The sequence below is a fragment of the Mytilus trossulus genome, chromosome 8 (assembly GCF_036588685.1).
Source record: "Mytilus trossulus isolate FHL-02 chromosome 8, PNRI_Mtr1.1.1.hap1, whole genome shotgun sequence".
Taxonomy (NCBI): domain Eukaryota; kingdom Metazoa; phylum Mollusca; class Bivalvia; order Mytilida; family Mytilidae; genus Mytilus; species Mytilus trossulus.
The window spans coordinates 15,956,348-16,017,295 of NC_086380.1; the positions used below are offsets into that span (position 1 = coordinate 15,956,348).

Genomic DNA, 60,948 nt, shown 5'->3' on the forward strand with positions numbered 1-60,948 from the left:
TAACGTTCCGTCGTTTGTTTTCTTTTATTTTTTAGTGTAAATTCACATTGCAATAAGACGTGTCACGGTACTTGTCTATTCCAAATTCATGTATTTGGTTTTGATGTTATGTTTGTTATTCTGGTGGGATTTTGTCTGATGCTTGTTCCGTTTCTGTGTGTGTTTCATTTCAGTGTTGTGTCGTTCTTCTCCTTTTATATTAAATGCGTTTCCCTAGGTTTTAGTTAGTTTCATTGTTATCAATAAAGAAAGTCAACCATGCGTGCGTTGCGAGCATATCGGATATATATATTATTTCGGTGCGTTTGTAAATGATAAATTTGTCCTGGTAAAATATGTTTTGGCGGACAAATATAACTAGTATAAAAAGTGTAGGGTTACAGAATTAACAAGTATATTTTGTCTGATGTTAGATAGATGTGTCTCCAGACTAATTCCCCTACATAATAATGTCCTACAATATCCTAATATAAATTCAATTACATCTAAACCTTTGAAATTTAAATGTTATGTTTTACAAAACGAAAAAGTTGTGTATCAATATTTTTAATAAAATTTATCTACCCAGACTCATTTTCCTAGGAAATTATGTCCATGTCATTAATAGTTCTAGGTTAAAATGTCCATGCTCTTAATTCTAAAAGGTGAATAAAAATGTTAATGTGATAATACTGTTAAAGAGTTGTGAATCAGTTTTTTTAAAATAAAATCTATCTCCCCAGACTTATTTTCCTAGGAAATCAAGTCCATGTCATTGGTAGTCCTAGGTTATAAATGTCCAGGTCTGTTAATTGTAAAAGGAAAATGTTATAAGCAATAGAAACTCAATATTCATGTTTTAATTAGGTTAAAAAGGTAATGTCCTTTGTTTTTAATTGGAAAAAAGTCAGGAAATTTTTCAATCTTTACAACATTTACGTTTTTTTCCCTATTTTGACTATTTTTATGACATAATAAAACTGTTAGAAAAACAGGTCTTCGTACAATTTTTCCTAGGAAAATAAGCGCCAGACATTTTTAATAGCTATGGACATACTTTCCTAGGAACATTTCTAGGACCTATATTCCTAGTATACTCATGGACATGGACTTGATTAACAAGGAAAAAAAGTATGGGGGACAAATGTTACTACCGTACCAAATTTACTGTTACACATTCAATATAAAATTTTGCTAAATGTTATATATGTGAACAATCATTTTAATACCTAGCTATTTGATTAAGACATTGTTTATTAAACCCTTATTTGATGAGTTTTGGTTTCAAAACGAATTGAGAAATTTGTAAGATGTTACCAAAAACAATTTGAATTTAAGCAATGGTCTTAAACTGCTTATTTACATACAATACTACTAAGAAGTAAAATCACAAAAATACTGAACTTAAAGGAAAATCTATTCGGAAAGTCCATATCACATGTCAAAATCAAATTACAAAACGCCTCAAAAACGAATAGGCAAGAACTGTCATATTCCTGACTTGGTACAGGCATTTTCAACTGTAGAAAATGGTGGATTAAACCTGGTTTTATAGCGCTAACCCTCTCACTTTAATTACAGTCTCATCGAATTCTGTTATATTTACTAGTTTGAATTGTTATGTATATATATGGCATTACGGAGCCTTTTATAGCTGACGCGGTATATTGGCTTTGCTCATTGTTGAAACTTGTACAGCGACCTATAGTTGTAAACTTTTATGTCAGTATGAGGGAATGTGGATGAAACATGCATAATACAGGGGAGATACATTTGGGACTCAAAATAAAAGCCGAATAGAGAAAAGTAGCATAAACAATTGAGTACAGGTTTAAAGAATAAATAATGTAGAATAAAGAATAATCGGCTAAATTTATAAAGAATAGAGAAAAATAGCTACATGAACATGATAAATAATACATATTGAAAGATCACCTCCAAGCAGACCCTCGTTCATTTATATGCCCTCTGTGCTGTATATGACGTTGTTGTTCTAAGCCCTTTCTCAGAAGTACAGTAACTGATATTAGAGTATAAGGCAGCATATCATTAAGTAAAAAATGCATGCGCAATTTGTAATCTGTGGTTTGAATTTTCGTCAGATGTGCCTAAGTTTTAACATTGGATTTACTGAAATAATGGCTGTATCATGCGTGAAATATTTGCCACTAGACGTAAAGTAGAAAAAAAAATCAAATCAAAATCAAACCGCTCTATTTGATGCAAAAGAAACCTGATCAGATTTTTTTCAGCCATCAGTGCACATGATAAATAAGTGATGCACGAAAGAAAAGGAGAAGTAAGGTATACGCCAATGCGACAGCAACCGAACTACACAAATCTTCTTCTTCTTTAGGTTTCTAGCGATCCTTCAATTATTGAAGATTATTCGCCGGGCGTCGACTATAAAATTTATAATTTACATTTTAGCAGGGAAAAATCAAAAATAACAATATCAAGAAAAAAACCAAAATAACGTATGTCATTCAAAAAAAATTTTTTTGATAAAACTATATACATTTGATAACAGAATAGTTAGGGATAGAATATGGGGATGAGAGCAGATTCTGTGATCATACTCTTAAATCCCTCTACTGTACTGCATGATACTATTTGTTGTGGCAGATATTTCCGATTAAAAATAATAAAAATAATCGAAAGACATTTAGAGGGAGACGTGTCGACTTCAACAAAAGACAAATATTCTAACATTATGTCTCATAAGTGCTATCAATTATTTTTTAGTTCAGAACTCGGACATCGTAGAGTCTTTACATTTGTACCATATTGGACTTTCATATGTTACGTATCAAATTGAAACATGAACGCGGACCTCGTTGAGAACACCTGGATTGAAAGTTTGCAAACTTTCAGACCAATGAAATTCATTTTAATATGTAACGCGAACTTTAACGAAAGCACCTAGATGAAATATTAGTTTTTACAAGGATTTGTGTAGTCTACCTATACCGTGCAAGGGCTGTTTAACCAGTCAATGTCGTTAAAAGCTTCCATTTGTTGAAACAACGCGTATTTCTATATAAAATATAATAAATATAGAACTTTTAAAATATATTATTTAGTTTGTTAAAGTTATATTCCTAGACATTTATACAATTAGTTCACCATGCAGCATTCAACAAAGAGCAAAACCAAAACCGCATAATCATTTTAAAAAATTCTCAAAATTACAAATATGAATTCAAACAACTAACGGTCTGATTGATGTACAATACTTATAAAAAAGATAATATATAACAACGACAGATTACAGCAAAAAAGGGGGTTCAAGCCGTATGTCCAAATTAAAAAGCATGTATGGTCAAACAAATCGGAGTTCTTATCTACGGAACAACCACTAGACAGTCTCCTGGTGTTAAGAAAATGTGTTTTTTTTTATGTTTTATTCCATTTAGTCATGCCATTTCTTGATTGATTGAAAAATATTGAAGCAAATAATTTTATTAAGTTATTTAGATTTAATGACCTTAGATTAAAGGGTGCGGAAAGATTTATTAATGTAACTGTTTCAAAGTTCAAGTTAATCAATTTTTTGATTTAAATGAATATACAGAATTTATTTTCTCGCGGAATGAGTGATATTTTTCTAATTTTTTTTCGTTAACTCGGACATCGTAGAGTCTAACCATACGTATCGAATTCAAACATGAACGCGGACCTCGATGAGAACACCTGGATTGAAAGTTTGCAAACTTTTCGACCAATGAAAATCGTTTTAATGTGTATGTAACGCGAACTTCAACGAGAGCACCCAGTTTTTACTAAGAAATTACCGATAACATAAATATCGATAAAATAATATGAGAGCAACATTGTAGAAGTTTCTTTTCCATTCTTGTATTTTTACAATGTGTATGGTCATTTTAATTTATAAGGCAGAATCAGATGCCCCAAACGTCATTATCATTTTTTTGAAATGTATTAAAAGGCGTAAGGAATGCCGACTAACAGCCAGACAAGATCGTTTAACTTAAACCTACCCGTTGCTATTGCAAACTTTTTATTGTTCATATATACGGGATAAATTTTCATTTATTACAAGAATTTTTGTATGTCACGGTGCATCAGAGCACGATAATACACCGTTCCAGAATCGTAACAATTAACGCTTCAATATGCTCGTCCACAATATCTTCCACAATTTACCCCTGTTTTGCTCCAGCCACCGGTATTACAATTTAACACAGTTTTAAAAGTTCACTGATCTGTTACTTCATTTACAATTTTGAGCAAGACTTTACCTTTATTATTAGAATTCAACAAATGTCAACATTATCTTCATCAATTTTATTTCTTAACAAAAACAATGTTTGGCATTACAAGCAATTTTATATAATAATATACAGCTAGTGAATATTTGTTGTTTACCGAAAATATAAGATTTAAATTATATATGCAATGAACAATTTCTGTGAAGTTACTTTTCTTTCCGTGACACATTTAATTTACGAGTACAATATAGTAAACCAGAAAAACAGTAACGGTAAATATACAGGAATACATAAAGTTTCGTGAGCATTTGCTAGGGACCACACGTTACATATCAGGAGTTTTCATAGCACTTAGCAATTTTTGAAACGAATATGTGAGATAAAGATCTACTGTATTTTGTCAAATTCAAATTATGTAATGCATCCAATTATTTTATTTTCAACAGCTTCACATTTCTTAAACCGTGCATCAATATTTTAATGTTTTATATAAATTTCTTAAATGTCACGTGTTTTGTTCATTCATTTGTTAAAAATTGTGAAACATGCGACTTTACTTATAATATACGCATTTAACTAAATTCGATAAAATTTGAAAAAAATAAACGACATCAATCAAAGTTGTTTTGCTTGAGTGATTTACCTATACAAAGCTCTGGTCTCAACGATGTTTAAAACGAATTGATGCCAGTTTGAAATAGTTTAACGGGGGCGTGGCCTATTAGTTTGACGTACATTACCACTAACTTGATTTCAATTGATTCACCGCAAGGAAATCTATTTGACTGGCGTTAAAATGAATTGAAATGAATTGAAATGAATTGAAATTATTTTTTAATTTTTGTCAATCTTTATCAAATGACAATCAATCTCATTTAAATAGCGTTAACACGTTTTTGTCCGATCAAGCTAAATTCGGGTTACTAGTGATTGATGCGTTAATTAAACAGAAACAATAGATGAAATAGTCTAAATATGGGTACATCAGTCATCATTGTATAACAAATTTAAAAGGAACAATTTAACAGAACACAAACGCATCTACTATCTACAAATACATTGATTAATTTGAGTGTCTGATGTCAGAAATTTTTATACGTCACATACATTTGTCGTTCAATGTGTATAAAAACAATTTTAAAATTTACATAGTCAAAGTTACCATATAGGGTTAAAAAAAACAACACAAGTATGTAAGACTAAATTTCAGAAATGGACCGAGATTGAACTAGTCCAAAAGTTATATATAGAATTTATAAGAATATAATAACATATAATAGAACAATATCAAACTGACGGGATCTTTTAAAGTACAGAGTCACGTTATAAGAACAAAAGAAATACAAAAGTCGCATATACAAAACAAACAACTAAAAATGAAAGCCAATACAAACACGTTGACGAGATGTATAAGAAATAAACTTTAGCTTCTAACTAAATTATGAAAGTATATTTAGATTAAATTTTTGTTTATACTTGAACAATAAGTTTTGAAGTTAGTATTTTCTTAATTTTTCTTTGCCGAAAACAACTTTTTCCCGCTTGTTATAACTGCATATTTACAATTGATATTAGACAATATCGCTATGTGATATAAGAAAAGTTTGTTTTATCGGTACGCTTCTTCCATAGACTGCTAATGTAATGTTTATAATAAGAAAGATAGACATTCAATCACAACTTTATATCGTAATTAGCATAAAGTCTTACCTGATGTAGATGGAGAAGGAAACGGAGCTCGACATACATGTATCAACACAAACAGGATGCATGTACAAATATATGTCTTCATCGTTGCAATTGACAGGCGATGAACGACTCTGTAATCATGAAAATTACTCAAATATAATATAAATTGCGAAAGCAAAATTGCAGATCTGACATTGTTGGGTTGATGTTTAGACGAGTTGTATAGACATAATAGACACAGCCATGTATCACCATAATTGATGGCGATCCGATGGATAAATCTGTTGCAAAGTTGTCACTGACTCAGACGTACATGTACTTATAAATATAATTATTTTCTGTGACTGTATCTTACATTAATTTGTAGGACCTTTTACTATAGATAAGTAAGCTGATCAGTTACAATAACATATCCATGCCTTATATATCATGTACTGTAGTACAGCAGTAGATTAAAACTGACGAGGAAAGGTAACACACGGCCACTGAAGCTTTATTTTAGAGCCCAGGTGGTCGTGCAGGAGATTTGGTGTCACGATATCACAGTATTATGGGTTCGAATTCCGGCAATAGAAGAATAAAAAATTTGCAAAAGCAAATTTACAGATCTAACATTATTGGGTTGATGTTTAGAATATATGTTTTAATTGTGTATACAACTCGTCTTAGCAGGGTTAAAGGACATCAGTTGTTTGACCTGTTAGTCAAATGCGTTTTGTTTAAATATACTTTTTCACTTTTTTGGTCTTTTGAAAAATGTTGTTTGTGCTGTTTTTATACCCTTTTACAACGAAATTTGTTCTACATGAACACGTATAAAAAAACGGTTTTTATCCAACGCAATCATAGGTTTGAACGTAGTTTTCAATTTAGACTCGTTTATATCTTTTTGTTTGGGCTTGTATCATATTTTCCTTCCGGTTTATATGATCCGTTCCATCTATATTGATTCTTAAAATTCAAGTGTCTCTGAAAATGAGGGTACTTTTCCTAAAATGAGGGTACTTTTTATATGGCCTTCAAAATACCGTTTCGATCCCTAACATCAATGAAGAGACATTTATTGTCGAAATCCGGATCTGGTGTACTATGAAATGTGTTCACACTTTATGTTTGTGGCATAACATCATGGCCACAAGTATAAAAAAAATCAGTTTAGTATTAAATTTATATTGATATCCATTTTCTTACATCTTGTGATCAATTTTATTTGGCAATCGCCAATGACAGTCAGCAGGGTTAAAGGACATCAGTTGTTTGACCTGTTAGTCAAAAGCGTTTTGTTTAAATATACCTTTTCACTTTTTGTGTCTTTTGGAAAATGATACTTGTGCTGTTTTTAGACCATTCTACAACGAAATTTGTTTTACATGCACACGTATAAACATTGCGTTTTTTATTCAAAGCAATCATAGGTTTGAACGAAGTTTTCAATTTAGACTCGTTTATATTTTTTCGTTTTGAGCTTGTATCATATTTTCCTTCCGGTTAATATGATCCGTTCATCCTATATTGACTCTTAAAATTCAAGAGTCTCTAAAAAAAGAAGGTTCTTTTTCTAAAAATGAGGGTACTTTTTATATGGCCTTCCAAATACCGTTTCGATCCCTAACATCACTGAAGGGACATATATTGTCGAAATCCTGATTTGGTGTACTAAAAAATATTGACAGCTTATGTTTGTGGCATAACATCGTAGCCACAAGTAAAAACAATCAGTTTAGTATAAAATTTATATTGAGATCCATTTTGGTACATCTTGTGATCAATTTTTTCGGCAATCGCCGTTGGCAGTCAGCAGGGTTAAAGGACATCAGTTGTTTGACCTGTTAGTCAAATGCGTTTTGTTTAAATATACTTTTTCACTTTTTTGGACTTTTGGAAAATGTTGTTTGTGCTGTTTTTAGACCCTTCTACAACGAAATTTGTTTTACATGCACACGTATAAAAATTGCGGTTTTATCCAACGCAATCATAGGTTTGAACGTAGTTTTCAATTTAGACTCGTGTATATAAATATATATATATATATATAAACAAGACTTTATTTTAGTCTAAATTTAAAAGAACGTTCAAACCTATGGTTTTGTTGGATAAATTTTGCTGTAGAGGGGTCTAAATAGATATATTTTTTAAATCAATGAAGAATCGTTTCGTTTTTTGGAACAAACCATACAGGTTATAATTTTTTTTTCTGTAAAAAAAGTAACAACAGAAATACAGAAATGAAAAATAATAATAATAAAAAAGGAGTCTATAAAACCTGACCAAATCAAATTCCCGATTATACAAAAAACAAACAACGGAAGAATGTTAAAGAAGTGTCAAATATTCAGTTTGAAGAGTTCCAAATAAAGGTAGACCAAGAACGACTTTTCAGACGGACGTTTGTTTTATTTGCAATTAAACCATTTAAACCATTTTGCATGAAATACTGAACTCGTATTATATAATGAAATATTAACATTTATTGAAACCATGAGTGTTACATTATGAATGACGACAAACAATTCAGTGTAGACATTTCATATTGTAACACATCTTAGTGCGGTCTGTTGACAGAAGATGTTTTATATTCATATTGCGGTCTTATTTCGTTGCAAGTATGTCCACCGGAACTTATTAGTTGTGTCTACTATTTATTTTACTGGCTTCCAAAACCAATTTTATAGTTAAAAAGGAGCAAAAAATTTAAATAAATAACTACAAGACATAAACTACGACTTATTGTAACCAAATTTCATTTACCAACTTACTACAATATATATATAGACGTGCCCATGCTTATAAAAGAAAAAAATCAACAAATAGTCATTACGATCGGAGAAATTGCTACAGCCAGTCATTACGAAATCTCAATCATGCATTACGAAATCTCAATCATGCATTACGAAATCATAGCCAGTCATTACGAAATCTCAATCATGTATTACGAAATCTCAGTCATGCATTACGAAATCACAGCCATGCATTATAAACAGATGAAGCGGGACATCGTTTAAATCAATAATGTCGTTTATTCTTTAACAAGTGACAACTTTTGTTTTTAACTTAATATCATTAAACAAAGTTTAAATGATGTTCAGGGTATTGTATTGACTTGAAACAGAAATATTTAACAGACTTTTCGAGGAAGATTTTCGATTAATACAACAGCGCAGACTACTACTCAAAGTGTAAGAATAGTTAAAATGTCTGATTAATTCTTCCCAGCTACTTTATATTTGCTAGATGAAATGAAATGTAAGAACATAAAACCAAGAACTTTGATGAAAAATCAAAAATTACTTTTGACAATGTTGACCAAAAATCCTTTGTGAATGCGAAAATACAAGTTCTGCTTTTAATTCCTACCTCACGGTAAGATTATTACTCTTTGTTTTATTGAAGAATTAAAACTATTAAATACAAGTTGTATTAAGTGTTTTTTCTTGTATTCGGTCAGGGCCATTACAATCTGTTTTAACCATTAATAATACCTCGGGCATATTTACAGGGCCAATATGAAAAAAATTCATATATTAACACTATAAAATACAATTTATCTACGTTCATATCCGTAGATATCTAAAGATATTTTAACACCCTGAAGTACCCCAGTACACCATAGGGCGTAGCCGAAGGGTGTACAGGGTACTGAAGGGTGTTATAATATCTTTAGATATGGATATGAACGTAAATACATAATTTATCCCCGGTCCTTGTCCGAATCGGGCGAGTGTTTTTGGAAATTTGGGTACAAAAGAAAACAAGTTTTTTTTCATTATCTAAAAAAGTTTTATTGAAATTTTGAAATATTACATATTTTTGCGGGGTGTAGGGGTATCGTTGGTAGAACCCTACAGTTAGTTTAATATAAGACGTTTTTAATACGGAGACAGAGAAACTGGGTTGAGTTAAATTTGGCGCTCAATGTTGTGAGAGTTACGTCATAGATGGTGTGACGTCAACGTGGGTCATTTGCATAGCTAGGTCCGTAGTCCCACTCCTTGAAAATACAGCAGTCAAGTGATGCATTTAATGAAATGAGTGTAAATGATCGGCATTATAGGACAAAATCGTTAATGAATTAAATATTTTTCAAGGAGTAATCATGGAACAAGGGAAAACTTTCGTGAAATTCCCTGGGATAATGGTTAGCAATGTCCGGGGATATGGGTAAGCAACACATAGAGACTATGGGTTTTGTAACATCGGGCGTTAACCAATCAAAATCCTAGATATATACTTAGCCGGGGATAATATAATAATCTTGACGGAGAATGGGATTGTGGAAAAACATATAATTTTCCTTCTTTTTTTCAAATTGGTAACGTGAAACACTCATCGAAGATACAATGCTTATGCCATCATACAATGTATGCAATATCACTGTACAGCATTACCGAATCATAAACACTTTCCTCTATCAATGATTTATTGAATTCCTACTAAAACATAAACATTTAACCTTATCAATGACTTATGGAAATCCTACCTAACCACAAACACTAACCGTTGTCAATATCTAATGAGGTTCTACTAAAACACAAACACTTACCCTTATAGATAATAATGGAGTTCGTACTAGAACACTGACCGTTATCCTCAATGTACTCTACCTTTTCCTACTGAACACTTATCCTAACCAAGAATTTATAGAAATCCTACCAAAACACTAACACTTACCCTTGCAAGTAATTTATTGAATTCCTATCTAAATACAAACACTATGGTTAAAAACGAAAGGCGCTGTGTACTATATAACTATGAAAATAAAGTTTTATCAATTAAGGGTTGTGGTTATATATATGAAAGGGAGAAGAACGCAAATGTATGCAATCATACAACGGTAATTGATATCCTAATGGATAGAAAGCATTTAAAGATTTTTTTTATCTGAGAATTCTTTTTTAATACTTCCTAAACAAATGATAAACATTTGCACCAAACGATGTTATCATTTTGATTGATACCTTAATTTGAACTGTTTGACTGTCTGTAAAAGTTTTATATTTGAATTGCATCTATAAAAAGACAAATATCGTATTGATAGTTATCAAAGGTACCAGGATTATAATTTAATACGCCAGACGCGCGTTTCGTCTACATAAGACTCAGCAGTGACGCTCGTATCAAAAAGTATTGAGCGTTATACATGTACCTGGTTTAACTATATCTTCTTTTCAAAATGAACATCATTAAATAATCTGGATTATTGGATCATTGTTCCGAGTATATTAAGCTATATCAATTTTTATGATAATAGCCATAATCAGTACAATCAGGTGTGCAATTTAGAATTAGAATTAAAATTCAGACATAATAAAGTTAAGTCAAAATATGGGTACAGCAGTCATCACTGTGTTACAATCTCAAAACAAGCAATCATTTACAAAAAAGGCAAAAAAGAATCTATCAAATTTAAAATCACATTCATTGCTTCGCGTGTCTGACTTCAAAACATGTAAACGTCACATAGGAAAACAAATTGTCGTTTAATGGTTATTCATATCAACTATAATTTCACAATGGGAATGGTGGTATACAGAGTTGAAAATCAAAAATTATGATAGAAATAATTTCAGAAAATTACCGAGATTTAAAAAAAAACCACATATGATTAATACCATTACGCGTGTAAAATGTTTTTGTCGTTTGTCATTCAAAGTATTTTCAAATTTATTATAGAACATAATACATATAATAGAACAGTTACATAATGACATATAATAGATCAATAACTTAATGACGGGATCTTTTAAAGTACAGGATCACGTTATAAGAACCAAACAAACACAAAATGTCTTATATACAAAATACACCAGCAAAAATGAAAGATTATACACACATATTGACGGGATGTACAAGTACCGAGCCACGTCAAATGGATATCACAGAAAACAAACCAAACAGTAAAAGTGATATTAATGATAGATCAAAGACAAACAATATAACACTTTGTTAAGATGATAAACAACGTCAGTACGAACAATATAGACATCAAGACCATCATGTATCAATTGTGAAGTTGATACGGAATATTTATCAATAAGGTTCTGGTACCTCTCGATAAACTTTTTTTGAAAAACGTTCTTTGAGATGCCTCTGGTTCATAAACTTTCTGCTAAGACACTGGTGACGTTTTACAAAGTATGAGCAGGAGCTGCAAGCTCTTGAATATAGAAATAGTTGGGAAATGTATATCCCCATACGCATGTGAAGTTGGTATATTGCTACTAAGGTGAGGGAAATGTATGATTATAAAATTAAAATCGTCTCGTTTGTCAAAGATTAGGGTACTGACATGACTATGCATGTAAAATTCGAGTGATAAGTCTAAAAATGAGATGGAGGAAGCCGTGTCTGTTATTTCTTAAATTTCTAGTTCTCGGGGATATATTAATCGCGCCCGAACAGAAAAAATCGGATTGATAATGGAAAGGACATCATCAATATATATGAAAGTGAAATTAAATAATTTGGCTTCTTTTATCTACTTGATTTTGACAAGTGTCTGAAGGAACTCCGATTTATATGAAAAGAAGGAAAGGCACATAGTTCGTTCCCATAGTAATGTCGACATTTTTTTTAAGTTTACCTCCAAATTCAACAAATATATTGTTGATAAGAAACTCCAGCATACTGATCACTTGTTCTCATTGTGTAGCATGTTTTATCCTTTTGTTCACTATTAACAAAATATGCCTTGTGACATTCCAAAGTAATAAATTTATATATCTTTCATGCGATTTTTCAATTTCACATGAGGAATGGTGGTATACAGGGTTGAGAAATCATAAGTTTCGATAGAACTAATTTCAGAAAAAAAACCGAGATTTAAAATTATCTAGAAGTTTTTTAGAATGTTTTAGAATCCACAAATGGTAAATACCACCACGCGAGTAAACAGTTTCACAGTATTTCTGAAGACCCTCTTTCATTGTGGACAGAATTTTAGTCAATTCTTAAGTGGAACAAGCATATGAGCCGGCAATGTACCGTTGTTTGTACGGAATTCTGTGACGTCCCGGTATCCAATACAAACAAGGAAAGTCTGTGGTGTTTAATGTGATATTCATTGAAGCCACGAAAGACTTATGATTTGCTAAAATCTCTTACAATGTCAAATGATATGTCTTTGTATGTGGGATAACCTAAATCTTCATTTATTCCTCATTCTTTTACATGACAATCGTAGTAATACGATTTACATACAAAGACCAAAATATTTGAAATTTTCACAACATAAAAGATAATAGACCTTTCACGGCCTCTTTGTCTCTGAAAACGGACTTTGGTTGATCATTCACACATTTAATTCAACTTATAAATGCGACCTGATAGTTTTTACCCATTGTGACACAGTGTCCAGTTCAACTTCCTCTCGTTAGGCCCATGCTCTGGCGCTGTCCTCAATGGAATCCATAGCTATTTTAAAATAAAGGCTTGAATTGATATGTTAGGGTTCTCTAAACTTGGGACAATGAGAAATTACCTATGAGAGATGCCCATGTTGAATTTAGTTTAAATTCTCAGTTATAACATGGCCATAGGGGTTGTAATTATAAGACGAGTGGGAAATGGCACATGTCGGAGATTATTTTTATGTATGTGATAGTTGCTGCTATACATTATGTTATACCTTGTAATATTATCCTTGCTAAAAGCTACTGATATTTATCTTACTCTCAAATTCATTGTGTACAGCGTGTAGCAGCGTAAAATATATATCAACAACATCTTATTTTCGAGGCTAACACAACTTTCATTCCGACACCATGGATTCGGTATTCCTTCTGTATCAACTATAATAAATAATAAAACGCAATATATAATCGTCATTTAATCCGTAAAACACTGCAGGACTCCGAAGCGCATTTCTGAATTTATCTTCATCAGGAACGATCAAAAGCCTAATATTTTTGTTAAATCTAACAAAATTTTAGAATGTTCAGTTTTGACCTTTGACATTGATAAAAGAAAATTGCACTGTACAAGTGATGGGTAATCGGACAAAACAAAAAAAGAAGTTAAAAAGCTTTAGAAGGATATATAACACAGCTGTTTTTTTATTCTTCAAGTTGAAATGCCATATTTTGATTGGCTAATACGAGGGTGTTATTTTTTCTATCACATGGCTGAGGGGACAATTGTTTTGAATGTTACCCTCTCGGCTTGACCAATCGAAAATAGGTAATTTAAATGACAATGACTTGAATTTACATCAAGTTATTAAAGACAATACTTAAAGTTCTAAAAAATGGCTCGGATTCTATTATCTGACTTTCAAATAAAAAAATAAAAAAATATTATACTGCACTCATTCTATTTGAGCAGTCAAAATTCGTTGACTGTATATTTCTATGTCATATACAGTCAGTAACCAGGTATCATTTTCCTCATTAATATTTGAAAAGTAGAGCCAGAACTATATTTGAATATTCATGACTGACTCCAATGTTTCAAATGTACTATGAAGCGTGGAACGACTCAAACTTGTTTATTTTGCAATAGTTGGAAAACACATATTTTACTTGTTAACATTTTTCTTTTAAACCTATAAATCATTATGTGTAATGATTCTTTTTAATATTCTATTCAATACTGAAACAATTTCGTTCACCATCGATTTATTTGTACATTTCACCATGTCCACTGTGATGTATATTTCTGAGCCAGATATGAGGCCTTTTGAAGGGGGATTTCCAAAGAAATTTAAAACAAATAAATAACAACAATACAATATAACAACAATTTGACTTTTTTTTCCCGTTTCGGATTGAATACTTATATCGTCAATGCATCATTATTGTCTATTTAATTCTAATCTGATGCTTTTCCTAATACCCGTAACGTTGTTAAGTACGTGATTACATATAAAATACTTTTAGATAAAATTCATTTGAAGAAGACAATAATGCTGGGACATTTAGGATAATAAATTAAATAATACATAGCTGAGAGGGGGATAGACCAGATTGGTACATCCTCTCAGCTTTGTGCTATTAATGTAATGCTAGTTGTGTGCATTAAAATCATTCAACTATATTTGAAAATTCACATGTACTTAAAGTTAGTACAAAAATGTACATCAGATCATTGAAGCATTTCCATGGTTTCACGATTACATCTGTTGGTGCAAAGTATTGGTTTCCACTTCTTTCAGAAGTGATGAAATTTTACAAATAACAATCTTCAAATACTCTCTATGCATTAAAACATCAATTACCGCTTTTTTTATTGCATACATTATCCCCGTTTGATGTATTTACATATGCATGCCAATGATTCAAAAATATAAACAGGTGTTCCCTTGAAGTTGAACATATATCACACCCCTTTGACAAAACTTTAACTTCAGAGTTGTTGAGCTAGCAGCGACATTAATTATTGAGAACGTTCAATGTTTCTGTTTTAGAGGAAATTCAAAAAATTTATTGACAACGGTAAGTGTTTGTGTTTTAGAAGGAATTCAATACATTATTGATAACAGTAGGTGTTTGTGATTTATTTTTTAACAGGGTAAGTGTTTGTAAAAATTCCATAAATTATTGATATGGTTAGTGTTTGGGTTCTGGTAGGAATTCCATAAATTATTGATTTTGTTAGTGTTTGGGTTCTGGTAGGAATTCCATAAATTATTTACAATGATAAGTTTTTGTATTTTAGTAGAAATTCCATACATTATTGACAATGGTTAGTTAATTATTAATTGACGGTAAGTGTTTGTATTTTGCAAGGTCTTTTTTCAAGTGACTGAGGCTCAGTTAGCCAGATTATGCATCTTCCTGTTATTATTTTGTTCACTGCGATCAATCTTTAAATATAATGTTGTCTTGCAACTGTTCTGTTTCTAGCAGCACTGGTTAAAGTAAGTTGTACAGTGATAAAGCATGCATTGGGTGTTACAATATAAGCCTGGTATCTTCGATGAGTGTTGCAAGTTACTAATTTGAACAAAGAAGGAAACAGTATATGTTTTTCCACATTCCCATTCATTGTTCATGAAATTGAACTTAAATGATATCTGCAAAGGGTCAATATTGTCAGAAGTAATTTCTTATTTCTCATTCCAATACTTAATGTTTATGCTCTAACATTTCATTTCATCATGTAAATATAAAGTAGCTATGGAGAATAAATCAGACAGTTGAAATTTTTATACTCTTTGGGTAGTCTGTGTCCTGATAATTAGTCAACGGAAATGAAACAGTGATAATTAAAAACCAATTTTTCAGAGAACAATTGAAAGTATTTCCACTAGTAAAGATCCATTTTGATATTGATATAGGAAAAATAAAATCAGTTAAAAATGTTAGTTCCTATGGCTTTATGATGTATTTTAAATATAAATTTAAAGCAAAGGTCAATATCTAGAACTTCTTATTAACCTATGACCTTGACCTCTATTTCAAGATCACAAACCAAGGACCTCAAATCAAAAGACTATATTTTGTTAATGAGTTATATCACCATACACGTATTTTTAAATACAAGAGTGGAGAAAACTCCCTTTTACGTTCAACGTCCTCTTGCAATCAAAATTTACGTGTAACGACATGTCACAACAAAAAATTTAGTTAAAATAATTTGTCGTTATCTTAAACAGTCTCTGGAAAAAAGAGAGAATAAGCCAAATTCAAAAATTAGAATATGACCTTGACCTTTGACCTTGACCTAGTTTTCATTTTTTTGGACCACGGACCTCAAATCAAAAGATCCTTGGTCTCCAGCACTTTTGGTTTACAAGATAGAAATGCATATCACTTTATCAAATACATAAGGGGAAATTACTCTCATATGGAGCATTCATATCAATTCGGTCAAAATAGGACAAATCATGCGAAGGGTATAATGAGCAATTTTGTAAAATAAATTTGTCGTAATATTTGACGGTTTCGAAGGAGTTGCGCACACAAGGAAAACAGTGTTTGGGGAGATAACTCCTACAAAGAAAAGTATTCAGTTACGCAGGGTAAATTTCAAAAGCGCATAAACTGTTTGAAATCATATACCAAATATCTAAGCGATATATTGCAAAACAAACATTTATCGCAAGAATAAAATTAGGCGGAAAAAATAAAAGTGGAAAGACCTAATAATCGAAAGTCGTAATCGAAAAGGCTGTGAAATATTTTTGTTTCAGGTCATTACAAAAACTGAACATTTAAACTTTTCTTAATTATATTAAGTTTAATCTTTTTAAAGTTGTCACTTGTTGATGAATAAACGATATTTTGATTTAAACGATGTCCCGCCTCATATGTTAATGCATGGATGTGACATCGTAATGCATGACTGATATTTCGTAATGACTCGCTGCAGCAATTTCTACGTTCATAATAACCAGTTGTCGAATTTTTCTTTTATAAAGAATAGGCAAGTCAATACATTATGAAGTAAATGGATAATAAAATACGGTTACAATAAGTCGTAATTTTGTGTCTTGCTGCTAGCAGTCATTTATTTAAAACCGTTTTGTTTCTTTTTAACTTCAAAATTGGTTTATCAAGCCAGCAAATTATATCGTAGACAAGGCTTATTCGGTTCCGGTGGACACATTTGTTACGAAATAAGACAGCAATATGAATATGAAACATCTTCTGTCAACAGACCACATTATGAATAATAGAGGCACACATAACATGCGTTAGAATATGCAACATCAAAGACTTATTGTTTGTTATCATTTATAATGTAGAACTCATTGTTTCGATAAATGTTAATATTTTTTTAACATTACGATTTCAGTATTTCCTGATAATATTTCAGATGGTATAATTGCAAACAGAACTAAAAATCCGTTCAAGAGTCGGTCTGTAATTACTTTTATTGGGAACACTTCAAACTGAATATTTCACACTTCTTTTACATTCGTCCGTTGATTATGTTCAGTAAAACCTGGAACTTGATTTGGTCAGGTTTTATTGACTCTCTACCTGTTTTTAATAATGTTTGATTTCCGTATTTCTATTGATACTTTTACAGAAAAACATGTAAACATGTACGGTTTGTTCCTGGGAATGAAAAGATTCTTGCATTTATTTTATTTGAGCTTACATTGTATACATTCAAATATTATATTTGAATAATTTTAATGATTACAGAGTCCATTATCGCCTGTCATTCGCAATGATGAAGACATCTATTTTTAGAAGCATCTTGTTGGTGTTGATCATGTTAATACATGTATGTCAAGTTGGTGGAATTGGCGGCAATGGGGTTGGTCCTTCTCCTGGTAAGACTTTATTTTAATCACGATTTTAAATTGTGATTCGCCGTTTCAAAATCTAATGCATCCTGGGTAATATTTTCAAAATCGTACACCAAAGCGTTTTGATTGATTTGAAACGTTATAAAAAATGGAAATTCAACCAATGACGTAACGTTATTTTCCCTTTTGGGTACGAACAATGACATTACCCATGATGCTTTAGATTCTGAAACAGCGAATTGATTGTCTTTCTTTTGTATAACAAACATTACAAAAGTTATTCAATTTTAACTGGAATATAAATATTGCAGATTTGAGTTTTGCAAATCGAAATTGATTTTGTTACACTTTTGAATGATACACAATTTACGAACATTGCATTTTATTTTATTGAGGACCACCTTCACCCAGTCCTATAACGTTTATGTTTAAGTCAAAGTTTCAATCTGTTTAATTAGGACGTAGAAGTCCATTTCTGTTCAACAGCTTGGTTATAATAGCATCGATAACAAACGGTAACCTACATATTTTGAATATAAATATATTTATGACAACATTTCACATCTGGTCTCTCAGGGTTATATAAGAATGCTATAGGACAGCAATATTGGGAAACAATAAAACTAAAGGTAGTCTTAAATTCAGAGTACTTATATTACTTCTTGATATATACCTGTATTAGAAATCCGTAGTTTTGATATCCAGGTTGGTGAGTAAAACAACCAAATTTCCCCGCATAAAAATGCATATATATGTATATATCTGTATTACCAATCAATAAATATAGTATACGCAAGATTATGGATTGATATGTATAATGTTTACATTAAAAGGATACGTCTCTTCAATTGTATAACATTTCTTATGATAGCAAAGGGTGATAGAAGAAATTGTTACTCGTCGAAAAACATTGTCAAACTTTAATCGCCTCGATTGATATTTGTTATCTCAAAGTAACAAGCTGCTCTACAACACTCCCAGATATGGGCTATTTCATTATGTTAATTAATCATAAAATAAATTTAAAAAAAAATGATTTTTAACCGCAATACCTGTTTGTACGAAGTACTGCAACTATGTGAAGAAAATTGTATTGATTGATTCTGTTGGCAGAGCAAATATTGTAGAGTAGAAAATCGTGACGAAATCATTTACAAAATGTAATTTGATTTTAAGTTGATAAATGACTAGAACTTTGTCTAAAATGAATATATTCTGACTTACTGTAAATATTAATTAATTGAATGCTGTTTCTATTGACATCGACACGTCATATGATTTTACCAAAAACAACTTTATTTCACATTTTCCTCCAATCGTTTTTGCTTGTTAATATTTTCAATTTAGATAGATTATAAACTAAAAGGCTTTAATTCATTTATTTACCGATCTTTGAAATAAAAATAAACAACGTTATGCATACCAGCTTGCTAAGGGAACAAAACTACTTTCATTTTAAAAAACAATTTCTGACATAATTTAATGCTTCAGGATTTACTTTGTATTCTTAATAGAGACAGATTGTTTATATTTATTATAAAGATCTGAATAGTTTTCTTTTGATTCAACATGCATTGGTATCATTTGACAGAAGCGAGTGACTTGATTTGCAGCAATTCAAAATATGCATATGAACAAACGAACTTTTTTATTCTAAAGTACTGTATTATCGTCTTTATCTGTGTATGTGTATAGTATACAAATTTTTTTTTATTCTTTTAAAATCTTTGTTTTTTCAGTTGCGTTTACAGCGACATTGCCTTTAGGTAACACACCAGTGTCAGTTGGAAATAGAGTCAAATACAATCAGGTCCATTGTGTTACAGGGAATCCACCTGTCTATAATCTCGGTACGGGCATCTTTACTGTTCCAACAGGTCAAGCTGGTGTTTACTCTGTGTCTGTTTCTATGATGTCAGGCTTTCAAAGTTCTCACCTTACTATGAGAAAGAATGGAGTGGTTTTGGTGTGGCTATTCACAAGCAACGATTACAATATGGCATCCCAAACTGTTAACGTTAATCTAGCAGAGGGCGACCTGATTTTTGTACAAATGAACAGTGGGTCGAGCCTGTTTAGTGTTTATAACACTTTCAGTGCTGTTAAAGTAGCATAAACTACAGGTAAACGTTCAATCTAAATTATAAGCAATTAATGTCATTAAATAAAGTTTGACATTTAGATATTGTTTTTATCGAGTAACCTAACAAACACATTCGATGTGTTGTTTAGGCTAGTGTTTACCTTATACATAAAACAAAAAGTTAATCCGATGTATGTATGACGGGTGCCACATGTGGAGCAGGATATGTTTACCCTTTCGGAGCACCTGAGATCACCCCTAGTTATTTGTTGGGTTTGTGTTGCTATTCTTTAGTTTTCTATGTTGTGTCATGTGTACTATTGTTTGTCTGTTTTTCTTATTGTTTATTTTTTATTAATGAGTTTGAATGTCCCTCTGGTATCTTTCGTCCCTCTTTTATAACTTCAGGATTGGGATACTTATATAAATCACAGGCCGTGTACTGATTGACCTAAACTCAGTGTTGTGTTAGTGTACTTCACATATAAGCTATACACAATTGCATTCTCATTGATAACACACAATATTTACATGTAGTTAAAGGTAGCACAATACAAAGATTTTTCATCCCCAATCAGATATCTTTAAACTGATGTAATTCCCCTCATCTTTCATAAATGAGGTACCAAACGAAAGAAGAAGGATTAATCTTTCAAATTGAGATAATTTCATTTTTACATAATTATTACATAATTAATTGAAATGTAATTAGTTGCCATATTGTGATGTCCATACTTGAATGAATTTAGCTTCTTTGTTATTCATAGCTTCCCAAAATATTTTATAGATTCTTGCACAACACAGTTTTATAACGCATTAAAGTGCGAGGTTTGGCATGCCACAAAACCAGGTTCAACCCACCACTTTTATTCCCCTTTAAAAGTGTCCTGTACCAAGTCAGGAAGATGGCCATTGTTATATTATTGTTCGGTTATGTGTGTGTTGCATTTTAACGTTGAGTCGTTTGTGTTTTCTCTTATTTTTAAGATATTGAGATAAGACGTAGCACGGTACTTGTCTATCCCAAATTCATGTATTTGGTTTTTATGTTATGCTTGTTATTCTCGTGGTGTTTTTTCTGATGCTTGGTCCGTTTCTGTGTGTGTTACGTTTCGGTGTTATGTCGTTGTTCTCCTCTTATATTTAATGCGTTTCCCTCGGTTTTAGTTTGATACCCCGATTTTGTTTTTTGTCCATGGATTTATGAGTTTTGAACAGCGGTATACTACTGTTGCCTTTATTTACCTCCAAATCTATGTCTCAGATTTTTCCAATTATATTTCATTCTCTCTTAAATCTTCAATGAAGTTTGCACCGTCAATTAATAGGAAACCACTAAATTCAATTGGGTATACAATTTGTTCTATTGATGTTTTTGAAAATCTGAGACACTGTTTTGGAGGTCAAGATGTATTGTACAAGAATTTATAAAAAAAAACTTTTGGGATGGTATGAAGAACAAAGACGCTAAATTCATTCAAGTATGGACATCACAATATGGCAACTAATTACATAATAATTAATTAGGTAATATTACCCTCGGGGACTGATAGTTTCCTAGCAGAGGTATCGACCCAGTGATGTAAAAAATCTAAAAAGAACACGTATAATAATATATCTTGACACTAAATCGCCTGCACTATGTTCGACACGCTAGACCACTCGACCACCTAGGCTTCGCTTATAATTAAGCTTTTGGTGACCGGATGTTACTCTCCTCCTCAGTTTTAATCTAGGGTCGTAATACAGTACATGATGATTAACATGTTTAAGGCATATAGATGAATTTGTTACAGATCTAGATCAGCTGAGTTATTTATTGTAAAGGAACCAACAAATTAGTGCAAGCTGTAGTCAAAGAAATAATTATATTATAAGTACACCTGAACCAATGCCAACTCTAGATCTACAACAGAAATTTTCCATCGGATCGTAAGCAGTGAAGGTGATACCGGACTGACAATACATTCTGTACACATAATATTCGTCTAAACATCAGCCCAATAATGATAAATCTGTAAATTTGCTTTCACAAATTGTTTTTTCTTCCCTCCGGATTCGAACTCATGCTACTGAGATATAGTGGCACCAAAGCAAGAAAAAAGAAGTCAAAAAAATAATTATATTATAAGTACACCTGAACCAATGCCAACTCTAGATCTACAACATAATTCTTCCATCGGATCACCAGACGTTATGGTGATACAGGGCTGCCAATACATTCTGATTATATAATATTCGTCTAAACATCAGCCTAACAATGTTAGATCTGTAAATGTGCTTTACATTACAATACATTAGAAAATGCCTGTACCAAGTCAGGAATATGACAGTTGTTATCTATTCGTTTGATGTGTTTGGACTTTTGATTTTGCCTTTTGATTTTTGATTTTCCTTTTTGAATTTTCCTCGGAGTTCGGTATTTTTGTGTTTTTACTTTTTCACAAATATTTTGTTCTTCCCTCGCCAGGATTACTGAGATATCGTGGCACCAAATCGCCTGCACTGTGTCCGACTCGCAAAAACACTCGGCCACCGATGATTCACTTATAATAAAGCTTTCTTTGGACGGTTGTTACCTTTTCTCGTCAGTTTTAATCTAGCATCGTGATAAGTACATGATAGTTAAGGCATGAAGATGGAATTGTTACAGATCAGCTGAATTGTTTATTGTAAAGGATCCTATAAATTAATACAAAGTTCGTCTGCACCACATCGCCTGCACTGTATCGGGCGCGATAGACCACCTGACCACCTTGGCTTAACTAATAACATGTAATAATAAAGCTTTTAAGCACCTCATGTTTGTTGACCATTTTTGCCGCTAGTTTATTGTTTTCTGTTTGTTTTGATATAAAGATTCATTTTTTACATCTATGTGATCGATTTTTTTAGCAATCGTTAATGGCAGTCAGCAGGGTGTAAGAACATCATTTGTTCGACCTGCAAGTCAACTGCGTTTTGTAACAATATTCTTTTTCACTTGATGGTCTTTTTTGGAAACTGTTATTTGTGCTGTAATAAGAACCCTCCACAACGCAATATGTTTTACATTCACACGTATGAAAATGCGGGTTTTATTCAACGCAATCATAGATTTGAATGTTGTTTTCAATTTAGACTTGTTTATGATCATTTCGTTTGGGCTTGTTATATATGTTCCCGCCTGTTTATATAGTCCGTTTATTCTTTTTCGAGTTTTTAAAATTCAAAAGTCTATCCTACATTGAGGGAAATTATATGGCATTCCAAATACTTTTCAATCCCGTACATCACTGAAGGGATATTAATTGTCGAAATCCGGATATGGTGTAAAAATAAATAATAAAATAATTAATCCCCTCATGTTTGTGGTTTACCATCTTTGCCACAAGGTTATGGTTTTCTGTTTGTTATTAAATTAATATAGAGATCCATTTTGTTCCATCTTTGTGAACAATTTATTTGGTAATCATTAATGGCAATCTGCAGGGTTTAAGAACATCACTAGTTCGAACTGCTAATCAAATGCATTCTGGTATCTATGATGAGTTTATTCGTTACAATAGACTTTTTCACTCTTGATTTTTTTGAAAATGTTGTTTGTGCTTTATTTAGACCCCTCTACAACGAAAATTGTTTTACATGCACAAGTATAAAAAATGCGGTTTTTATCTAACGCAATCATAAGTTTGAACGTTGATACAATGATGTAGCAGGACAGAATAAAAACAAACTGACAAATATTGGAAATTACCTAACTCAACAATTCGACACAAAAGAAAAAAGACAATGAGCATTAAGACAAATGATACAATTCAGAAATCTCTAAGATAAAAGTGTAACCTTATGCAATACCATTCATATACGTACAACATGTACATAGTTTTGACAGAACGTATGAACATAAGTTCAGACCGACAGAATTTATAAAAACATGTTATGATTGTCCAATAAGTGTCCATAGGTTTCATCTTATAGAAACTCAACTTAAAATTCAACAGCATCAATACACATTAGTAGCGGCTACATTGAATAGTCAGGAAGACCAAAGGTCAATTGAGAGGTAGTAAACTATTGAATATAAATTTTTGTATCATATAAATGTTCAAAATATGGCTACACAGTCATGTTTTTTACGGTACCAATTCGTAGTGCATAATAATAAAGCAATGTTTTCGAACTGCACTACATAGAGGGGTATGCCCCTGTACACTTTTGGAAAATAAATATTTATTAGCATAACAGACAAATTATTTCGAGCATTTAAATTGGTACCCAACACTTTTACTAAAATTAATTTGACTCGTTTAATTTTCAAAAAAAATGGACAATGTATTTACTTTGACCCTTTAACAAAGATATAAAAATTTCGAAAGTTTTGAACCAACTGTTTTGACAGAAAAGTTACACTGGTTATATAGCAGTTTGACAAACACCAATTTTGATCATTGAGAAGCTTAACATTCCCTTTACAACACAACGTAATTAAACGCTTTTTTTTACCTAGATTAATTTAATTCTTAAATTTGACAGCAATTCAACAAAAAACAAAATTACCTGGGATTCAGTAAGCCTAATTATATATCTAAGATAGCTGCATAGTATGATGAAAGTCAAGTCGAAGTAGTTAGTACTTTATAGTTTTCATTGACATTGCTCTGTTGACCAATCTATGTTTAACACTTTTCAAAACGTTTAGAAAATACATACAGATGAATAAGTACATTATATCTTTGATGAACATAAATTGATTATGTCCCCTCTTGTGATAAGATTTAACATATTTAACTGACGCATTCTCCAAAGTCGGATATTAGATAACCAGAGAAAGCAGAACACTCCTTAATATGACGGCAAAAGATTTAGTCTGCCACATGTTAGAGGTTGTTGAACTTCAACTTGCAGTCAAAATCAAATTAAAACTTTTTGATTGATGTCTTTCAAATGTCTTTCATGTTTTGTATGCAATGTATATGTTTTGTATAGTTTTATTCTGAGTGATAAAACATTTTATATACTGAGAATAACAGATTACTGGTATTCATATTATAGCTGGTTGGTTTGGTCGTATAGTTTTCTCTAAGCAGTTTAAACTTAGTTCTGCATCTCTTATGATCTTATTGTGTATGCAGATTACTTGAAAATTAGGCAGCTTTGAAACTAGATCTTATTGTATTTTTTAAATGCAGTGTAATAGATTCCAAGATGAAACGGAATCGAGGCTGATTTCTTGAATTAAAAAAGGCATACATGAAATCGAAAATATGAAAATAGTTAACAATTTTAAGTTTAATCGCAGCTTTTTGCTACATTGTTTGAAGGGTATGATCTCTGATGGTTACCGTTATTACGTTATAAAAAGATCACAAATTTGTCTATATTTAGTCATCTTCATAAGTAAAATATCCGTTAATCAACATCATCAGATACTTTATCATTAAAAATCATAGTTTATATGTTAAACTTTTTCTACATATGTAGACCTATTAAAAACTTCAAGCATTCAACTAGAAACAGGATTTATGTTTCAATATTTTTTATTTGTTGATTATGATATATTCTTGCTCGTTCCAACTAATGCTTCCTTCTGAATTACCACCCCATTCTTGTGCATGTACAATCATTTCTTGTGGTATCGATGTATGTGACATAAGGACAACATAAACACATGTAAGCACGAGGTGAAGTTATGGAAACATTTTCGCAATCAAGGAACACACGTCTTCCATTAACTATTCCAACTCTATAAAATAAAGAAACTACATTTAAAAACCATATAAAACAGGCATTGAAATCACCCTTCACAATATCAAAACTATGCATACAAACTTTTTAAATTTATCTCACTCGATCGTATGCTTTCTTCTCTATTAAACTTTGAGACTTAAGCACTGATCTGGTAATTTCACTCCAACCTCTGCTTCATTAAGTGAAGAAAAAAGAAATTAGTAAAAAAAAACATAACTTACATTTGAGTTTTGATGATGAATGCATTTTTTTGCATTAATATCATTGCCTTTTTATGCTTTCCTATTGAAACTCAAATATGAAAGCTCATATTCCATTATGTGTTCAACAGACTACTTGAAGCAACAGGTACAAAAACCCGAACAAGTTTTTTCTTGCATTTCAAAGCTCGTTAAAATCACGGTTTTAAGTATATTTTTGAACCAAACACCTCATACATATTAAGATATTAAAGTTTACAGACTTCACCTACTTTGGATGCAACATTTAAAAATAATATATTCATAACGGAATCTTAAAAAAAGACATATTAGTATTTGGGATTTTCAAAGCGGAAAAAACGTAGGGTAAATTTAATAGATTTTAGACTACATACATTTTACCTTTGATAACTAATTAGACTATAAGATTTTTAAAATATTCAAAATACAGTTTTGTTTTATATAAATAGATCAACTAAACAAACATGTATTAGTTGGTTCTTTCTTAAAAGAGACTATAGTCACTATAACCACTCCGGCTTCATCCACCAATAAAAAACTAGCCGACACGAAATATCGAAAAAGCGGTGATTAAAATTGGCGTTAAAGCTCCAAAAATCAATCTATTTTGTTCTATTAGAATAAATCACTCTTAACAATTTACACTAATTAAAAATGCCCTCCAACTAACGGAATTGCGGACATCTACAAATAAATTTTGATGATGACAGTCGGTCGTAGTAAAAAGAAAACTACCAAAATAAGGTGGACTTTGTCATCTGTTGATCCTGTTTCTCCTTGAAGAATATGAAACACACCATTGATTATTACACACAAAACAAAAGGTTTTACATGACAGGACAAAGAAGTGTTTGTTTTCGTTTTTGTAAGAATATATCTTACTCGTTGCAAATTTGAAGTCGATTAGAAGATGTTCCTGAAGTTATACCAAACTTCCTTGTTGGATTCTGTCCATAGCAATCAGTAGGAAATGGTGTGAAACTTCGTTTCAAACGCCTTCCTGTAAAAAAAGAATATTTGACTTAATCTGCTGTTACAAAATTGATATCATTTATCATTAAGCACAACAGAGAAAAACACAACCGTTTTGTTTTAAGTTAGATAATATCAACCTCTAAACATTTGCAGATATGAGAAATCCTGTGCTTTTCTAAAAAACTTTTTCACAAAGTGTAAATGTTTATGTTCTGAGTAGTCTTTTAAAGTTGTTGCTAATTTCTATTATTTAATTTTGATATTTGATGTAGGACCTTTAGTCCTCCTTGGTTACCATGTGTGTTTATGAGCGTGAATAAAAATTTGTTAAATTATGTTTGCATATTCAAAAGTGGGACCATGACATTAATATTACCTGTTTACCTCCAATGTTCATATTAAACAAAAGGTTTACATTAAACAAGACCAAGCTGCATCTAGATGTCTTTCATTTTTGGTGAGAAGCTATTGATATTTAACTATGGTTTATTTATTAGTTGAAATTGCCATTGAGTTGTAGATGAAACCTGTAAAATAGTCTTTTTTTGTTGTAATATTGCTGCTTGCTGTTCTGGTAAACCACTTTCAACTATTTGTTTACTGTTTGTCCAAGGTTTATGTGAGTTTTAAACGCTCACATATTCTGCTTTAAAAGTCTTTTCAGGCCAGGAGCTTGTGATGCAGTAGTTGTCATTCGATACTTTTATATCTTTTGCTTGTGTTACATTTGTTCAATTATAAGTATAATTATATCTGTTCCTTTTAAACCATACTACACAAAGTGCTTTTTAACTGTTGAAGGCTTCACGATGCCATATTAATGGTAAAAGACCATAGTCCTTTAGTATCATGCAGGTATTTGTCTCATTAACATTCATTCCATGTCTCTCTAGGTTTATTTTGGAATAGGTTATGATTTAAAATTCTTATCAATGAAGCATTTACAAAACATGATTGGATATGAACAAATCAACTCTGATGTATTCGAAGCAGGTTATGAAAAATTACGTCATGAACGTTTAAAACAAAAATGTGAAGGCCAACGAGGTATAAGAACTTGAATACTTGGAGGGCGTAGTAATTTGTTATGTTAGTTTGCTTCAGAAAAATGTGACGAACATGTATCTAGAGGTGGCATTTTGTAAATACAGCTGTTTCTCAAACCACGCCTGTTTGGGGAGATATATAATATTCATAGATTATTAATTTCGTTAACGTACTGGTTCCAAGATATGATACCTATGTTTCATCTTGTAGAGACATAATTTGGGATTGTTACAAGTAAATATATACATATGGATATCGGTCAAATTTAAATTTGTGGAAAACCCTAAAGTCAAGGGAGGGATAGATATAGGAAGATGTGGTGTGAGTGCCAATGAGACAACTCTCCATCCAAATAACAATTTAAAAAGTAAACCATTATAGGTTAAAGTACGACCTTCAACACGGAGCCTTGGCTCACACCGAACAACAAGCTATAAAGGGCCCCAAAATTACTAGTGTAAAACCATTCAAACGGGAAAACCAACGGTCTAATCTATATAAACAAAACGAGTAATGAGAAACACGTATATATTACATAAACAAACGACAACTACTTTACATCAGATTCCTGACTTAGGACAGGTGCAAACATTTGAAGCGGGATTAAACGTTTTGATGGATCCAAACCTTCTCCCTTTTTCTGAAACAACAGCATAACATCACAACATAGAAAAACACACGATAAAATATCAATTGGCAGACTTAACTCCATCAAAAAACGTATGATTACACAATGAACGAATAAATTTGATCTGCGATATATGAATACAAATGTACAGTTAATTAAATATTAGAGACAAACATTCATGACCAAAAAGCTAACAAACAAATTCAAACAAAGCCATGGCAGGACATCACTGAGAAATATTTAACTAATCAATATTCACTTTAGAAAAAAAACGGTTTTAAAAAAAATATTATAATCTTGAAGTTTATACAAATGTAGTAAGAATAAGTGAAAAATGGAAGATATTACAAATAATCAAAGCTAGTGTACAGACAAGATCCATATAAATAAAAAAAATAACAGAAAAGCATTATCAACAGTATCAACAGGTCGAATTAACAAGAAAATACGATTTGAGAGTACTCGCAGTTACTGACAGCTAGTTAAAAGCCAAAACCAATTAATAATAAAAAAAAATCATGCATCAGAGACTAAAATCAACTAAAACACATCTCAGGGATTTAGTAATTTAACGTCATTAATAGTCAAAGAAGACATGACTTGTGCAATGCCAAAAATAAATGCATATAAACGATGACAATATCCCGCACATTCCTATATTTTGACACTTGAAAAAATATTATGCATTTGAATTTTTCATTCTAAGATATGATATTTTTCAAAATTTCATAGTAAAAGTGGAATAGTTTTAGCCGTAAAATGAGTTCAAAAGGGAAATTACATTTTCGATATGTACAGAATTGCAACCTATAGGTAAATAAATATGTGTAAACAAAATATATAAGTAAATTGGCAATTTAAAGGTTGCTGTAAAAATGCGGTAAAGGTTAGGGAAATGTTAAAAGAAATCATGGAACCAAGTTGAACCTTTGATTTTTAAGTCCTGGCATCAATAAGGAGGGGACATACAGACATACGGACATACATACAGGATTAAATCAGTATACTTCTTCTTGTGGCACAAAACATTAAAGAATTTAAAAATTTCTGACATGAACATTCGAGTATCCGATTATATGAAACGATATCTAAACCAATCTTTACAATCTCTATTTTCCTCTAAAATTGCAGGTATGACATTTAACAAAATGTCATGCACAAATAAAACATGGTAAACACTGAACAACTGATTATTTAGTCAATAAAACCAAACATACATAATACAATAACATTTTCAATTGGCTAGAAGATGAGAATTATTATAGAAAGATGGTGCGAACTATTTTCTATATACTCTTCTAAAATGTTAAAAACAAAAAGACATTGGGTAGCGAATAGTCCTTGAAATCTTTTTACCCGCTAGCTCCTCAGATTATTTTTTTGGGACGATACATACAAATGACTATATTTAAAACAAATCAATGTCACTGAATATTTCATAGGTTAGTTATGGTCAAAATTAATTGATCGATAGTTATTCTAAAATCAGAGACGTCCCTGCTTTAAAATTTATGATATTAAGTATTTTAGCGTCATTGAGTATTTTTTCATTCATTTCTAGCTTCGTTTCCATCTCTTTCTCATTACTGTCATTTCCGTCATTATGTAAATAACCCAATTTCTGAAACAGAATAAAAGTATTCGAGAATGTGCTTTAACTAGAATGTAATAGGAAACGTTAAGTATCCGTCCATGACGCAACATCAGTACAAGTACAGCTAAAAAAAATAATCAAACAATGTATGACGGCTTGAACAGGCTTCTTTACAAAAACATTTCGGATAGACAATTTTAGATTTTTGATGTAAAGCAACCAAGATGGGCTCATTTCTAAAACCTACTTGAGAGTAGTACATGTTTGTCACAAAATCGATGGAAATATCAAACTGCAGAGAAAATATTTAATTTTTGGTAATTAAGGTTTCAAATGAAAGGTGAAAAACGGGTGCTCCTTGTAGAAAAAAATTTGATTGATTATTTTGAATAGTACAAATATGTATGAATGAGTTCTAAAACTGAGGGCACATATTCCAGTTATCAGATAACAAATATCTGGTATCCATTTCGAAACATGTTCATGTGTATATGCAGTTTTAAACTAAATTATTCTTCTGCTTCTTTGATTATTTCTAACAGAGCAGTATGATTACCCGAACTCCCATGCATATGATGAAATGAATTGAGAGTAAATGTTTACTAAACATAACAAGACAGCAATCGAAATACACAAGCAACTACAAAATATAGCAAGTGCAACTACAAGTGTCCAGCAATATATTGAGTTTTGGAGGAGAATAAATGATTTGATATTTCACATTTATTCGCGTTTGGAATAACATGAATCAGCAAAGGTTAAAATTATACGTTTTATTTAGATATATTCGATAATCAAAGATCAAATTTGTGATTTATTTTATTTTCTAGAATTATTAAACACACTTTACACAATGCCTAAAATACATTGACTTCTAGCTTTTTTCTTCAACATAGAATATACATACCATATCATAAGCCGATACAACTAGCAGGCAGATAGCATAGATGTGAATGAAAGTCATCCAACTCATTTCAACGTTGAAGATGATATCTATAAAAAGTGAACAATAATATTAAAACAGACAAAGCCAAAAATAACATCGTTTTTGTGTGTAAAGTCATTACTTGATAAACGAATTAGGTATTGACAATTCACTTGGAAACTCAACATATACCCTCACGACACTTACCAAAGAGGAAATCCTGGATAATCATAGGTCTGGTATTTGTTCCTTTAGAATTTCAACCAAAGATGAAGAACTGGGTCTTCCATCACTGTATTGGATACCTAAACTACATAAGTGTCCTAACAAACAACGGTATATTGCTGGGTCTTCCAAGTGCTCCACGAAACCTCCTTCTAAATTATTAACATCTATTTTTGATCAGCAATCAAAGACGGGCTTCAAAGTTATTGTGAAACTGCCTATTCTAGAGGTGGTGTGAATCAGATGTGGATACTTAAAAATTCCAAAGATCTTTTAGAGTACATACAATCTAACTCTTTTTCATCTTGTAACAGTATTAAAACATTTCACTTTTCTACTCTTTACACAAGTATTCCACATTCCAAACTAAAAGACAAATTGAAAGAGTTGGTATTGCTTTGCTTCATAAAAACGAATGGCCAACGTAGATACGAGTATCTTGTCTTAGAAAGGAATAAATCCTACTTTGACCAGGACCACTCTGATTCAAACAAAAAATTCTCTGAAACTGATATTATCAAGATGCTTGATTTCTTGATTGACAACATATTTGTTACGTTCGGAGGACGTGTTTTTCAACAGACTGTCGGCATCCCAATGGGAACAAACTGTGCCCCTCTACTTGCTGACTTGTTTCTTTATTATTATGAGGCTGACTTCATGCAGGAACTTCTTAGGAAGAAATATAAGAAGTTAGCAATATCCTTTAACTCTACTTTCCGCTATATAGATGACGTTCTTTCACAAAACAATTCAATTTGGTGACTATGTGGAACGCATCTATCCCATCGAATTGGAGATAAGGGATACTACAGATACAGTTAAGTCAGCGTCATATCTTGACTTACATCTAGAAATTGACAATGAGGGTCGGTTGAAGACAAAACTTTACGACAAAAGAGATGATTTCAGCTTTCCAATTGTGAACTTTCCATTTCTAAGTAGCAACATTCCAGCAGCACCTGCATACGGGGTATATATCTCTCAATTGATACGATATTCCCGTGCTTGCATTTCCTATCATGATTTTCTTGATAGAGGGTTACTGCTCACAAGGAAGCTATTAAATCAAGAGTTCCAAATGGTAAAGTTGAAATCATCCCTTCGTAAATTTTACGGACGCCATCACGAGTTGGTTGACCGTTATGGAATAACCGTTTCACAAATGATATCGGATATGTTCCTTACGTCGTTACTACAATCCCCTTCCCTTTCATGAATTTGACCTACCGAATTAGACTATTTACCGGATTTGTAATCACATAAGCAACACGACGGGTGCCGCATGTGGATCAGGATCTGCTTACCCTTCCGGAGCACCTGAGATCACCACTAGTTTTTGATGGGGTTCGTGTTGTTTATTCTTTAGTTTTCTATGTTGTGTCATGTGTACTATTGTTTTTCTGATTATCTTTTTCATTTTTAACCATGGAGTTGTCAGTTTGTTTTGGATTTATGAGTTTGACTGTCCCTTTGGTATCTTTCGTCCCTCTTTCATCAAAGACAAACTGCTAAATATTTAAATTTATTTTTTTGTAAAGGAAAGGAACTTCTTTATAAGTAACAATCACATTGCGTATTAAAAATTTGAACAATTTAGGTTTAAAGTGACTTATAGGTCCAACGGGCCGGGTGTAAATTTATTTAACTACTGTATTCTTATAATGTCATATTATATATACTACACATGTCACTATAATAAATGATATACTTACTTGATACACAAGTGAAGTCGTTATTTCCATCAGCACGACCATTTAGCATACACAAGTTACAACTGGTCAAAAAAACAATTAGAAGATCACCGTATTTGTTACTAAAAACGTCAATTATTTCTCTCTTGTTAATATCATATACACCTTGCATGTAATCCTGCTCGCTCCCGCATCTAAAATTTACATCACAAAGTCATTTTGGTAGCAATAAACTTGTTGTAACAGATCATTATATAATTTTTCACCATCAATAAAACGACTCGACCCTTCCGGTGGTAAAGAGCAAACACAGAAACATATATTATTGGAATCACAAGTATGAATAGAGTTAAGGGCTACTAGCCCCACTGGCTAATAATATAATAACCTAGATTTTATCGTTTTCCGGGGCGAGTTGGCATGAGTAATATTAACGGAATTGAACACATTTCACAAGTGGGGCGATTTGGTAATCCAGGTTGAGGAGGTTTTTTTTTAAAAGTAGGGCGATTAGGTGTTGGGCGATTTGCCAGTGCGGCGACTTGTCCTGCTTCCAAATAGACTGTGATTCCTCAATTGCATACCTGAAATTATGTTTCATTTGAATGTTTCATGCGAAAGACCAGAACTATGATGAGACAATATTACATTGTAAGAGATTTGTGTGGTAGTCGGAGTCAGAGATTTGATAGCTTGAACATGTTGACGTTTAGTGAGAAACTTGCATACATGTATATATTATTTTTTTTTAATTATCATTTTGATTATGGTCGACTATAATGTTTGTTGTCTTATTTTAGTTTTATATTCTCTGACCTACGTTTACCAACAACCATCACGAAATTTTTCGTTCGGGATGGGGATGTTATATACTTGATTTGTATACATACCAGTCATTGGACAAAAGTGAGTTCCCAGTCAAAAAAAGTCCTATCATTTCAACTAAAATCGATATTTTTCGAAAATTAATACGAAGTAACTGTCTGAGCGATTTTCATAATATAGATACCAAAAGATGAAGAAATGTCTGAAGTTTTATTGTTTATTTGATTACAATATTATTGATGCTCATTTTAATTTTCTGACGAGATGAACACAAAGAAAAATGTTTCTTGAAAAGTTTGCTATTATTCTAACCAAATTAAAATCGTAAAAACTTGCATTTGTGTTTAACTCATCAGATGATGAAAACGAAATTCAAAAAGATTATGACTAAATAAACAATAAAACTTCATACATTTTTACATCTTTTGGTATCTTTTATTATAAAAATCGCTAATACAGTTACTTGGTAATATTTTTTGGAAAAATATCGATTTTAGTTGAAATGATAGAACTTTTTTTGATTGAGAACTCACTTTTGTCCCATGACTGTATGGTTGTTGAAAACGTAGTTCAGTACGTATCATACCGGAATCACAGGGATGCTCCGGGATGATGTTTGTAAATAGTATAATCATCTATATATCATCCGTATCATATTACATTAGCATGCCTTTTTTCTTTCTCTTTTCCACCGCATGTTAAGGTAGTCACACACAAATATATTGAGAGCGGTAAAAAAAAAATTACAAACGATTTCGTCCTTTTTTAGTCCCTCCAAGGACGTTGAATTGAACAAAAAAATTAGAATGTTTCTATATCATATCTCGTAGCTAGTGCCCCTTTAACCGTGCTCTTTTAACTTTTCTTTAATATTCATCTGGATTTTACTCATTTTCACAAATGGGGATTTGGCAGGAGTATATTTGACAGGACAGTGGGTCGGGGGATTTTTTTTTAAAATGGGTCGAGTTGGTGAAAAAGTGGGAAGATTGTCAGCAGGTCGAGTTGTCTTGCTTCCGTTCTTGGACTGGTTTACGGGTTTACATGCATCACAGGGGTTTGTTACACTTTGCTGGGTTTATTATGCAACCCCGATTTTTCGGGGTTCGTATAAATGCATAGTAAACCTGGCAAATTGTAACAAACCCCTGTGCATGCATAACATTTGACATGTTGTACGCCGGTATAAAGTAAAAAGGTTGTAAATTATAGAACTAGCATCTGCTTTTATCCATTTAAAACATGTGCAAGATAATATTTACCTTTCGTTGCGCTTTCCAAGTACAAAATAATGGGTACATAAATCCATCAATGTTCCGGTTGGTTTGACTTTTATGTTCATTTCTATTTTTTGTTCGCCGGTTTCTTCCAGTTAATCGACAATTGATAGTACATTTTTACTAGATTTTGACCTCTCAGTTTGAATAAATAAAATGTCTTGTATTATCTTTCTGGCTGTCTCTGTCCAATCTTTTAAAAATACAGTTTAAAAAAAATCAAATCAGCAGACGCACGAGCGTCCATGGATTTTGAGTCATAGTATAAAAAAAAATGGCAACGGTGAAAAGTTTCCGGCTTTTCGTATTCCGGCAACATGTGCATTTGTTTACGGATGGATATATATGAGCATGAGAGTTCGTCTGAAATCAATAATAGGGATATATACGTTGTATAGAGAATAATGACCCAAAAAATGCATAAGAAAAAGACAAAAAGAATTGATATTAAATAAGCAATAATTATATAATATCATATAGACTGATTATTATTTATTTATTTTAATTCATTTATTCATTTTACATTTTTTCATGACTCAGAATCAAATTTCTCTGCTGCGGGGTTGACATTCTTCTGTGACTCTTTTTGTCATGTGGCATGTAGTGTGTTTTGGGGGAGGGGGTGGAATTGGGAAAATTGCATTAACAAACGCATTAACAAACGAGAATTATTGAAATCAGAGAATTTAAAAACCTTATAGTGTAAATAAATAAAAAATAACCTTCGAGAAATAGTCAAGACTGTTGACAGTCGCATAAAAATGAACAGTCAATAACTCTTGGAAGCAGATATATTCATTTAATAAGGGAATTGTGTATTTTACTAATCTGAATTTAAAGACATATTATATTTTTAGGAAATATACTTTCAGTTTGCTACTGTCTCTGTGACTTAGAAATGCACAGTCTAAAAAGCTCTACACAAATAATAGTCAGTGTTAGCCTACATTATCAGCATAGTCATTTCTTGAAATGGCTAAATTTTGGACTTGACCTATTCGTCCAAGGTTAAACAATATCTTTTCTTTTATAATAATCAACTCATGGATTTATTAACTAATATGCAAATACTGTTAACACTATCTCTTATATTCCACAAAAAGCTGCCAACCCTTATGTTCATATGTTAGTATAATAGTCCCAGCTTCATTAGCAATTTTACTAAAAGTTAAACCTAATGAGGCTAGAATGCCACATCATAGTGTTGACGGCAGAAAATTCCGAACTGTTTACCATTTATTGTACCTAGACTCACCCATGTATTTTGGAGATTCGGGTTCACCAAAGAAGGCAATGGATTATGATAGGGAACCACTGAAGCATGACTAGAGCGGAAAATCTTTAGCAGTCAGTGCCCTCCCTCTTTTAAAGTTTGTAAAATTTCTGGATTCGTCACTGGCACAATCTTTAGTTTCTTTGTAATGGTAGTGTAAAGTTATTGGTGTTTTACTGCATTTTAAATTTGTATCCTCCTTTGATTTCACGGTTAACATCAGAAACAAAGCTAAATACCCTGTATTTTTATTTTTATCTTATCTTTTCTTACCCAATTTTATTTTCATCTGTAGGCTGAAGAAGTTTGTCAAAATTTCTTACCAAGTCTGTTTTGGTATACATCGCAATTTAAAAATGTGTTGACAGATCACATTTGATCTTCACTAATGACTTCTTTGCAGTCACTTTAATCAAATGTTTCCCGCACACTGGTATTTATAAATGCCTCGAAAATTTATATTTTTTTGTTTCCTTTATACATGTATAGAATAGAAAATTGGGGAGTTATGAACTTTGAAAAACCACACGCACGGGTAACTTTTGAAACCACCAGGGAGACTATGTTTTTTTTTTTTTTTTGAAAAGTTTGTTTCCAGTTTTGGAGAAACAATAATTTGTTTTTGATCCTGAGAAAAAAAAATGTTTGTTTCAACTTCAGCTGCAACTACATGTAATGCTAAAATTGAAAGAAAATTGTTTTCGACTTGTCGCGAAAAAAATAGATTGTTTTTCGCCGCCGCATGCGAAGAAAAAAAAGAATTTGTCCAGAAAAAAACCATAGCCCCCCCCAGAAAATCAAATGTTTGCTGCCCTAGTTTAATTTGATTATAGTCATAACTGTATGAAGCATCTTTTGTACAATAAAATACATTTACATGTAACTGCATTTTGGTCAAAGATTTGGGGTGAGGAGCTGGATAGTTAGCACACATATAAAAAAGGGATGTAAGGTATTGTATTAAACTTTTGAGATTAACAAATTCTTCGAATAAAGAAAAACATTAACAGATATGCCATCCACCATTACTTTAGTTGTTTGTTGGTAAGACACTATTCACTTTTTGTAACTCAGGGACAAACATTAACTTCAAATTAAAAAAAAAAAAATCAATTACGTACAATGTACAGGAAAAAGTTTTTTTTTTTAATTCAACATTGTTTTATTGCAATATAATTTGACCATGTTGACCCCTTTTCTAGGTTTTCTAGATGTTTATGGTAGATCATGTTGAAGGTACAACCATATTTTAAATTAAATAAATGGATGACCACATGGTACAGGAAGCAATTTAAAACCAATCAGTGTTACGAAACTCACTGTCATTTCATCATATAAAAGAATGTGAAACTGTTGTCAAGAGAGGCTGTCCATTTTATTTTGTATATAACCATACCCTTTTCATTAAATTGCTATATAAAATTGTTTTAATATTTCATATTTTTAATTAAATTAGATTAATCATGTGGTCTTTGCTGGAAAGAAATCACTCCATTTGTACTCATATATGCCATGCAATATTTAAAGTTAAAAGCTTTAAGCAGATTAACAATATGTGTGTACAACTGCCATGATCTGGCATGCAGAATGTTAAAAGCAAGTAAAAGAATTGACTTTATATGTGCAATATCTACATGATCTACAATGATTTTATATACAACAAATGAGATTAACAACTATTATATTAATCAGATGAGTTGAGCATGATACACAAATGACTTTCTCATGTACTTAGCACTCATGCGTAAATCATGCGTTTACAATAAATGTGAAACACGCATGTATTTATTACGTGCGAAAACCGCATGTGAAGATCATGCGTTTAACGCATGTATTTATTACGTGCGAAAACTGCATGTGAAGATCATGCGTTTAACGCATACTTCAGATACCGCATGATTTTCGAACGATTCACACATGATTTACACATGTAATAGCCTTTATGCGTAAACCATGCGTTTAAGAGACCATGCGATACACGCATGTTTAAAACGTGCGAAAATTGCATGTGCAGATCATGCGATTTACGCATGCTTCATATTTCGCATGATCCACGCATGACTTTCGCATGCAATGTCCACCTTGCGTATATCATGCGTGGCACTTTTGCCTGTGTATGTTGAATGGTTGATAGGGAATTTATTGTGATACCATAATCTACTGTTACTAAAATAAGTAAATGTACTTTATTGTACTTTCATTTTTAAAAGTTATTTATAAACCAGTTCATACATTGTAAACATGGACTATTCAGAATGGATTGACACAGAAAGCACATTTGAGGTAAAATTGCCTTGAACTGGGGGTTTACGGGTGTTTTCTAAGTCAAATGGGTGGACAGACAAAGCTGTATTTAGTTTACTGTGTTAAATTTTAAATTACCCTAACAGTTTTGTTTAGAACAACATGTGAATTTTTTATTTCAGTGTTCACATGTTCTGAAGAGCATTCTGTTGAAAAATCTTATATGTGAATTGGTCTGCAGATGACACTTCAGCATTAAAGTAAGTATCAACTATCATCATGTTTTTGGGTTTTTTTTTGGCCGCAAAAGTTTACAACTTGCCATTGTGCCATCTACATTTTGCACAGACAACAAATCATCTAAACACTAATTTGCCCTGGATTTATACACATCAGAATCCAGTCTCACATACTTAAACTTTATAATTCTTACCAATTATTTTTTGTACCAGCATTCCAAGGGACATAACCCCTTTTAAAAACATTTTGAGGTATTTTTTATTACTCTTTCTCCCTATTTTCTAATGTAAAATACAAGAAAGTGGACTCTTTGTGTAAATCGATTAGAAATATACTGTTATGAGTTAATAAAAAGACTTTGATACCAGTAACAATAAATGATTGAGTGAAAGGGAACCGTTATTTGTCACACTAGGCGAACAGACTAAAAACTCGAGTTACACATAAGGGCTTCTAGAAACTTCCGTGTAAACTGTTAACATTTATAGAGACAGTACTTTCAGCTGAAACACTTTAATTATTGATTTAACATTACATTTATATCATTTTTGTGGGGAAATAATCACATTTGTTTTATTTTTTAGACAAAAGATATCAAGTTTTAATGAAAAAGAAAGGAAGAAGGAAAAATGGACCAAAACAGACCTTCAAATGAACTCTAAAAGGTGCAATACAATTGTTTATCATCTAAAAGTTGTCTTTTGTATTCTATTTAATTGTTTGAATGCATAGATCATGAATTTCTGATCAGATATTAGTCAACACTGCATTTTATAATGATACACTGAAATTAGGATTTGTCGAAGAAATTAGACTGAAATTGCCGTAGGATATGGCCTTACATTATAGTGATTTTCTCTGAAACTATAGCTCTGACTGAGACAAAACTTGACAGTTATGCTTGAAATAACTTGCAATTGGAGGGAAAAAAATAACATTAAGTTTATTTGACATTTAGGTGTTCTTTATTTAGGGAAACTACATGTGCACTCGTGACCTTATTGTACTTTCATTTTTAAAAGTTATTTATAAACCAGTTCATACATTGTAAACATGGACTATTCGGAATGGATTGAGACACAGAAAGCACATTTGAGGTAAAATTGCCTTGAACTGGGGGTTTACGGGTGTTTTCTAAGTCAAATGGGTGGACAGACAAAGCTGTATTTAGTTTACTGTGTTAAATTTTAAATTACCCTAACAGTTTTGTTTAGTACAACATGTGAATTTTTTATTTCAGTGTTCACATGTTCTGAAGAGCATTCTGTTGAAAAATCTTATATGTGAATTGGTCTGCAGATGACACTTCAGCATTAAAGTAAGTATCAACTATCATCATGTTTTTTGGGTTTTTTTGGGCCGCAAAAGTTTACAACTTGCCATTGTGCCATCTACATTTTGCACAGACAACAAATCATCTAAACACTTATTTGCCCTGGATTTATACACATCAGAATCCAGTCTCACATACTTAAACTTAAATGACAGAAGGAATAATCTTCATTGTACCAAATAAAATCACAAAAATGTATTGTACGGTGTCTTTAATCGATTTGATATACCATGCATCTAACATATACATATAATATATTTTACAATCATCTTTCAACATACACATTTTTCAAGGGTTATTACAATTATAGACTGATGACATCGGCTTCAGAGTTCCCTCTAATATGAGTCTTAATTAATATGTTTATAAGTAAAAATCTATTTAAACATAACATGATTTACTATTGCTGGGTACAGTAAAAAAGATTCCAGATATTTTTCAACCAAGCTACTAAGACATTAGTCCAGTGTCTAAAACATACACGAATCCAGAATCCGCCCTACAGTTGCTTTTCTTTTGGGCATTATGCTTAAGTTTATCCTCGTCTAGTTGAATTCGAAGTAGCGCAGTTTCTTCTAATTTTACATTTTGTACACGGCAGTAATAGAATGATTTCATACGACGAAATTTCTTTTTTTCATGCTCTTGTGCTCGCGTTGCAGGATCCTTGCGAACTGTCCCACCAACGTAAAGAATGGTCTGAGGCGGTTTCCAATCTATAATAAGGTTACGAAGATCCGTCATATCTTTCTGCTTAAAAGTTACTTTGTCAGAAAGTCCATAGCCAATTTCCTCAAAAAATTCCCCATCATCCAGGGACACTTCAAAACTATTCAACAGTTCTTCTATGTTTTCCGAATCGATATCTTTATGGTGGAGACATGTATAACGTAACTCAATTAAATCTTGACTCATGTTTGCAAAACTGAACTGCAGAATGCTTCGTAGAATAGTCTTCGACCAATTCCGCTCAATAACCAATCTATAATTAACAAAAGTTTAATAAAGCAAAAAAGGAATAACATTGTTTATGGACACCATCACAAATTGACATTTTGCATCTTAACTTTCTAACGGGAGCCAGAACTTGTTTGGTTTACAGATAACCCAGAAAATTGGATTTGACAACTTATCTTAAAGCAATCTCTAAATTTATCTTAACGTAAAATATTTCAAAGATAATCAGAAATATTACTACTCAAGTGTTTCATTTATCAAATAGGTTTATTCAACTCTTTTCCCATGAATGAAAAAAACATGGTTCGTATTCTTTTCACAAATTTGATTTAATTGTTACCACACAAATTCTTTGAAAGTAATATAAAAATTCGGTTAAATACATACTACATATATTGTCACTTATGTTGTAAATATAATCATGACACTTTAAAAATCAGTGTAAGGTTACATATTTTAAAGAGGCCTCTCAACAAAGTTATGTTTAATCAGGCATGAGATCAAGTGAGATCGATAAAGGGTACCCAGATGATAATATTCATAATTTATGTAAATTGATAATTGCGGTCAAATAAGAACTCTGTTATTCTGATATCAATTTAAAATGTGTATTCCGATTGCGTTTATGTAATTAAATTGTACAGAGACAAGGATCTCAATCCTCTTATCACTTTCAGGTTATGATGAGCCCCTCTAAGAGGTTGCTTGGTTGGTTGTGCAATCTGAAATAGGCAAATTCAGAACTCTGTAACAACTAACTTCTTCAGATACTATTACCTGATAAATGATTCGTCAAAACATGTCATATCTGTTTGAAATAAAAACAGATCATCATTGAATCCGTTTCTGAAATGGTATTTAAATCAGCCTTCATTTAAAATACATGACTTATTTTACACTTATCCATTGCTTTGTCAGTTACATTTCTACTTATGATTTTGAATATCCTTGTGTTATCTTTTGCATATGTTTAACACAGATATGAAAAGACTTGGCATGAGAGCCATTGAGAGAACTCTCCATACAAGTCACAACTTGTAAAAGTAAACCATTATAGGTAAAAGTACGGTTCTGACATGGGAAAACCAAAAATCCAATATATATTAAAAAAATTAACAAGGAGAAACACAACAACAAACAACAACTTCTGGACATCAGATTCCTGAATAATAACACATGCAAACAAATGCAACGGGTTAAAACAATTTTTCATTGTTTCGAATATCCGAACTTATTTCGTTTGTGCTCATCTTTGGCTATCAAAGTTAATCTTCTTGGTTAGGAAATCGATAAGCTTTAAAGCTCATATGAGAATAACTAGTTCAGAATAGTTTGAACAGTATTCTGTACACAATTTGTATTATTAGAATAACGTGATAAAAGACTTACCCTGATAGATCAACAAGTGTGAGTAATCCAGCAGGTACCCTAACTATTTATTTTGAGAAGTAACATTAGTGTGCTGACAAGCCGTCATTTGGAATAATTAATTGTGAAGGAAAAGCATTTCCAGAAAATCAATTCATTTATAGCCGTGGATGCTACCTTTACACCTGTAATTGACAATCGATTTTAAAATAATATCACATGACGTAATGTATACCATTTTGTGAATTAATTTTAACAACTTATTAAGTATGGGCATTTTTAATGGAGTATTTGATGATGTAAATACTATGCTATGTACATGCTTGGGTTATCTCACGGGTGTCATTCGGTTTATCGAGAGAAATGAGCGTGAAAGAATATCCAACGGCGGTCAAGTATTGAGCGACGATCGTGAAAGTTCTGGTAACGGATCGTGAAAGACATTTAATCGAGAAGACATATGAAAGGTCAATACATATTTTAATTTAATTAATTACACAGACAAATTTACGACAAATTAAAACTGTCTGTCAAAATGGTTCAACATAATGATCAGTATGTGAGAATATCCAGTTTTAAAAGTACATAGATATTACAAAACAACAAAAGGCAGATTGCTTCTCGACATTTCAATGACATAAAAAATGTAAACAAACATGATTTTTTTCATAAATTCGACTAGAAAACCTACTTTAATACGAATAAGGGCATTCTATTTGAATTATTCAAATGGTTCTTATAGTTATTTTGTATAAACATAATCTGAAACCTGGTAAATAAAGAACTATTTACACAAAAATTGATTTTTTGGATCGTGAAAGATCACGTACCGTATTTTGGAAGATCGTGAAAAGGATCGTGAAAGATCTGATGCTACGAAGACGTTCAAATTATTCTTCAATTCTATCATAGTTGATATTTGTTATTGGTATTGAGAAAAGCTATTTAGGGTAACATTCTCAATAGGTTTAAGCTTTTCAAAGTATTAATGTTTTCATAAAATGAAATGTAAAATAGTTGGATGATTGTAGGATGAAGCTTTTTATTGTCATGTGAAGTACTCACTCATCACGAGTTTTAAGATAACCACATATGATATATTGGATCCTATATACTATATGTTCGTCAGACAAGTTTCACCTGACCCCCAATTTGCCTTATTAATTGGATGAAGACTCACTTTTGTGGTCAAGTCCGTATCGAGGATTCGTTAATCTTCAGAATAACTGTCTGTTGTTATGATTGTGAGGTGTACATTTTCGACTTCTGCAAGGTTTCAACTACATGTAACATTGAACCCGTTATCATGCATCATTCGGCAATGCTCGTTTTATGTTGTCTAGCCTTTGGATATATGCCTGTATGCTATAGCGCTATGGTATTTCGTGTATGGTGTACATGTCTGTTTGCATGTTTCAAATATGACCATGATGACGTCAATTGTATTTGATATATTGAATAATAGTAAGATGTCTATGTCTGGTTGTCGGTCAGGGATCATATACTTTTGACCTCGTGTTTCGAATTAATTGGCAAAGCATATCTTTTATATTTGTCAGTTTCTTAGGCACTGTAAAGGATCGGAACACATTTATTTGTTCTACGGGATATTTGTAGAGATCTGTATGTCAAAGTTCATCTGACCTTGCACTCTAGCTAATACTAACAATGACCATTGACCTTTTCTCGATCTTGATATCTATATTACTAACGGAAAGCTGAATACTAAAATTTATGATAAAAAGGGATGATTTTTCATTTCCTATCGTTAATTATCCGTTTTTAGATGGTGACGTTCCCTTGTCACCATCTTACGGTGTTTATATATGTCAACTAGTACGATTCGCTCGTGTATGTAACAATGTTTTAGATTTTAACGAGAGAAATATATGTATTACTGAAAAATTATTACACCAGGGTTTTCAATATCACAAACTAGTCAAAACATTTACTAAATTTTATCATCGGTATAAAGACATCATTCGTAAATATAGCTCAACAAGCAGACTTCTAATTCGTTCAGGTATTTCACATCCATTTTTTTTATGGAAATATTCTTTATAAAGCCCAAAAGTGTCAGTATTCACCTCAGAAACTTACAAAACCTTTGAATAGACTTATTAAGAAGGGATATAATTACGATACTGTTGTCAAGTCATTAAAGATAGCATATTTTGGCGTTAATATTGAGTCACTAATAAGGTCTTTGCATCGGAACTAAACACATTTATTCTAAAAACAGTGGTTTACATGACACGGGTTATGTTCTTCTCATATATGTTATGATGGTATGATACTAAACCCCTAACGGGAAGGAGTGTGCCTGATGTTCATATGATGAAATCATAATCTTTCAGTCAGTTTGATTGAAGTCTGGAGCTGGCATGTCAGTTAACTGCTAGTAGTCTGTTGTTATTTATGTATTATTGTCATTTTGTTTATTTTCTCTAGTTACATCTTCTGACATCAGACTCAGACTTCTCTTGAACTGAATTTTAATGTGCGTATTGTTATGCGTTTACTTTTCTACATTGGTTAGAGGTATAGGGGGAGGGTTGAGATCTCACAAACATATTTGCGCCTGTCCCAAGTCAGGAGCCTCTGGCCTTTGTTAGTCTTGTGTTATTTTAATTTTAGTTTCTTGTGTAAAATTTGGAAATAAGTATGGCGTTCATTATCACTGGACTAGTATATATTTGCTTAGGGGCCAGCTGAAGGACGCCTCCGGGTGCGGGAATTTCTCGCTACATTGAAGACCTGTTGGTGACCTTCTGCTGTTGTTTATTATTTGGTCGGGTTGTTGTCTCTTTGACACATTCCCCATTTCCATTCTCAATTTTACTCTTATTATGTACCATTGACAATCATAATTTAAAAAAAAAAAGATGTGATATGATTGCCAAAGAGACAACTATCCACAAGAGACCAAAGTGACACAGACATTAACAACTATAGATCACCGTACGGCCTTCAACAATGAGCAAAGCCCATACCGTATAGTCAGCTATAAAAGGCCCCCAAAGTGACGATGTAAAACAATCAAAACGAGAAAACTAACGGCCTTATTTGTATAAAAAAATGAGCGAAAAAAAATTGGTAACACATAAACAAACAACAACCACTGAATTACAGGCTCTTGACTTTTGACAGGCACATACATAAATAATGTGGCGGGGTTAAACATGTTAGCGGGATCCCAACCCTCTCCCCAACCTGAGACAGTGGTATAACTGTACAACATAAGAACGAACTATAAAAATCAATTGAAAAGGCTTAATCCATCAGATGGACAAAAATACATTAAGCGCATTAAGCACATTTGACACTTCTAGTAAAACCCTTGATATTATAGACGTTCGATAACTTTAACTATCATAAGTAAAGCAGACGAGACATTACAGCATTTGCGATTTGGTATTCTATAGTCTGTAATATATAGTTAAATCAATCCACATCTGCGTTGTATATACACAACTTAAGAAAGTACTGTTGCACAAAATGTTGGTTATCGTTCAATCTCAAATTACTCATGAAAGATGCTGTTTTGCTGTAATTTTTTGTTTGATGGATATCATTTTGGTTTAAACGTTGCATATCCATACTATTGGCTATAAGTAAATAGTGTCAGTCTGCATGAATTGCACTTGACCGATTCTCAGAGCTGAATCTTTCAAACTTATCTAGAGATGTTTTAGTTGTTGTTTTTTAACTCTCGAGGTTAAGCGTTGAATAAAAAAAAATCTTTAATGTGAAAGCACTGTTGCACAAAATGTTGGTTATCGGTCAATCTCAAATTACTCATGAAACATGCTGTTTTGCTGTAAATTTTTGTTTGATGGATATCATTTTGGTTTAAACGTTGCATATCCATATTATTGGCTAAATAGTGTCAGTCTGTCTGAATTGCACTTGACCGATTCTCAGAGCTGAATCTTTCAAACTTATTTAGAGATGTTTTAGTTGTTGTTTTTTATCTTTCGAGGTAAAGTGTTGCATAAAAAAATAGCTTTAAAGTTCATCCTTATCAAAATAGTTACAGGCTTCAATCAGTTGCAGGTTTATCAAATGGTCAAAGAAATACTGATTACTAGTAATAAGTCTGGTCACGCATTATCTTTCACGATCAAAATAATGCGTTGCCTGATCTTTCACGATCAAGTTTGATGGATATTCAACAAATTCAAGGTTTTCATAAACAAAGTAATGCTTTTAAAAGGAGAACATACCTTAATTTTACTGTACTATCAGATACACCAAAGATTAAATTTAAAATATATTACGATGAACTGAAACATGACCATTTTAGTAACAAAAAGCCTGTTATTTGTACTTAATTTCATAGACATGCATTGCGCCTTTTGTGTTTTTTCATAAAGTACTGCATATTTTCTCTTTCTTATTTCACAGTTATGTTGAGGAAGATAAACCATTTTGACAGACATATTTTTTTGTTCGGATTTGTTCCGCATTTTGAAAATTAAGAGATTTTTTCAAAGATTCTGACCTAGAATTTTCATTTAATGTCTTTCACGATCCGTTACCAGAGCTTTCACGATCGCCGCTCAATACTTGACCGCCGTTAGATATTCTTTCACGCTCATTTCTCTCGATAAACCGAATGACACCCGTGTATCTGAGCTTTTTGTATCTGGGTGATCATGGTAATAATAGATATTTTTACGTATATCAAAGAATGTAAATACAAATTGTACGAATGTAAATAAAGAGATATGAAAGTGGAAGTAAAGATGTGTCGTTGATAGGGAATTTATTATGATACCATATTCTAGTGTTACTAAAATAAGCAACTGGTTTAAATGACTTTTAAAAAACTTGGTCAAATAGGATATTTTTCAGAAAACATTTTAGTCCACTATGCATAAAATACGAGACTTCAGGATAAAGTTAAAATTAAAGAATCATATTCATCATGTTTATTAAAGCAATACTACTGCAATATTGCAGTGTGTTTATTATACTAGAACTTCATTACAGGCACGTTATTTCTATTTAGTGATGCAGTGACTAAGTTTGTAAATAATTATTAAAAGTATCAGGCTTATACTTTACTACACCGAACGCTCGTTTCGTCTATAGAAGACTCATAAGGGACGCTCAGATCAAAATAGTTATAAAGCCTAACAAGTAAAAAGTTGAAGAGCATTTAGGACTTAAAAATCAATATTGTTGTACCAAATACTGCTAAAGCAATCTATGCATGGATTAAGAAAATCCTTAGTATTTCGGAAAGTTCATACTTTCGAAACAGTAAATTTATAATAAAAAAGGCCATATATTGATACTTATGTCAACACCGATGTGCTGACTACTGGTCTGGTGATACCCTCGGAGAAGAAACGTCCACCAGCAGTTACTTATAAGTGACGCTCAGATCAAAATAGTTATAAAGCCTTTCAAGTAAAAAGTTGAAAAGCATTCAGGACGTAAAATATCAAATAGTTGTAACAAATACGGCTAAGGTAATCTTTGCCTGGGATAAGAAAATCCGTAGTATGTCAAAAAAGTACCAGATTATAATGTAATACTGCATACGATCGTGTAAAACTGCTAGACATCGGTTTTCTCATTGTGGACTGCAATTTTCCTTAAGTCCTTTCATGCAATGTTTATATTTCAGAACACGCCTGTAATGAGGGTTATATGTAACGGGATTGGGGTATATCTGGTAATTTATAAAAATCAGGCATTTCGATAGCACCAATTGATTAAAACTTTTATCAAAGATTCAATCGTGTGGTTTGGAAGTTTAAGTTCACAGTACAGCCCAACGATTAAACAACTTTCTTTGTCAAATGTCATTCTATTTTTATTATTTAAATGGTTCTCAAAGTGAATTTGTGTAAGCATAATCAAAAATCTTGCCCAAAAAATGAAATATTTACAAAACAATGATTTTTCAGATCTTAAAAGACTGAGTACGATAAAATTGATCGACAAGACCTAATGCTACGAAAATTTCAAATCATTTCTTTAATTATAGGACAATCAATTCTTTTAATAATATATAGCAAAGACTGGATATTTATGACTCATTCTGGTTTTCTTGAGTTGGTGAATAGGGCTATAATCCTTTAATGACCCTTGGAGCTGTTTGTATTTTTATAATACTATACCAAATCGACTAGGTATCTTTTAAATATGAATAACAATAACAGTCTATTTGTTTGTTCATGAAACGTTTTGGTGTCTTATACACGTTTGTATAAGAGGGTCATTTAAACTCATTCGTTGAAATAAACTGACCATGCCATAGTTTAAGAGAAAAAGACCAACAAACAAACAATAGCACACACAATACAACATAGAAAATAATACAACATAGAAAACTCATTAAAAGGCTGAGCAACACGAACACCATAAATTACTTGGGTGCTCCGGAAATGTAAGTAGATCCTTAAGGATCAACAACATACTGATAAAAAAAGGGCTGCCACTTAATTCCTCAATCGAAATGTGGTTCTAATTAATCAAGGTGTAACACCACCATTAAGTTTTCATTATAAGTCTTTGTTAAATTTGCATTTTTCAAACACATGTGCAGCATTCATCTTACTTTCGAATAAAGAAATACTTGACCTCACAACTTTTTGGAACTTTTGGTCCTCGGCGATTTTCAACTTGGTAATTGCTAAGTCTTTCAAATTTTTAACATCTGAGCATAGTTTTGTGTGGACGTAGCGCGCGTCTGGTGTATAAATATTTTTCAACGTGTTACCTTTGAATGGCTATTATTTGTTTGTTTCTCTGTCCTATATGTTTCTCCCATTTATCTGTTTATTTATTGTAACCCTGTCGTGTAATGTTGTCTTTTTAATGTTATAATTAACATTGCCATTAGCGCGGGAGGTTTTGCATGCCACAAAACCAGGTTCAACCCATCATTTTTTTCATAAAATGGCCTGTACCAAGTCAGGAAAAGGGCCATTTTTCTTCATTATAGTTCGTTTCTGTGTGTTACGTTTACTTTGATATACCCAAGACATATGTGTATTACCGAGAAAGTTTTTACTGAAAAAATGTAGGATCATTCACCTACAATTGGCAAATTGAGGGGAAGATTTTTTTCAATCCTGTTTCGTACGCAATCGGATGTGACGTACATTTATCAATGAGACCTATCCGCCCGATAAAAGCATAAAAACAATTGAAATAGTTTTGTTGCTTTGACTTGAGGGACAAATAAACTTTTTGTGCATTAAATCATTATGGAAGTTATATCATTGGTACTTAAAAAATTAGTTGATATCTGGGTGATCATGGTAATGATAAATATTTTTACGTATATCAAAGAATGTTAATACAAATTGTATGAATGTAAATAAAGAGATATGAAAGTGAAAGTAAAGGTATGTCGTTGAATGGTTGATAGGGAATTTATTATGGTGTTACTAAAATAAGCAACTGGTTTAAATGACTTTTAAAAAACTTGGTCAAATGGGATATTTTTCAGAAATAGTTTTGTTGCTTTGACTTGAGGGACAAATAAACTTTTTGTGCATTAAATCATTATGGAAGTTATATCATTGGTACCAAAAAAAAATAGTTGATATTTTTTAACACAGTGTATTGGACTGGACGTCTAGTTGAGTAAAACTTTGGACTTCTTAGAATTTACAGTGGGAACACATTTTCGTACTTGTATCTCGTTCTTCAGATACGTTTGTTCCCACTAGGGATATTTGGTGTTAATGTTACAAAGTATCACCAATTTATGCTGAAAAAAGAAAAGGTCCTCAATGTTAATAATAAAACAAACAGACAAAATTTCTTTTTTTGATTGACTATTTCTGATATCGAAGTTTTTATTATATTTTCGAAGTCGAAGTGTAAAGGTATCGGTGCTGTATGAGAAAGTGAGAATAGCATAAGTAAAGTGACTATAACACAAAAATACGCATTTTTTTATTAAACGTCGCTGACAATTAACTTTGATAATTGAATTTGTCATGGCGGTATATGCCAGAAGGAATAATCTTCATTGGACCAAATAAAATCACAAAATGTATTGTACGGTGTCTTTAATCGATTTGATATACCATCTAACATATACATATAATATATTTTTCAATCATCATTCAACATACACATTTTTCAAGGGTTATTACAATTATAGACTGATGACATCGGCTTCAGAGTTCCCTCTAATATGAGTCTTAATTAATAAGTTTATAATTAAAAATCTATTTAAACATAACATGATTTACTATTGCTGGGTACTGTAAAAGAGATTCGAGATATATTTCAACCAAGCTACTCAGATATTAGTCCAGTGTCTAAAACATACACGACTCCAGGTTCCGCCCTACAGTTGCTTTTCTTGTGGACATTATGCTTAAGTATATCCCCGCGTAGTTGAAGTAGCTCAGTTTCTACTGATTTTACATCTGGTACAGGGCAGTAATAGAATGATTTGATAGAATGAAATTTCTTTTTTTCATGCTCTTCTGCTCGCTTTTCAGGATCATTGCGAACTGTCCCACCAACGTAAAGAATGGTTCGAGTCCGATTCCATTTTGTAATTAGGTTACGAAGATCCGCCATAACTTTCTCCTCAAAAATTACATTGTCAGAAACTCCAAACCCCAACAGATCTTCTTTGTTTTCGACACCTTTATGGTGGAGAAATGTATCACATGCTAACTCTTTGTCCATTTTTGCAAAACTGAACTGCAGTTTGCTTCGTAGAATAGTCTTCGACCAATTCCGCTCAATAAACAATCTATAATTAACAAAAGTTTAATAAAGCAAAAAAGGAATAATATTGTTTATGAACACCATCACAAGTTGACATCTTGCATCTTAACTTTCTAACGGGAGCCAGAACTTGTTTGGTTTACAGATAACCCAGAAAATTGGATTTGACTTCTTATCTTTAAGCAATCTCTAAATTTATCTAAACGTAAAATATTTCAAAAATAATCAGAAATATTACTACTCAAGTGTTTCATTTATCAAATAGGTTTATTCAACTCTTTTGCCATGATTGAACAGGCATGGTTCGTATTCTTTTCACAAATTTGATTTAATTGTTACCACAAATTCTTTGAAAGTAATATAAAAATTCGGTTAAATACATACTACATATATTGTCACTTATGTTGTAAATATAATCATGACACTTTAAAAATCAGTGTAAGGTTACATATTTTAAAGAGGCCTCTCAACAAAGTTATGTTTAATCAGGCATGAGATCAAGTGAGATCGATAAAAGGGTACCCAGATGATAATATTCATAATTTATGTAAACTGATAATTGCGGTCAAATAAGAACTCTGTTATTCTGATATCAATTTAAAATGTGTATTCCGATTGCGTTTATGTAATTAAATTGTACAGAGACAAGGATCTCAATCCTCTTATCACTTTCAGGTTATGATGAGCCCCTCTAAGAGGTTGCTTGGTTGGTTGTGCAATCTGAAATAGGCAAATTCAGAACTCTGTAACAACTAACTTCTTCAGATACTATTACCTGATAAATGATTCGTCAAAACATGTCATATCTGTTTGAAATAAAAACAGATCATCATTGAATCCGTTTCTGAAATGGTATTTAAATCAGCCTTCATTTAAAATACATGACTTATTTTACACTTATCCATTGCTTTGTCAGTTACATTTCTACTTATGATTTTGAATATCCTTGTGTTATCTTTTGCATATGTTTAACACAGATATAAAAAGACTTGGCATGAGAGCCATTGAGAGAACTCTCCATACAAGTCACAACTTGTAAAAGTAAACCATTATATGTAAAAGTACGGTTCTGACATGGGAAAACCAAAAATCCAATATATATTAAAAAAATTAACAAGGAGAAACACAACAACAAACAACAACTTCTGGACATCAGATTCCTGAATAATAACACATGCAAACAAATGCAACGGGTTAAACAATTTTTCATTGTTTCGAATATCCGAACTTATTTCGTTTGTGCTCATCTTGGGCTATCAAAGTTAATCATCTTGGTTAGGAAATCGATAAGCTTTAAAGCTCATATGAGAATAACTAGTTCAGAATAGTTTGAACAGTATTCTGTACACAATTTGTATTATTAGAATAACGTGATAAAAGACTTACCCTGATAGATCAACAAGTCTGAGTAATCCAACAGGTACCCTAACTATTTATTTTGAGAAGTAACATTAGTGTGCTGACAAGCCGTCATTTGGAATAATTAATTGTGAAGGAAATGCATTTCCAGAAAATCAATTCATTTATAGCCGTGGATGCTACCTTTACACCTGTAATTGACAATCGATTTTAAAATAATATCACACGACGTAATGTATACTATTTTGTGAATTAATTTTAACAACTTATTAAGTATGGGCATTTTTAATGGAGTATTTGATGATGTAAATACTATGCTATGTACATGCTTGGGTTATCTGAGCTTTTTATATCTGGGTGATCATGGTAATAATAGATATGTTTACGTATATCAAAGAATGTAAATACAAATTGTACGTCGAATGTAAATAAAGAGATATGAAAGTGGAAGTAAAGATGTGTCGTTGATAGGGAATTTATTATGATACCATATTCTAGTGTTACTAAAATAAGCAACTGGTTTAAATGACTTTTAAAAAACTTGGTCAAATAGGATATTTTTCAGAAAACATTTTAGTCATTTATGCATAAAATACGAGACTTCAGGATAAAGTTAAAATTAAAGAATCATATTCATCATGTTTATTAAAGCAATACTACTGCAATATTGCAGTGTGTTTATTATACTAGAACTTCATTAAAGGCACGTTATTTCTATTTAGTGATGCAGTGACTAAGTTTGTAAATAATTATTAAAAGTATCAGGCTTATACTTTACTACACCGAACGCTCGTTTCGTCTACAGAAGACTCATAAGGGACGCTCAGATCAAAATAGTTATAAAGCCTAACAAGTAAAAAGTTGAAGAGCATTGAGGACTTAAAAATCAATATTGTTGTACCAAATACTGCTAAAGTAATCTTTGCATGGATTAAGAAAATCCTTAGTATTTCGGAAAGTTCATACTTTCGAAACAGTAAATTTATAATAAAAAAGGCCATATATTGATACTTATGTCAACACCGATGTGCTGACTACTGGTCTGGTGATACCCTCGGAGAAGAAACGTCCACCAGCAGTTACTTATAAGTGACGCTCAGATCAAAATAGTTATAAAGCCTTTCAAGTAAAAAGTTGAAAAGCATTCAGGACGTAAAATATCAAATAGTTGTAACAAATACGGCTACGGTAATCTTTGCCTGGAATAAGAAAATCCGTAGTATGTCAAAAAAGTACCAGATTATAATGTAATACGGCATACGATCGTGTAAAACTGCTAGACATCGGTTTTCTCATTGTGGACTGCAATGTTCCTTAAGTCCTTTCATGCAATGTTCATATTTCAGAAAACGCCTGTAATGAGGGTTATATGTAACGGGATTGGGGTATATCTGGTAATTTATAAAAATCAGGCATTTCGATAGCACCAATTGATTAAAACTTTTATCAAAGATTCAATCGTGTGGTTAGGAAGTTTAAGTTCACAGTACAGCCCAACGATTAAACAACTTTCTTTGTCAAATGTCATTCTATTTTTATTATTTAAATGGTTCTCAAAGTGAATTTGTGTAAGCATAATCAAAAATCTTGCCCAAAAAATGAAATATTTACAAAACAATGATTTTTCAGATCTTAAAAGACTGAGTACCATAAAATTGATCGACAAGACCTAATGCTACGAAAATTTCAAATCATTTCTTTAATTATAGGACAATCAATTCTTTTAATAATATATAGCAAAGACTGGATATTTATGACTCATTCTGGTTTTCTTGAGTTGGTGAATAGGGCTATAATCCTTTAATGACCCTTGGAGCTGTTTGTATTTTTATAATACTATACCAAATCGACTAGGTATCTTTTAAATACGAATAACAATAACAGTCTATTTGTTTGTTCATGAAACGTTTTGGTGTCTTATACACGTTTGTATAAGAGGGTCATTTAAACTCATTCGTTGAAATAAACTGACCATGCCATAGTTTAAGAGAAAAAGACCAACAAACAAACAATAGCACACACAATACAACATAGAAAATAATACAACATAGAAAACTCATTAAAAGGCTGAGCAACACGAACACCATTAATTACTTGGGTGCTCCGGAAATGTAAGTAGATCCTTAAGGATCAACAACATACTGATAAAAAAGGGCTGCCACTTAATTCCTCAATCGAAATGTGGTTCTAATTAATCAAGGTGTAACACCACCATTAAGTTTTCATTATAAGTCTTTGTTAAATTTGAATTTTTCAAACACATGTGCAGCATTCATCTTACTTTCGAATAAAGAAATACTTGACCTCACAACTTTTTGGAACTTTTGGTCCTCGGCGATTTTCAACTTGGTAATTGCTAAGTCTTTCAAACTTTTAACATCTGAGCATAGTTTTGTGTGGACGTAGCGCGCGTCTGGTGTATAAATATTTTTCAACGTGTTACCTTTGAATGGCTATTATTTGTTTGTTTCTCTGTCCTATATGTTTCTCCCATTTATCTGTTTATTTATTGTAACCCTGTCGTGTAATGTTGTCTTTTTAATGTTATAATTAACATTGCCATTAGCGCGGGAGGTTTTGCATGCCACAAAAACAGGTTCAACCCATCATTTTTTTCATAAAATGCCCTGTACCAAGTCAGGAAAAGGGCCATTGTTACATAATAGTTCGTTTCTGTGTGTTACGTTTACTTTGATATACCCAAGACATATGTGTATTACCGAGAAAGTTTTTACTGAAAAAATGGAGGATCATTCACCTACAATCCTGTTTCGTACGCAATCGGATGTGACGTACATCTATCAATGAGACCCATCCGCCCGATAAAAGCATAAAAACAATTGAAATAGTTTTGTTGCTTTGACTTGAGGGACAAATAAACTTTTTGTGCATTAAATCATTATGGAAGTTATATCATTGGTACTAAAAAAAATTAGTTGATATTTTTTAACACAGTTTATTGGACGTCTAGTTGAGTAAAACTTTGGACTTCTTAGAATTTACAGTGGGAACACATTTTCGTACTTGTATCTCGTTCTTCAGATACGTTTGTTCCCACTAGAGATATTTGGTGTTAATGTTACAAAGTATCACCAATTTATGCTGAAAAAAGAAAAGGTCCCCAATGTTAATAATAAAACAAACAGACAAAATTTCTTTTTTTGATTGACTATTTCTGATATCGAAGTTTTTATTATATTTTCGAAGTCGAAGTGTAAAGGTATCGGTGCTGTATGAGAAAGTGAGAATAGCATAAGTAAAGTGACTATACCTTGTAACACAAAAATACGCATTTTTTTATAAAACATCGCTGAAAAATAACATTGACAATTGAATATGTCATGGCGGTAAATGACAGAAGGAATAATCTTCATTGGACCAAATAAAATCACAAAATGTATTGTACGGTGTCTTTAATCGATTTGATATACCATCTAACATATACATATAATATATTTTACAATCATCCTTCACTATACACATTTTTCATTGGTTATTACAATTATAGACTGATGACATCGGCTTCAGAGTTCCCTCTAATATGAGTCTTAATTAATACTAGAACACACCCGTGATATCGCGGGTCCGTGACTGAATTAAGGTATATAACTATGCGCAAGCCTTATTTTAGTATTAGTATTGTCATCTGATAAAGTCATGCCGATTATAAGATACACAGTTTTTCTCTGCTTTCAAATCTTTCTGTTTGAACCCGTCGAACTGGAACTTATCAATTATTGGTAATATTAATTATTTGGAAAACAATAGGTCCTGGAATGGAGTATTTTTTAATCAACAACATTGTCCTATATTAGTTATAAATAAAGATGAATTCTTTGATTCGCTGTTTTACGTCATGTATGCCCACTAACAAATTGAAAACTGTTCCTCATTTTTAGTATTGTTATCTTAGAAAGTCTTACTTATTAAAATACTACAATAGGTAGCTATTTGTGTCAACCCTGTGATTATGACCCGTGTATATAGCATATTAACCCTGAATACACCGTTTGGTGGTGCGCCTGTCAGATGCGGAACGTACAGATTAGGTAATAGGTAACAGGTGAATATACTATTGGTATCGGTATCGGACTCGACCCGGAACTTCTTAATTATTGGCAATATTAATTACATGGAAAACAAAAGGGCCTGGAGTGGTTTAATTTTCAATCTTCACCTTTGTACTATATTAGTGATATATTAAGTTGAATTCTTTGATTCGTCGTTTTTACGTGATGACGGCTGAAAAATTGGACTTCATAATTTTAGTATTATAGATGTGTATAAGTAAAAATCTATTTAAACATAACATGATTTACTATTGCTGGGTACTGTAAAAAAGATTCGAGATATTTTTCAACCAAGCTACTAAGATATAAGTCCAGTGTCTAAAACATACACGATCCAGGTTCCGCCCTACAGTTGCTATACTTTTGGACATTTTGCTTAAGTTTATCCCCGCCTAGTGTAAGTAGGTCACTTTCTACTGAATTTACATCTTGTACACTGCAGTAATAGAATTATTTCATACGACGAAATTTCTTTTTTTCATGCTCTTCTGCTCGCTTTTCAGGGTCATTGCGAACTGTCCCACCAACGTAAAGAATGGTTCGAGTCGGATTCCATTTTGTAATTTGGTAACGAAGATACGTCATATCTTTCTCCTCAAAAGTTACATTGACAGAAACTCCAAATCCAATATCTTCATTCAACGGATCTTCTTTGTTTTCGACACCTTTATGGTGGAGAAATGTATCATATAACTCAATTAAATCGTTATCCATGTTTGCAAAATCAAACTCCATATTGCTTCGTAGAATAGTCTTCGACCAATTCCGCTCAATCAAAGCAAAAAAGGAATAACATTGTTTATGAACACCATCACAAATTGACATCTTGCATCTTAACTTTCTAACGGGAGCCAGAACTTGTTTGGTTTACAGATAACCCAGAAAATTGGATTTGACTTCTTATCTTAAACCAATCTCTAAATTTATCTAAACGTAAAATATTTCAAAGATAATCAGAAATATTACTACTCAAGTGTTTCATTTATCAAATAGGTTTATTCAACTCTTTTCCCATGATTGAACAGGCATGGTTCGTATTCATTTCACAAATTTGATTAAATAAAAAAACTCGTATGATTGTTAAAAGGTCTATATTTACACATTTTTGTTATACAAATTGTTCCCACACAAATCCTTTGAAAGTCATTCAAAAATTCGGTTCAATACATACTACATTTATTGTCACTTATGTTATGAATATAATCATGCATGACACTTTTAAAATCCTCTTAAGTTAAATATTTTAAAGCGACATCTTAGTGACGTCATTTATATATCTGCATGAGTCAATTGGGATCAAGTAGTAGGTAGCCAGATTATGCTATTTCTATTCACTGTGAAATGATAATTTCTGACAGTTACGTTTTGTTATCGAATTAAAATTGTTATCCCTATGGCACTTCTCTTAACTAATTTTACAGAGACAGGGTCTCAATCCTATAATTTCATTGTGATGGAATGGTGAGCTCCCTGAATATATTTTTTTATTCATTGTGCAATCTGATTAACAGACAAAATCTCTTACAACTGACTTCTTCAGATACTATTACCTGATGAATGATTCGTTTAAACATGTCATATATGTTTGAAATAAAAACAGATCGTCATTAAATCCATTTTATTTCTGAAATGGTATTGTAATTCGCCTTCATTTAAAGTACATGACTTATTCTACACTAATTAATTGCGTTTTAAAAATATCTTTATTTGTTTCGGATTTCAAAATTTATTTCGTTTGTACTTCTTACAAGGAAATACATATGCTACGCTATCAAAGTTGATCTTCCTTGTAAGACAATCGATAAGCTTTAAATTTCATATGAAAAAAAACTAGTTCAGAATAGTTAAAAACGTTTTCTGTACATATTTTCATTATTAGAATATCTTACTAAAAGACTAACCCTGATAGATCAACACAGTGCAACTTGATAAAAACAAGATCGATGACATGGATTAAAAAAATCGACGTCATATCATGTTAGCCAATAGAGGAAATGATTCATCAATAAGTTTAATCTAAAAAAATATATGGTGTATAAAGACCAAGGTTATATATAAATAGGTGTTATTGTTTATATCTAGTATAATAAGACGTCTAGACATGAATAAATAAAAACGGATCTTGAAAACGTGCGAAGTTAGTTTAGTGGTAAGATGATATATCTAATTTACAATACGCCTGAGAGAATGTGGACACTGTTTTTGGTTGTTGCAATGTTATCATTTTACCGGTACATTTAACATTGCTATAAAAGGGCAAAGTTTGATTACTAATAAAACCGGGTTCAACCCACAATTTTTCCTATACCATGTCAGGAAAATGGCAGTTATGTTATATATAATTCGTTTCTATGTATGTTGCTTTTTCTGTTATAACTAGTTTAGGGAAATTAATAAATGAGACACATTCAGAAATATTTTGATTACAAATGGAAAGGACATCATTAATATACCTGTATATGAAACGACATATTCTGCATTATGTATGTGTCTGTCGAATGCCAGGAGCCTATAATTCAGGGATTGCGTTTGTTTTTTAATTGTTTACATTTTTCATTTCTGGGCATTAGGATATTGATATACGTTCCAGGTTATGCCTATAGATAATAACATCTATGTCATTTGGTTTCAATTGAGACAATGATTCTTAATCTTCATTTTTTAGATTCTTTAATCTTCTTATTTGTGAACGTATCTCGAAAACTTCCGACTCATATGAAAAAAAGACATGGTCGATCATAAAAGGTGAACGGTTAGTTTGCATTGGAATGCTTTCAACCTGCAAGACAATGATGCCTCCAAATTCAACACATAAATGCATGTTGTCACTGAGAACCATTGGCCAAAGTACAGTCTTTAAAACAAAACCATGGTTAACACAGAACAGTAAGCTATATATGACCAAAATATTTTCTAGCCTAGTGTAAAACCATACAAAAAGGGAAACTAACAGTCTAAAAGAGAAATAAAAAAAAAACACTGAACATCAGGTTACAGACTTAGTACAGGTGTACAACAATGCAGTGGGTTTAATAGTGTTCAATAGGCACTAACCTTCATCTAAACTAAGACAATTGTGGTCTCATAGAAAGACACACTACCTAACATCATAAAAATAAAATCATAAAAATACTGAATCCCGAGCCAAATTTAAAAAGGGAAAGTCCCTTATCAAATGGATAAATCAAAAGCTTAAACAGTTAAACACGTCAAATGAATGGATAGCAACTGTCATATTTCTGACTTGGTACTGGCATGCGTTAATGTTCAAAAACATGGATTTAACCGGGTTTAATAGCTAGCTGAACCTCACACTTTCAATTTCATTTGAAATGGCTTAACTTAATCACAAGACATATAAACAAGACCTTTTATCTGTAACACAATGTAAAAACAAAATTAATAAAGCAATGGACTAAGATTTCATACAGTATCAGAAAGAAAACCATAACCATGGACAAAATGACACCAAAGAAAATAATGTTTTAGTTTCCTATTCATTAATGCAAATTAGAATGACTGACGTAGAGTTTAATTCGAAATATGAGCTATATATCTACTTCTGCATCATGTACTCAATTATTAGAGTTTAAGCAATTCCGTTTACTAATTGTTTGCGTACATTTCATTTCCTATATTGTCAAAAACCATTCCCTAACCTATATCATTTTTAATAAACAATGTTCGTGTACTCCTCAATTCATCCAACCACAGGTCTTAAACACATTTCAACTCTTTAAAAATATATGATACGTAACGGTAAAGTACGAATTAGCTACCACTTGTGACAAACATATTTTTTTACTTCTAATAGCGACGATCGTGTAAATGTTATATCTATAATAAAAGATATGCATTACAGAATACAATAGCATGTTTGTTTTTTATGATTAAACATTGTTGGTATGTAAAAATTTATAAGTAAATAAAGCATTTTTTTGTCATTGACGCATCAATTTGTTATACCCTAAATTTTCCTAACTTCCTTGCATTTTCAGGAACAAATGGTTATGCTTGCCTGATTCAAGTCGGCAGGGAATTAGATTTTCGTAAATCATTGTTTTAAGGT

The 60,948-nt window shown here is 31.9% G+C and overlaps 1 protein-coding gene and 3 long non-coding RNA genes across 5 annotated transcripts; 2 read left to right on the forward strand and 2 right to left on the reverse strand.

Moving 5' to 3' along the window:
* The first annotated feature begins 15,207 nt into the window (after positions 1-15,207).
* LOC134681683 (uncharacterized) lies at positions 15,208-20,277 on the forward strand. The gene is made up of 3 exons (XM_063541330.1): positions 15,208-15,328; positions 17,990-18,120; positions 19,836-20,277. Exons 2-3 carry the CDS (start codon positions 18,015-18,017, stop codon positions 20,210-20,212), a joined length of 483 nt encoding a protein of 160 aa, XP_063397400.1. The 5' UTR covers positions 15,208-15,328; positions 17,990-18,014; the 3' UTR covers positions 20,213-20,277.
* An 18,736-nt stretch (positions 20,278-39,013) lies between these two features.
* On the forward strand, positions 39,014-40,395 carry LOC134681685 (uncharacterized). The gene is made up of 3 exons (XR_010100661.1): positions 39,014-39,097; positions 39,662-39,742; positions 40,318-40,395. It is a non-coding gene; the product is annotated as an uncharacterized LOC134681685 (long non-coding RNA).
* A 211-nt stretch (positions 40,396-40,606) lies between these two features.
* LOC134680607 (uncharacterized) lies at positions 40,607-43,063 on the reverse strand. The gene is made up of 2 exons (XR_010100484.1): positions 42,757-43,063; positions 40,607-41,392 (listed from the first exon to the last, which is right to left on the reverse strand). It is a non-coding gene; the product is annotated as an uncharacterized LOC134680607 (long non-coding RNA).
* Positions 43,064-50,759: 7,696 nt separating this feature from the next.
* Positions 50,760-58,857, reverse strand: LOC134680606 (uncharacterized). Of its 2 annotated transcripts, XR_010100483.1 has the most exons (3): positions 58,781-58,857; positions 52,837-53,000; positions 50,760-51,475 (listed from the first exon to the last, which is right to left on the reverse strand). It is a non-coding gene; the product is annotated as an uncharacterized LOC134680606 (long non-coding RNA). The 2 variants fall into 2 exon arrangements; XR_010100482.1 differs by lacking the exon at positions 58,781-58,857 and having other exon boundaries at positions 52,837-53,397.
* Between the last annotated feature and the right edge of the window lie 2,091 nt (positions 58,858-60,948).

What these genes read in the sequence shown, in the direction of transcription:
- LOC134681683 (XM_063541330.1), top strand. Translation starts at nt 18,015, where the DNA reads ATGATGAAGACATCTATTTTTAGAAGCATCTTGTTGGTGTTGATCATG. An exon ending in TGGGGTTGGTCCTTCTCCTG is followed by an intron (nt 18,121 to 19,835) that starts GTAAGACTTTAT and finishes TTGTTTTTTCAG; the next exon opens with TTGCGTTTACAGCGACATTG.